This window comes from Larus michahellis, chromosome 3 (genome assembly GCF_964199755.1).
Source record: "Larus michahellis chromosome 3, bLarMic1.1, whole genome shotgun sequence".
NCBI lineage: Eukaryota > Metazoa > Chordata > Aves > Charadriiformes > Laridae > Larus > Larus michahellis.
Genome location: NC_133898.1, coordinates 6501926 through 6573726, shown reverse-complemented (window position 1 = coordinate 6573726; position 71801 = coordinate 6501926). Strand labels below are relative to the sequence as shown.

At 45.8% G+C, this 71801-nt stretch overlaps 1 protein-coding gene across 1 annotated transcript; it reads left to right on the top strand.

The window, feature by feature from the left end:
* The first annotated feature begins 20049 nt into the window (after positions 1-20049).
* ISM1 (isthmin 1) lies at positions 20050-61268 on the top strand. The gene is made up of 7 exons (XM_074578446.1): positions 20050-20744; positions 21419-21924; positions 43378-43614; positions 51307-51574; positions 54659-54802; positions 57641-57730; positions 59391-61268. Exons 1-7 carry the CDS (start codon positions 20735-20737, stop codon positions 59906-59908), a joined length of 1773 nt encoding a protein of 590 aa, XP_074434547.1. The 5' UTR covers positions 20050-20734; the 3' UTR covers positions 59909-61268.
* The last annotated feature ends 10533 nt before the right edge of the window (positions 61269-71801 follow it).

Sequence of the window (71801 nt, the reverse complement as noted above, 5' to 3'; positions counted from 1 at the left end):
TTTTCTGGAAATCTGTGTGGAGTCTCTTAAAGACAGATCTTTAACTAAAGAGGTCCCGTTAGCTGAATTTCTCCTAATTGGATATCGATGTTTAAGTACCCTTTCTCCTCCAGAATTAAGGATCTGATTTCAGATGGGTTTGGTGTCAAAGACAGGCAGAATTTTCAGTAGAATAAATTTCTCTCCAGTGTATATAGGAGAAATGTCAACTGGACATAGCTGCCTGTGCTTCAGGGCATACTTCATGCTGTTCCTCAGAGCTGTATCTACTGACTTCTGCTCCTTGGTGTCTAAGAATTCCCTTTCTTTGCCATCTGTTTATCTGTCAGGCCTTCAGAGACCACTCTGTGATTTCGCTGTAACTACTGTCCCATTAAAATGGCTCTGTGCGTGCACAGCCTTAAAATGCAGAAGTGTGAAGGGGGAGACAGTTCATTTACTGTGGTAGAGAAAAGCCAAAGACCGTCTCTCTCTAAGCCTTTTAAATTAGGTTGAGAAAAAAATGATTAAAACGTGTCTGCTGTCAAAGACATTTTCTTAGTGATGTCTTCATGCAGTGAGGTTCTCCCGAAGGGGGAATAGTTGTCTGCATTTTTAACAGGTGTGGTGATGCCCTGTGACCCTTAAAAATGGCTGAAGCTGGGGCAAAGATTTCCTAATGAAACTTGAAACCAGGTAAAACTGCCTACTTCAGGAGATCTAATAAACTCCTGCAATTCGGGCCAGTTGTGCCGATATTTGTAAACTGGGGTGCAGTTTAGTGCAAACGCAGGATATTTACTGTAACAGGTGGAAACCAGGCAGTGCTTGGTAATGCCACGTCATGCTGCTGCTGGAGTCAGCACGATTCAGTTACTGGAGATTTTAGATGGGTGTCAATTGCAGAAAGTGAATGTAGTTCTAAGGGAGCTGAATACATCAGAATCAAATCCACAGACACAAATGCAGTCCGTTTCCTTGCTGACCTGGTTGAAACCAAGAGTTACAAAGTTGTTTCCAAGCCTCAAGGCCAAGATTTTTTTCTCTTGCTTATAGCAGTCCGTACTTTATAGCAACATCTCTTATGGACCCCCTTACTTCATAAGGCTCTGGGGAAATTCCAGAGAGCTAGAAGTGAACAAATATTTCATTCTTTTAGAAGGATGAAGGAGGTGATGCCCTTCTCCCAGCCTCCCCAAGTAAATATAGGCCAGTTAACCTGATGTCAGTTCTGAGACGACTGCAAGAAAATCAGACGTACCAAATAGTCGACATCTAGTTAAAGAGAGAGTGATATAAACGACACCAGTCGGTATAGTTTTGATAATACAATGACTGTACATTGTAGTTTTAAAACGTTACTACCCAAAATGTAGCACGTATTAAATGAGTAAACTGATATATCAGAACTGAAGGGTTATCAGAAGGGTATTTTTATCAAGGTTCTGCAATGATTTGTTCTTCCCCCCAGGCTATTTGTTATTGTTATCAGGGATTTGAAAGAAAAAATAAATAAATTAGCTGCTGGAAAAGTTGCAGATATGCCGTAGCGGTAAATAAACAAGACGGGTCAAGTCTGCGAGGCAAACTGCAGCACTTGGTGAACTAGACTCCTCTGAACATGTGTTTTAAAACAGCAAAATGCGAGGTCATGCGTTTGAGAACAAAGGCTACAGATGACAGTTTACATCCTGGAAGCAGTGACTGTGAAACCCTTGGCCCAGATACAGGCTGTGGGCTTTGTCAGTACGTACACGCGGACAGATTAAACACAATCTCAACCGTTCTAAAATCTGTTTGTGTTAAATCTATATAATCGCTCATTCTCGTTAACCAGACCATTCAGTTCTCAGCCACTGTGCAGGCTCTGGTGAAAGTTTGCATGCTTGGAACAATTTTTCCCTGTATTCCCAGCAGTTGGAAAAAAGCAGAAAGTACTTGATTTTGAACTTGAAACTTAGTTGATTCTTCTCCCTCTGAAGTGCCTTATCATCTGCAGTCAATATCCTGCAGTTGTGAACATTTCCAGTTATCCCACCCATTACCTGACAAGGGGGTCTAGTTTTAGGGCGGCTCCGCCAATTATAAGTGAAGAAACAAGGCCCTGTGGAAATCAGAGACTTCAAAATATCACTAAAGATCTGTTGGATAAGTAGTGATGTGGGATTGGAAAGAGCACTCTGTGTTCTTGGAGCTCATAAACATGTCAAGATTGAGCAGTTCAGATTGTTCTTCATTTTACATAAGCAAGAATTTATCAGATATTCAGATGGTAAGAAATACCAGGATTAAGGTTACCTGTGCAAACTAATTTTCCTTGTGATTAGGGATTAAGATAGCTTCTCGTTGCATGACTGGTACTGATTTTTCCCCAGGTCTCCTACCTTACTGATTTGCCATTTGCATTATTTTTAATACAGGCTCCTGAGTTCTACCTGGCTTCAGAAAATGCAATGCAGACTGTAAATCACTGCGGTGCTCTTGGAAAACATCATCCCATTGAGTCATCACTGAGCAGGTAAACCGCCAAAAATGAGCATCAGCCAGCCCCACGGGTGGGGATATACCACAGCCAGAAGGGATTTTCTTACCATCTTGGACTTCCCACCCTCCTCTGTGTAACACCAGGGAGGTATTTCAAAGCCTGAGTAGGATGGAGTGGGGAGAGAGAGGACTAGCGGTGATGGTGAGCGGAACTTCTTGACTGTGCCGCAGGGTGGGAATAGGCAACGCTACAATGATGGGTGGTGGGAGGTTTGGTCTTCAGTCCGTAAGCAGAGGTCTCAGCAGAAGCAGCCTGGCTCTTACAGAGCCCTTTGCTGATGGTTCTTGTTAACGATAGGAGAAGCTGCAACACTCTGCACTTGGGAACAGTCAGGCCATTTCTGTGGAGGTGCTAGCTTGTGACCTGTGGGCACAAACTTTGGTACGAATATTGGAAAAATGTATTGTTAAGCTCTAGAAAGAGGTAGCACACACATACGCGCTTGCCTGTGTTCGTCTGACTAGGAACACTCCGAGCTCATGTAATCTGGACATTTCATCTGATTGATGGTAAAGTGGTCACTCCCCCCCTCAGAACAGGACCGCAGTCTTTGCGTTACTCACTGGAAGTGGCATTTTTTCCTCTCTGGAAAAGGCCTGTGGCTGGTGATTTACACCCTTTGCCAGACCACCCTAGTTAAAGTTTCATGCCTTTCCAACACCGGTGAATAGCATCCCTTTTCCACACGTTTTGGTGAAGCTGGTTTCCCTCTGTAACCGTAATGCTTCGCATTCCTGCTGTAGCCTTCCTTGCTTTCCATGAGCAACAGCCTGTCCTTCCTGCTGGCCTGATTAGCCCCAGTTAGCTCAAACCCAAATAACAGCACAGCATTTTTACTGAAAGGACCTCAAAGATTAATCAAACCTCATATAGCTCCTCCATATGTCAGTAAAGTGAAAACTGAGGCACAAGCTGGCAAAGCGGCTTTTTTCTTTGTTCAGTTTTTGGACTTTTTGGACAAACTGTAATGTTAGCTGCTCTCTCAGAAGGTGGCATGTCACAGAGCCTAGCTGCTCTTGCCTCTTCCTTGTTCTTCAGATTACAACTTTCTAGAAGATCTGAGCTATCCTCTTCTAACTGGTGTCCTAGCATAAGAAGCAATTGGGGGTTTTTTAACCAAAATGTCTCAGGGTGCTGGTTTTCTCAAGCAAACGGATTTGGCTTTCTAACAAAGTATGGCTGTGAGAGCCCTCCCTGTACGGACTTTCTGTCTTTTGCTGTCTTCCAAGCTGCTTTGCCCTGCTACAACTCCTGTGTTGCGAAGGCAGGAAGGCTCCTGGGCCTCCTGCCTTTACCCAGTGACCATCGCTTAGCATCCAGCCAGAAGACCTGGTCAGGATGAAAACGATATTGAATTTTGCAGGTCTCATTTATTTAAGAGAGTAAAACGTCTTTCTTTTCAAAGTGCTTCTCTTTAGCTTTCATTTCCTGTGCACAGGGTAGCTTTGTCTTGAGTACAATAATTAAGTTGTTGACCTTCCTTAGAGGTCAAACATAGCTTCCCTTTAGAGAAAGATAAAAACAAGCAATAATAGATACTTTGACTGGTCTAAGATACTTGGTCTGCATATCTGTGATGTAGCTGTAATTTCTGCTGGATGCTTTTACCAAGATAATTCAGGATGAGATGCTGTCGATCCATTTATTTTGGTAGGTACACAGCATTTACTGAAGTTGGATTTCCCCCATTCTTTATGAGAAAAAAAATATATTCTATTGTAACTACATTGAAGAGTGTGAGGTAGGGTGTGTACGCTCTAATGAGAATGCTTCATGTGATTTTTGACACGGCATTTTACTCTTTTTAATGATTTTTTTTTTCCCTAATCTTCTGAGACTGACTTTTTTTTCCAAGATCAAAGACAATAATGGAGAAGGCCGGACATTTTCATGCATTATACAAGCCAAATTGCCATTCTTCTTATACTGCTCTTCTTTTTGTGTGTAAACAAATTTACGTTCTCCACCTTTTAAAATTACCTGTTTCTAATGTTTATGTTTGTTTAAGCCTTGTTTACTTGTTTTTAAGTGTGACTGCTAATTGATACTAGTGTTCCCAACAGTTCCATGTCACATTCCACATACTATTTGAGATCATGTCAGCAATTCAATTCCCAGTAGCTGTGTCTGTGTGACTAGGCAAGGCACGTGGATTATCTGAGTAGTGTCTATAAGTATTAGCAGTGAGTTTGACTTCTTTGATAAAGAAGTTTGAGATCTTGCCCATGGCATGGAAGCTGGGGGGAAACACGCTCTGCTTTACAAACTGGGCAAGAACTAGAAATCCCGGCAGATGGAAGAAATCCACTCCTTCCAGTGATTGGAGGCTTTATTGCTGAGTTGTGCAGGTGGCAATAGATGTTGGGATTGTACAGCATGCGGGAGGAAGGAAAAGCAAATATAGGCACTTCATCCCCTGTACTGGGATAGGGTGGGCCAGCCTTAATACTTCTGAATTATTAAATCTTCTGTTCTGTACCTTCATATTCCTGTACCCTTCTTATTCCTTCCAGAAACCCCCTTCAGGCCTTTAGAGTTCCTTCTTCTGGTGCAGACAGTAAAATTAAGTCTGAAAGTGCAATTATATCTATATGGCCATATAAAAAGCTCAAATGTACATGTACCCTTGGAAGCCAAAGAACTAGATCAGATCACAGCTGAGAGGGAGCATTCACTCCATCTCTTGCTGTTGTGGCGCTTCATAGCTATTAACACATGAGCAATCCCCTCCTCGTCCTCCAAAACCCTCACATTCATCCTACCATCCCATCATGGCGAATTAAAGTTAAATATGCCTTCATGAAAGGGGGGGCTAAGTGGCAGAAGGCCTAAGCAAAGCATCTTTTTTGTTCAGAAGCAAAAGAGCAATGCCGGTATCTAATTTTGGACCCCTGGGAAATGCCTTGATACTGAAGTGGTCAGCACCATGTAAAAACTGAGCGAGAGACTGGTCTTCTCCCCTGCCAGCAGTCTTTCAGACTTGTGTGGGCACCCCTCAAAACCCCTAAGTAGAAGCTATGGTTGCAGTCCTTCCAGCCATTTTAGGTCTTCGTAGGTAAATGTGGTCCAGCAGCAGCAACAGGCAGTTCTGGTTTTAATAAAGATTAAAAAATATTTTTGAATGACCCTCCTTGTTCCTTACTATTATACGGTATTAAAATATAAGAGCCCAGCCAAGGAGAATAGAAAACAAAGAGAAAAGCCTTTAAAAAAAATTCCACAATTTTATATCCTTTCCCTACTAACCCACCACAGAATTCAAGGGTGGGGGATTCGAGGGCTGAAAGAATCTTCATATGGTGCCAAAAATTCCCCACAGATCTCTCTGGTCCCTCCGCGTTTGGCTATTTAAAGCAAACACATTGTGTTTTAGATGCTAGTTTAGATCCATTTTCCATATGAGGAGGTGGGATGTAATTAATTAGCTGTTCTTTTGATTTCTAAGTATCACGTGTACATTTCATAAGGGCATGTACTTTTGACGGAGGCTGGAAATAGGAAATAAAATACAAGCTGCACCGCTTAAATCTTCTGAGTACAAATGATGGATCAGCAGGGAATTATCGTGTGTATTTTAGTGCTACCAACGCTGATTGAGTCACATGAGTGTTAATACAAACCTAGAAAAAAAACAAACCTGGATGGAATCACAGTAACAGATTTTAAAGTGTTTATTTTAGTCATAATCACACTGTTTTTACATAACGGCTTTGATCTGTAAGTTGAAAAGAGGCAAAGCCAGTAGTCCACAGTAGAAGTAACCAAAGATAAACTCCTCTCTAGAGTTTAAGAAAATCAAGTCCGTAGTCAGAGATACACGCCCGGACATATACAGCGGGGAGGTGAAACCCAGGCTCCAGCATGCCAAAAAATACAATCTATTGCCATTTCAGCTAATGAAGTCCCTTTTCTGGATTTCGTAGCGACTGCATTTATTTTAACCTTTACGTGGATCATCTACTAGAGGATATCCATTGTAACAAAGCAGTCATGTGAAGTGAGGGAAAAACCTTCACACCTCCCATCCAGCAAGATAAAAATAAATAATAATGCTCCCAAACTGGAAGGGCCAGTTAAGTCCTCCAGGCCCTTTGTCAGCATGGAGGTCCAGCCACGCTCGCTCCATTGCCCTGTTGGCCACGGATGGTCCTGGAGACCCCTCAGAGGGTCCCCTCCAGACTGGACAGCAATTTGGCGCCTATGTTGACTTAACAAAATGAGCAAAATGCCTCTGTCTTGCAGAAGCAGCAAAGTCCTGTGTGTCTGCACTCCTACCAGGATTGAATTTGCTCATCCACCTGCAGACCTAGGGAGCTGTAGCACCCAAGCAACTGGCCTGTGACCTCTTGGGTCAGGGAACGAACCAGAATAAACGAGCCCCATAGCCCCATTTATCATTTTTTTTCTTTTTTCCTAAAGCTAAGGAGCATCTCCTAACTGAAATGCTTGCAGACTGAGACATAATGATACTGTTTAGTTGCACAAGCCCTTTGTCATCTTTATCTCTACCCAGAGGAGAGAGGAGGTTTGTAGGAGAAGTATTGTCTTCTCGTACGATCTGCTGATGTAGCAGGAAAAACAGACTAGATGTCTGTCTCACAAGCCCTTTCTCAGGTCCCTCTTCCACCAGCCGGCCAAATGTGTTTAGTGCATTCAGTGGCTCCCTCCCCTTATATGTGGTGAAAATGTACGAGCGTTATTGCATGACTGCTCTTTTCTTTACTTTTTTTCTTGTGCGCAGTTGGCCAAAATGATTCCTGGAGGGTTTCGCGCAGGCTGCCTCTCCCAAAGCCCAAAGGCAGGTTCCTTTGTGGGGCGTTTCAGAGACAGATCCTACCACAGCTGCACCAAAAATGCTCTTGTGAACAATTCCCCTCTCACTCGGCTCCAGGGAGGACGTGGGGATGCTCTAGGCTCACACAGGCCCGTTTGAATCCTCCCGTCAGCCTGCTGTCCCGTGCACCGTCGGTATATGCAGGCGTGTTATTGCAAAAGCGGATCACACTTTAACGACAAATGTTTCAAAAACAAAGCCATAAAATTCTTAACTCAGTTATTAACTTTAAATGTATCATTTAGGTTGTTTCCTTCCATGCACCCCACCCCCCCCATTAACTTATTCTTGAGGGGAATGTATTTATGGAGCCATGTGCTTCTCACATGGTTGAGGCTAAAAATAACTGTAGAAACTCATTCCAGCTAAAACTTAATTTAAAATCTGGTTTGCCAGCCTAACAAAGACTATAACTGGTTTCTTAGCCTGGTTTCATTATTTGTAGTGATAGCCTTGACCAGTCTTTAGAGTGTTGATTATTTCTGGATTCCCTATACTCTACTTCTATTTAATTTTATATATATATATATATATATACATACACATACACACACACACACACATATTCCGGAGCCTAAGGAAACCCCCAAATTACATACAAAATTTATTTCCTCTGTATGGCCTGGACTTCCAGTTGGGCAACAGACAAACTTATTTTCTCTCGTAAATGCACATGTGCACTGTGGAGAGAAGCAGAATCAGCCCAGGTTTCTCGTTTGGTCTGGGGTTTTTTTTGAGAGAGAGAAGCTTATCAGACATGGCAAGTATATCGTCTAAATACGGAACTATTTTTCCCAGGTTCTTTTTGTCAGTGACTGGCAGATCAGATGCTTCAAAATGTCTGAGCCCTCATGGGTCAAATCCTTCTTCCGTTTAATTGAGTATGAGTTTTGTCACTCATTTTAAAGCCAAGGCTGTAGCCCGTAATAGACAATTACGCAATCCCTGGATGAAAGGGATGTTTTCTCCTTGCCCTAGATAATTAAGTCCAATGGACAATCTTTCCATTCCCATCACTAGTTGTTTTTTTTAATTGGTCTTGAGATGACTGTGTTCTGAGTTCCAAGGGTTGAAATCCTTTAGAAAAGAGATTTTTCAGCCTGTAGCTTATGAATCTGTGGGGCAGCAACAAGCAGCTAAGAAAAGCAAATGTATTGTCAATAGGCTCAGGAGCTGCACAGGGATCCGTACGTCTACTGAAAAAAAATGCAGCCGTCCACATGAAAAATTAGATGGAAGACATTGATTTTGCTAATGTTATGCTATCCCTGGGAGAGATTTTGGTCTCATAAAAATGCTTCGATTTGTGGAGAAATTCTTTATTCTTCTGACTTCATCATTTTTCTGTCTGAATCCCACTACTCATTTTTACAGTGCCAGGCGTTATTTATTAAAAAGCATACTCCTTTTGGCTTTCAGAAGTCATGCCGTTTAACGATGCTGCATTCTCTCTGTCCAGTAGTACGGAAGAGGTCGCTTCCCTTTGTGTAAACCAGCTGCTATTTTAACTCGACATTAGTCTGTCCACTGGCTTGTCTGCTCCCTTCCTTCCTTTTGGTCCTTCGAGGTCCCTTCTCACATGGGAAGGTTCCCTTAAACCTGCTTGTCATGTGGAATTTTTCATTTACTGGTTTCTAGTTTTGATATAGAGTTATCACTTTAAACACTGACCAAAATGACAGTGGGAGAATATTTTCAGCCGTATTTTCTCCCTGTCCTTCACAGCTTTTTCTTCTGAGCGCATCTCCCCGAGCAACTGTTGGTCGCCCACGTTGGCGCCCAGGTTATTAGGGTTCCCTTAGCATCAAGCAATGCAGGGGAGTATTTTCGCATCATAATTTCTTCTGTATTTTTCTACTCTGCATTTCTTCATTCTTCCGTTGTCCATTTGGAAGGCGTTTGAAGTTTGTGTCTATTTTCCTTCAGCTTTGTTTAGATTCATCAGTTTTGTGTTATCTGCCAAATTTAGCACATCATTTCTCAGTTTCTTCCCCAAATTTTTAATAGGTGTGGCAATCCAGAGCCTTGCTCCAAAATGGAGACTGATTTATAATTATATTACATTATATTATATTAATATATACACACACCTGTGTGTGTGTGTGTAATTTTTTTTTTTATTTTTTTACTGTTTAAATCATTGGCTGCCGGTGGTAGAATTTTGCCCTTTCAACCATGATTGTTCAGTTCATTTAGTAATCTCTGGTAAGAGTCTTCCTGCAAGGCCAAGTAAGCTTTGTCTGTTATTTTGCTGAAGCAGTTGAAGAATGCTGGTGGACTGGAGAGGTATCATATCTCTTTTCATGTTATGCTTGCAAGGCTTCTCTTTCTTTAATGATCATATCAGCTATTTTACTTGGTACTGGTGTCTACAGTAAGTAGATGCCATTATAGATAAAACCACTGCACTACGTGAACCAGAACTGTTTGTAGTCTCACTGCTTCCAAGAGCATTGCCATGGCTTTTCTAGAGACAGAATTAAAGCTGCCATACTTAACTCATTTGAAAGGGTAGTGCAGCCTTGATGGTTACAAGAAGGAGACAAAACAGAGCAATGTAAACATTTACACATTCATTTTCCCCCAAGGTGCTCAATGCTGTCCGGTTTAAATTCGTTTATCGGGCAATAATATAAGTTTGGGATTCCTGGGGGGATTCAGGCTCAGCACCCGTAACCATTGCTAACATTTCTGTCGTTTAATGCACCGACGATCAGCAGCTTTTCGTTCCGCACACATCCAATTGATCTATTTAAGATCTAATACCTCAAATTGTATTATTAGCCAGGAACAACCATGCCTTCCGGCCCTTTTGTGTCCCATACCTTTACGCGTACATTTGTCTATCTGTTTGAGTTAGGGGTATGATTTGTTTTTTTAATTGAAACTGTTAAATTAGTGAAAGCCCTGATGAAGGTAAGGTTAACAGCAAAAGGTGCTTTATACTGGTGTAGCTTATTCCTGCAGATTGGAACCGACTTTATGTTTGCATCATCTCTACCACAGTATTTAAGTATCCCAGTTTCAAATTAAAAGAGTTAAACCGATACAAAAACCCTGTGTCCTTTTGCTTCGAGGAACCATCGGGACTTAAAAGGGCAGAAATCAGATTTAAAGCATTTCAGTAAATGCGTCCTAAAAACTAGCATTTAACGCAAAATTATCTGTTAATGAAATTTTAACATTGTTGGAGGTATTTGTTACAAAAGGTGGGAAATTCAGAGTTTTGTGCACCGTCACCTTCGTGCATGGGCGCGTTGGAACCGGTGCTCTGTTACACACAATATGTTGCGGGCTTTGGCCACTTCTAGGTTGTCTACACAGCTTGGTTTCTGCAGCCTCATCTGGCGCCGGTGGCCTCCATACTACGGGCTCTCTGCAGCGGCAAACGCCAGCGTGGGCAAGACTCTCAAGCGAAGGTTTTTGGCCTCTTTAAGGCAGGTTGTCCAGCGCTGCTGGCTGCCAGTGCTCAGAGCTGAGGAGCTGGGAGTGAAAATCTGCAGCTACTGGGGGTTTGTCTTCTGCTTTGGAGCCTCTTTGGCTTCGTTATTTCCTCTATATATGTCGGCGAGAGAAATGCAAGTTTAAAAAAATATCCCACTAATTTAATATGCTCTGAAGGCTTTAAGAAAAAAAAAAAAAATGGTTGTGAGGTTAATCACAAGAGCAGAAGAGGGGATAACAGTCCAGGCTCTAACTATCACAGCCCCCTCAGTGATTAAATACACAAGCTTTTGTGTGGACCAAACTGAGGGCAGCTCCAGGGAATTAGAGGCAGGTATCTGAGGACAAAATCTGGCGTGCTGCTTGGCAGGGACAGGGATTTGGAAACCCCATCCTCCACCACATCCATGAAAAAAATCAAAGGACGGCAAGCAGTAGACAAAGTTCTGTTCTCTTGGAAACAAAGAGCTGCCAAAATGTTCGGGTCAGGCTTCTTTTTTTTTTTTTTTTTTTTTTTGTTGTTGTTTCCCCCCCTTCTTTTCCTTTGGGCAGGCGGAGCTGGGTTGCAGCCGAGCTGCTCACGGCCTCACCCGCACCCAGCGACGGCTGCTGGGCCCCGAAACACCAAGTCTAAAGAGTTTATTAGGCACGCACATGTTTCGGGGAGCCCTGTAACGGTTTGTGTGTAGGGGGGTTGTTGAAGCATGTTGACGGTTTGGAGCGTTTGCTTCAACAGCTCGTTATGTCCTTTAATGAAACTACTGGCAATGAGGTAGGAATTTTTTTTTTTTTTTTTCGTTTGGTTTGGATTTCTAAAAAGCATAATTTCAGCAATTTTTCTCTGTTCTTACACACACAGAGAAATTGCTTTAGACAGGAAGAATTTTCTAAATTGAGTTAGACTCGAATCAAATAAATGAAAACCTATTTTTAAAAAGTACTGTGGTACTTCGCATTCTTAAAAAAATTCTTGTATTCCCAATTGTTTTTCAGTAAACTTTCATCGGTCTGTTTAAAGTTCTGCAAGTGTGAATATTCATATTTCAAACATCTGGCTTGCGAATCGAGCATTGCAGAAGTGCTGTATCCTCGCTTACTACAGAATTGTCAGTAAAACTTCATCGACAACCAACTCCTTTCCTCGCCAAGGGCCCGCTTCGGCGTTATTCACACAAATTGACTTTTTTTTCCATTGACTGGAACGGGAGCAGAATCCACCCCGAAATAGTGCCCCCCCCCCCCCCCCCCCCCCCGGTTTAATCCATGATAAGAGACAGACAAATAGACCCTTTGAAATGAGTTGCATCTTTTGTGTCCCGTTTGTTGTCTGAAGCAGGTGTCAATTGGATCTTTTCCTGTCTGCCTGCGGTTGAAAAGCAACATGTTGTAGTTAAATCCACTTGTAAATTGTAGTATTTTACAGACAAACTCCCCCGGGGTTCTGCTGAAAAGCTACTTGAGGTTAAGTGCCAGAAGTCAAAAAAGGGTTAATTCGCCTTCCCCCCCCCCCCCCCCCCCCATTTCTCATTCTGTTTCAAGTTATTTCTTGTTTAAAAAAGATCTCTCTAGTGTCTCCATATACAGTAAAAAGACTTGTCATACGCAAGGGTCTGATCCTGCCTGCACTGAAGTTCATTTATTTGTAAATCATTGAAAAGAATTTCCTTTTATAGTGGGCCCAGCCACAAATTTTCTATTTTCTTGAGCCAATAATCTTATCAACCACCTGCTTTGTGGATCTAGCACTAGAAACAGCCTCGGAGTTTTTAACCGTGTGAAGAGGCGACTCTGGAACTAAAACGGCAAGAGGCTGGACAGAACGCCCTGCCATTTGATCAGACCGGTGGACTATCCAGAAAAAAACCCCACCACCAGCAGCTTCAATAACAACAAAAAGCCCACGTTTTAAGAGAATGACATCACGTATAAGAAAATGCGCTGGAAGTGTGGAAACTGTTACATGATCTAACTGCATAAAATGAACAACGGTCACAGCCAGCGCAGTGGAAAGACGAAGTCTGAGCGTGATCAGACGGGGCCATGTTGGTATTCCGTGGCACTTGCCCCTTTTTGGTATTTTCTAAAGCTTCCCATAAGGATTTGTGTAGGGTTGCACCACCTCCTGAAGATTGTTATCTCTGCACTGGGATGTTATTGATAAGCGGAGCAGAAAAATCTCAGTTGTTGATGAGCAGCAAATAACTGTCTCAGGCAGCAAGGTGGAGCTCAGGTATTGCTTTTTCCACCATGCCGTTTTGTTTCACACTTGCTGTTGTCTTCAGGGTACTGGAGGAGAGAAAATCTCCTACAGACAGGTCAGCTGTCTTGAATAAACACGTACTTTGATCTTTAGTGATTTCTTCAGTCGTGTGTACCAGGGTTGCCTGTTCAAAACTGTTCTCCCTCCCTCCTTCCCTCGGAGGTGCTGGGCGCTGCTGTAAACCCACCGAAGCCAGCCCAGCCCCGTGTCTCCAGCCAGCTGGAGCAATTTCTCCAAAACTTCTGCCTCCTGTCCAGGAGTGATGTTTGTGTCTTTTCCCCAGGCCCTGGTGGGTGCTCTCTCCCCCATCTCCACCGGCGCGCGCCAGGCGCAGGTCTGCTGCAGAGGCTCTCCGAGCACCTTTCTCCAGCTTGGCTCTGCACTCTGACCATCTCATCCGGATCCGCCGAGACTTTTACCATCTCGCTGTGGACAGCAGGTGAAGCTGTTGCTATCCAAACGGCGCTTGAGAGCGCCAGCGATGCGCACATTTGTTTGCCAGACAGCATGCTTCACGTTGGGTAGCAGAGAATGTTTTTCTTAGAATTAAATACTTGAGATGAGAGGGCCCCAGATTCTCTGTTTTCTTTCTCCATTACTTTATTTGACATAGTATGAGCCTCCTTTAAAGGCACATTTCAAATGATTCCTGGCCACTACTGCCTGGGACATTCCCCAGGGACTCTATCATTGTTTGCTTTTATGATTGTCACTGTAGGTGCTCCGGTATCGCAAACACGGGCACCGCTGGGTTAAAAGCTGCACCAAGGGAGGACACGTAAACCGGCCTGCGCTTAACACTGGGGGAAGGAACATCTAATCCAACTGCCCACCCTTAGTCCAGCACAAACGAATTGGAGCCCTCAGCAACTTCATAAAGTCAGTAAGAGAAGGGACACATGTGCTAGTTTAAATGATTTCTTCACCTGCAGTAATAACTACGAGCCTGTTCCCGCTGTGTCCTTACAGCATGCCAAATGGCTGTGTAACAGACAGGCCTTCACTGAGCACGTTGTCACGGTCCCTGCAGAAGAGAGATTTGCTTCCCGTAAGAGCTTTTTTCCTGCATCTCAGCAAACATGCCTGTTTCAAAAGACTGTTCCAGATCATTCAGACGTCTCTGCAGGGAACACAGCGTTTATCATGAGGTGTAGATTTGGGGTACCCATGGGCCTCAGAGAAAAAGGTGACTGGCAGGGAAAAAACCTGCCCTCGCTCTCCACGTTTCTGCCACCTTTGTTGAACAAAGTCTCTCTGTAATGACAGGACTGTGGGCTTTTTCCACTTGCTTCCGTACATGGTGTGGAGTATTTATCTGGAAACACTGGCTGGAGATTCCCTTATGGAAAAGAAGAGGATATTTATCACTAATACTATGTAGCTCCTAAAGCACTGGCTCAAAACTGAGCTGAGAAAATTCAGCGTAAATTCAATGCGCTGCTATTACAGGCAGTGGAATATGCAGTTTTCAAAACCGAGCGTTTCATTGATGTGGCATAATTTTGACCTGCCAAAGCACTGCACAAAGATGTTAGGAAATCCAGAACATCGGCTACCAAGTAGAGGAGCTGTTTTAGTAAGAACTAAATAAAATAAACCCCCTGAAGCCCCTCTGCAGGAGGCATAACTACACCGAGGAGGTCCTTACCTGTGCCAGTGCAGCAAAGCGCTAGCAGGGGCCTGAGTCGCCTTGTACAGGCCGTGCTCCAGCCGTGTTAAATCACCGAAGTGAAGCCAGGTGACACCATCTGAAGCCATGGAGAAAGGAGCTATGTTTTCTTTACCTACTCCATGGGAATGAAAGCCTCCCTGCAATGGAGACAGCTAAATCCTTTTTTTTTTTAAGGAGACAATCAGCTCTTCATTTCAGCCACCGTCACAGCATTTGCTGTGAAATCCTCCTTTCCCTTCCCTGCTGCAGGGCTGTCCTTCAGCCCGATTCTTGTTTTGCGAAGTTTTGCAGAAAGCCTGGCTTTCTGATTCTGTTAGTTGTTTTTTTTTAATTAAGTTCCTGATCTCCAGAGTCACAAAAGTAGTCTCAAAAAAATCCAATTGCAAGCCAGTAATGTGATCTTTTCCCTGGGGAAGTGAAGGGTTGAAAACCGTAGGTGTGGAAGGTGTGAATTGCTCTGTTTATTTCTTTATTTTTTTAACTATCGGAAAGGCTGTTCATCTGCTACGCTGCTGAACGTAGGACAAGACTCGTCAGAAGTGATCAGCCGACTCAGGCCTCAGTCACACAACCCTTTATGGTGATCTACAACGTTATCCACCCATCGGCTGGATCGGAGCCACCTCCTTGCTCTGCTCCTAGCTCCCACTGGATGTGGTCGTGTAAAGCTCCTTCCCTGCAGTACCCGCTGCCACGCACTCACAGACGGCCTGAGGGTGAGCTGCCACATTACTCGTTATTACATGTAATAACTAAAATATAATGATAAATTTGACTGAGCCGCTGTAATGGATGAGCCGATTTAATGGCTCGTCTCTGCCAAAACGCGGGGCCGCCTCCCTGCTTGGGGCCAGGGGGCCAGCTCTGCCACACGGCTGGCACCACGGCCAGAAAAACCACCGGGAAAGCGCTCGCCTCGCCTGATGTGCTGCGACGTGCCGAACCGAGGTAACTCAATCAGGTGTCTGAGCCTTTGCTCCGTTTGTAGCACTCGTCTTGGCTAAACCAACCCGGGCACTTCTGCAGTGACAAAACTGTGTTCAGAGGAAAGGCGTTTGCTGGTTTCACTGTGTTTCTCTAAAGAGGCAAAAATTGCCTTGTGGCAAGCTCTTGTGAAAGTCAGCAGAATTCAGGCTCTTTGGGCACTTTTGAAAAATGTTGCCCGGCGTGCTGATTCCCACAGTCCCGTACTGCCACATCTTGGCAAATGCTACAGTGCAGTTGCACATCATTGGTACAAAAATGTGCGGCATATTGAAAAGTGAAAATGCGGCAGAGCAAAATAAACAGAATTTGGTATTTAAAAAAAAAAAAAAACAAAAACCCAAAAAACAGGCAAGAAGCTGGGCTGGGCTGTTTTCTCCATTTCCCTATTCTATTATTCAGGCTAGTCATTATACATTTCTGCTTTGGCTTCAAGTTTTAATGAGGTGGCCACTGAATTTCCAGTCTGTCACAGAAGGCACTGCAGAATTCAGAGATCTTGACCCAGCCTGTAGGCCCAGCTGGTGGCAAAATATCTAGACGGGAGGGAAAGCACCAGTCTAGGAAAATGGAGAACGCTAAGCTTATCAGATCTTTTAAAAAGATGGTGGTTACTATTCAAGTTGTAATTTATTGAGATGAAGGAGCCATGCATCACAGAAAGACTTAGGTTGCCTGCAGGGGAAGGTTATTCTTTTTTCTTTCCTTTTTTTTTTTTTTTTTTTTTAAGAGAAGACCCTTGTGTGTGTGCGTTTGCAGCTTACAGCTAAGAGGTTGGAGCGAGAAGCTAATCAGCCATTCTGTCTCCTATCTGCTGATCTGCTGGCGTTGGGGGAAGGGGAATGTGGGCAAACAGGCATTAAATTCCACCGGCAGGCGACGGGGAAGGTATTCCTTGATAAGCAGCATCCAAGATGATGAGCCGTAAAGCAAAGCCCCTGTGAGGAAGCAGGGGAAGAGGCAGGGAAAGCTTTAGCCATCTGTCTCAACCCAGGCTTGCTCAATGCTCGCCAGAGCAGAGGTCACCACCAACAATAATAACCCTCGAGAAGCCAGACGTATGCTTTCCATTCACCAATAATCTACAAAGCGTCTTAGGGTGAAATCCTGGCTCCTCTGAAGTCAATGGGAGCTTTGCCAACGACGTCAGTGGAGCCAGGTTTTCATCCCTGATAATTTTAAAGCAACCCCCAGGCTTAAAGATAAAACAACGGCATCCTGGGAGAGTGGGTGCAGGCAGGAGCGAGCTGAGGAGGGCAGATGGGGCTCTACCAGCTGTGCTCCTCTGAAAAGCTACCAATCTTACAGGCAGGATGCCTCCCCAGTCCTGGAGCAATACCAAGATTGACAGTAAAGGGGTCCAGGGGACAAGCAGGTAAGCACCGGTATCTTTGAACCACTGGGACAACTGGGGTGCGGGACTCAAGTGAGCCGTGATGCCCTGACATAAAACCCAGTGATGCTCCCACCTCTACGTCCTCCTCGCTTCTGAGATAAAGCATACAAAGCGGCTTATGTTGTGTTATATTACAGCATACTGTGCTTTTTTCTCCCCCCCTCATCCAGCAATTCTCACGCTGGCCTTGAAGGATGTCACCTCGTGGCGGTCATCCAAAATGAGGATTTTTCACACTTGACCCGGTACAATTGATGTACTATTCATTTCAGTCACAAGGACCACCCAGACTCCACGCAGTGCTGTGTCTCAGTTAGGCAATATTTCGTTTTTCAAGACGCATAACACCAAGCGTAGGTGTAGTGGGGTTGGCCCTAGGCAGTGCGGTGGGCAGCACGTGGGGTGGCCAGCCATGATGGCCACCAGCAGGACACACCGAGGAGGACATCGCAAATTCAACCCCAGACACAATTTGTTGGCCTTGAGCACTGAAGATGGCACAGTGGCCGTGGATAACCGTTGTTCATTTTTGTTGACAGGCTGATGTGAGGGAAACCATGGGGCCTTTCATCTCGCAGCACCATGACTGGAGCCAACAGACCTCCAAAACACCTCCCCAGTAGAGCGTCCTCACCCCGTGGCGGAGGCTGCAACACGGACAGCCGCAGCTCCCTTTTGAAGCTGTGCAATGAGGAACATAGAATCTGTGGGGCTCGAGAGAGGCAGGACATCAGATGATGAGCTACCACCACTTACTGAACGCTTCACACGTCACCTGACGGTGTAGAGCGCTTGTCGTATCACAAATGCTGCCTAAAACATGTGAATTTAACCCTGTTTCAAAGAGGTTGGGCTCAGTGTGTTTCCCCTGGCACTGGCGAGGGGCTGGGAGTGCAGAGGAGTCTGCATTTATCGCCAGAGGGAAGAGAGATGGAAGGTAAAAGCAGGGGGTGGAGGGGTGAGGTGTGAGCAGTGAACCTTCACAGGGAAGGAGACATCAAAGGAACACACCTCCCTTACCCCGGCACCACCATCAGACCCACTTGCTGACATACCTCCCTGCTGGGTGCCCATAACCACATCCTGGGAGCAGCATCCCCCTCAGGCTGCCCATGGATCTCCTCCCCCAGGCGAACCCTGACTTCATTTTCCAGGGACTAGATGGCAGCTGCTGGAGCAAGCGTTCACCCAGATGGGAAAAGAGAGCTTTTCCCCTTGCTGTTAAGGCCATCTCCCCTGCAGGTTGTGATTCAGCCGTCTGGATTCATCAATGAAGTCATCTGCTGATTTAACAGTGTTTGTGAATTTAAATTGGCATCTACAGTACATGCGTGCGCACCATCTCCTCTCTGGTCACCCCCAGTGCGGCCACGCAGGCAGCATCGCCGTACCCAAGTGCCGCTTTTACGCCGACTTTTTCAAAGTGGGAAGAGGCTTCGGTTTCTTGCTGCCATCCGCTCGCTGCCAATAGTAGCGTTGCTCTGTCCCTTACTGGTTTTGCACAACAGCTTAATACATTAAACTTCAAGTCCCACGAGGAAACGCGCACCAGGACGGGCCCATCTCATCTGGATTAAAGATGTCTTTTGGTTCAGTCTCTTTAATAAGGCGAGGGAGAACTTACATTACCCAGAGCTCGGCGGCAGATCCGCGTGTGTGTTTTTCACCAGGCTGTCACTTGGGCTGTTTCGCATTATGAGCCTTCAGTCTCGCTCCGGCTGTCGATTTTGTACTATTAAGCTCTGAAATACGGACCTCACGTGCCGGGATCCGCTGACAGCCACTAGGTAGGGTCAGGCTTTGGCAAACCTGGAGGACAGTTCTCCTGCCTCTTCGCTGCCCGTCTCCCCAAGCCTGCCTCCTGAACCCCCCCATTCGGGGCTCGCCACCGCTGGCGCGCCGGCCCGGGGAGGCAGCCGCCGGACACCGGGATCACGGCAATGGCAGCAGGAGAGGCCAGGCCGAGCAATGACAGCTGAAGTACATCAGTGTTTTTATCTTCTCAATATTTTGATTAGCCCAAGGAATGTTTGGGTAAAAAAAAAAGACAACCCACATTTTTTTAAAACCACGTGACGGTCCCACTGGCTGTTATGGCTTTATGTAATAATTGAATAGCTCCATATGATTTCCCGCGTAACCAAGAGCGTCGGTGCAATATAGGGGATTTATCAGCGAGTGATTTCAGGAGACAGAGGGATTGTACCTCGCTGTAACGCGCTGAGGGCAGCCCCCTGGGAGTCCCTACCCTGCACGATCATCTGGGCTGATCGTTCCTTCTGCAGTGCTAACACGGAACGCGTTTGTAGATTAAAAATCCTCAAATCCAAAGGTTTTGGTTTTGTGGCTTTTGGTCACATCTTTAACGATACTCCAGTGCAAATTATTTTAACCATATTCCTGCCTGATGGTTAACCATTTACAGTGGTTATCACTGGAAAGAAAACCTACCTGACTGGAAGGGTGCGAGACGTCATTCTGACTCATTCGTGACCAAAGCCTTCAGACACACCGAGACCTGCAAGAAACCTCCCAGGAGCTCTGACTTTCCTCGCGCCCCAAATCTGCCACCTTCCTGTGTCCCACAACACGCCTCGTCCCCTGCTGGCACCGCACGCTGGAAACACATCTCACCTTCACGTCGCAGGAACCCTGCTGGGGACATGGGCGTCACCCTGAAAATGTCTGGGATGGGGAACACTTACTCCCCAGTTTGCCCATTTAGACGTTTTGACGCCAGTTCAGCCTCCCAGCTGTCACACAATCGCACGGGGCCTGATCGCTTGTATCCTCATTTTCACATAAAACATTCCCAATTGTGGAAGAACGATGACAAAGATTCCAAAACCCCCGGGTTTTGGTTAGGTGACTTTATTTACGTTTCAAGTTGATTTGAGCTGTGTTTCTTCTTGTCACACTGACCTGCATCTTCAGCACTCGGAAAGAGGTTTGGCTCCAGCAGACTGGATGCAAAGACACTGACTTACAGCAAGGGATAATCCAAGCCTCATTTTCACATATTTTCAAATTTGCGTTAATTTTAAATTTGGGGAGCCTCCCATCTGAGGGAGAAAGTGTTTTTTCCGCTGTACTCACACAGTCAGCATCCAAGAGGAAGGGAAACGGCAGTAAAACCCCAGTGGCCTGAGTCCTCCGGGGATGCGCGGACCGTCTGAAGGGGAGGTGGCGCTTCTGCACGGCTCCGTCCCTGCCGAGCAGCGGTGGCAGCCACCACGCAAGGTGCGGGCGTGAGCGGGACGGGGGTTGCGGGGGGGCGGGAAGCGGGACAGGGCGCCCTGTCAAACCGGGGCTCGCGGAGGGGCCGGTCGGCACGAGGAGGAAGGGGAGCGGGGCGGGGGGCGACGCTGGGCTGCGGGGTGGGAGAAGGGAAAGGGGGGGAGGAGGACAGCAGGGGAGGGAGGCAGGGCAGTATAAAAGCATCCGACGCGCACCTCTGCCGACACAAGGGCGAGGAGGGGGGCCAGAAAGTCGTAGTGGAAGCGGCGGCGGGAGGCGGGAGCGGAGGCGGCCGCCCGCAGACACGCACGCAGGGTGGCAGGAGAGAGCGCGGAGCGGCCGCCGCCGGCCCCCGGGGCCGCCGCAGGGAAGAGAGAGGAGAGATGGAGCCAGGTATCCAGCTCCCGGGGAGGGCAGGCAGCTGAAGCTTTTTGCAGTTCTCCCCCCCCACCCCGCCACCCCCAATTCCCTACGGCCGAGCCGGCGGGCAGAGAGGAGGAGGAAGGGGGATCGCGGAGGGGGGGGTGGGTAAGCAGCGATTTGCCCCTCTCCCCCCGCCCCGGGGGAGCTCGCGGCCGCCCCGTCGAGGGCGGGGGTGGCGGTGCGGCCCCGCTGCCTCTCACCCCCACCGGAGGGGACGGGACGGGACGGGACGGGACCCGGCGGGGGCGGGCAGGGCTGGGCGACGCCTCGACGGGCGTCGTGAGGGGAGGGGGGAGCGGCGGGGCGGGCGAGGACACGGCGGGGGGGGGAAGCCGGTCCAGGGGCCACCCCCATCCCCTCTCGAGGAGGGAGGCGATAGCCCCAAGCTCTCTCCTCCCCTCGGAGCGTCCCGGCTTCCCCGCCATGTGAGAGTCGTCCCCAGTCCCCCCCCCCCGCCTCTCCCTCCCTCCTCCCTCTCACTCGCACACACGCTGCCGGCTGCCCCCGTCCTCGCAGCCTCTCCCCGTCGGCAGCCGAGCCGCCCTGCTCTCCGCCGGCCCGCGGCTCCCCGAGGCGGCGGGGGCTCGGCCCGCCCGCTCCCTCCCTCCCTCCCTCCGACGGCGCACGGTGACTCTGGGTTGCAGGGCTGCCCGCAGAGACGCCGCCGGTCCGCGGCCCCGTCGCGGCTACCTGCCGCCCCCCGCCGCAGCCGGGCAGCGCCGGGATTTTCGCCGCCGCCGCGGCGTCCCGCCCCGAGGTGGCTCCGCCGTGGTGTGGCGGCCCCCGCTGCTGCTGCTGCTGCTGCCGCCGCTGCCCCGCGCCCGCCGCCCGCCCCGCCGAGCCCGAGAGCGCCGCGCTCCCCGCCGCCCGTCCCGCGGCTGCCGCGGCCGACCCTGGGGCCGGGGCCGCTCCGGCGGCGGCGGCGGCCCCGGCGGCGGCGGCCGCCGCGGCTCCTCCTCCTCCTCCGCCTCCTCCGCGGCCGCCGCCGCCGCGGGGCCCTAAAGCCGCCCGGCTCAAGAGGATGGTGCGGCTGGCGGCCGAGCTGCTGCTGCTGCTGGGGCTCCTGCTGCTCACCTTGCACATCACCGTGCTGCGCGGCGGCGGCGAGCCACACGCCCCCACGGGCGCCGGCAACCACAGCCAGCGGCAGGTGAGTGCCGCCCCGCCTCCCCCATCCCTCCATCCCTCCCTGCCTCCATCCACCCATCCCTCCATCCCTCCCCCCTTCCCTCCCTCCTCGCCCTTGGATCCCGCACCCGCGGCCAGCCGTCTCCCCCTGCCTCCCCCGAGGGCTGCGGCGGCGGGGACATCGCGGGCGGCTCGGCATCGGGCCGGGGGGGCCGGGGCCGGCGCCGTGCACCTGCCCCGCTCCGGCGGGCCCCAGCCAGGGGCTCGCCCGCTCCTCGGGGGCTTCCCCTGCGCGGCGTCTGCGGTGTCTTCTTCATCCCCCCCCATCTCGGTTTTACACCCCTTCAGGGGACAGAGGTGGGAAAAGGCAGAGCCGCTCCCCGCGCCACGTTCCCGCTCCGCGTTGGAGGCGTCGGGGCGGCTCCTGCACGCGTTATGTGGTGGACGGGTCACGGCGGACGATGGCCATCTCACCTGGCGACAGGCGAGGGATGGAGGCAGGCTGGGCCGCGCGTCCCACCCAGGGCCTCCCATGTTCCTCGGGGCGAGAGGGGCCCAAATGTATGGTGTTGGGAAAGCTGGGAACAAAATGTGTGGCTTCCTTTGGAAAGTGTCAAGAAACAGGTAGAGATGTTCCATCCCGAAATAGCCATGAAACAGGGTGATAGGTGCTTGTGACCACGAAGGACAGGGCTTGTGACCCAACTAGGCTGTTCCAGTCTTCTGATCCCATGGAACCACTGGTGAATTATGTCCCATAGAGGTAAAGGACGTTTTTGTTCTGTTTCCTTATTCTTGCAGGTGGTTCTTTTTTATTCAGTATCTCTTGTTGCCATTTGTTGAAAACGGTTGGAGACAGTGATAAAAGCTGCAGCAGCATCAAAATCCCCAGGCAAACTTGTAAATGTCTGGTCATTTGCATCTGCCCCGGACAACTTTTTCCCCCCCCCGTATTCAAGCGTTAAAGAAACATCAACCGCGAAATCATGCGGTGACAGAAAATGTATAACTGCTATCACCATAAATTTACATAAACTCCTTTATCATCTCAGAAAGAATCATAGTATCCGCAGCACACGTTCCTATAAAGCATGAGGAAAAATAGGGAGAGTGCAGGCTGTAATGATGACTCTGCATGGGATCCCCGTCTGGTGGTCCACAAGGTGAAACCACTAGCCACAAGAGGGAACCCAGATCTGCAGACTCAGCGTCCCGGTCACAAACTGGAATCGGGTCCTCTGAACTCAGAAAACCTCCTGCTGAACTCGGTGGGAGTCCCACCTGGGTGTAAGGCCCCACGACGCCATCTCTCTTTGAGCTGCAGTTTTATCACTGGCTCGACATTCCAGGATGGGTTTTTTTTAATATCCTCAAGATTTCTGGTAATAATGCTTTATAAATGATGCTTTCTTTCCTCATGGGTACTTGAAATGCCTTTTGAAATGATGTTCCTTGGAAAAGTAAATTTGGAGAGGGTTTTTTATGAGGTGTTTGCTATCATTAGAATAACCCTGAATTTGCCTTTTCTTGACAGGCTTGTAACATAATGAGGGAAACATCTGGGCAAGTGGGAGCTCTGGGTGATGCCATTTCCCCGAGGAGCTCTTTTTAGAGCTCTATTGTAAGGTTAGGGTGAAACAAGAGGAAAATCATCTTCGGATAATTATCCTAGCGTATTAGCGTTGTAGTTGGCTGTCTTGTGAAAATCTGCTGATTGTTGACTTCAAGAATTTTTTCTGTCCGGTGATTTTTTTTACATATAACTTAATAAAACTCTGTGCCTTTAAGCATCGTGATAGCTTTAGCAGTTCGTATTTTCATCGTGTTTTGCCATTTGTAGAATTGCAATTTTTATATACTTCCCAACTGAATCGATTCTGCAGTTCTGTATTTCAGAGAGCGTGTCTGTACAAGACATTACGGGAGGAAAATATATTGATTAATCAGTTAAACAGATGGGAGCCTATCAATTTGGGGCTTTTATAACTTTCATGGATTCTATTGCTAGCCGGAAAATACCGTAACCTGCTTTAGAAGATTGTACTCTGGCAGGCAGATGCTTCAATTCGGAGCATCACGATATAGATCTCGATGGCAAGTTTGCACTGGGATCTTCAGATTTGGGGGTTTCTCGGCCACGCACTGAAGTGAAATGCAAAATCCTCGTGTGTTGCAGTTCCAGGTAAAGAATCAACTGCACAGGCCCAGATTTGTTGGTATCAGCAAACAGAAATCTTTCAGGTTGCCGTGGCTTATACTGAAAAAAAAACCAACAAAACCCCTGTTGTTTTTTCTGTTGTGGTAGGTCTCTGGAGAGAAAGGATGGTGAGGGGCGATTAGGTCAGTGTTTCATCTGATGAAATTTCATTTGATGAAGTCTGTTGCGCACATTGTGGCAAACCCAGGAAAGAGTAATCTTTGCAGCAACTGTTTATAGATGTATTTTGACAAGGCAAATTTGTATAAAAACAAACCGGCTATTATCAAATGCAGGGTATGGTATTTTAGGATTAGGCAGTCAGTTTGCACAAATAAAGTGGCCAGAACTTGGTGCTGGGTGTCTGAAAGAAAATCTGAAGTGTTAGTCTTAGTTCCAAAAAAAAAAAAACAAACCAAAAAACCCAAACCAACAAAACCCAAACACCAAAAACTTATCGCATCCTTTTTACGTAAAACGGATTGAGGAGGAATCCTTGGTAATCTTAAAAAATTGTTGGAGATTTAAATAGTCTAAAATACAGCCTTGTATGGATTTGCGGTCTGATTCATTAAGGAAGAAAGAGCTTCTCTTTCTCCCATCCCTGGGTCCTTCAAATGAAGGAAGGATTTGTGAGGACGGGTTTTGATCTCTTTCGGTCTTTCAGTTATGTTCTCTCCTGCAATTAATTAGATTAGATGGAAGAAATCCAGAAGAACCTTCCATCCTAAAATTAAACAAGTTATTTCTTCCTTTATTTTTACTTCTGGTGGCCTTCCCCGTCCTGTGCGTGTCTCTAGAGTTCCCAGATGTCTCGGGATAGTGCTGTGCCGCTGCGAGTGGCTGTTACGGAGCCGCAGGGAGGACAAGATCCCGAGGTGCTCTGCTGGCCCTCGTCGGGATGGGCGAGACCCGGGCAGAGGCTTCCTCGGATCACGGCTGCAGGAACAGGCACCGGCCCTCTGCATCGCTGCAGTTTCAGGCCGCCGTTAGAATTGGTTTGTGGTAGCGTAAACTAAGGCAAAATGGGAAATCCGGCTTGGAGCTGTAAAATACCTCGCAGTTCTGAGTTCTGAGAGGGAATCAGCCTTTTGTTTCTCAATCAGATTTTATTCCTTCCATCCCGCTCTACCAAAGAAAAAAAAGGAGAACTGGGGGAGCATGGGAGATTTTGGTTTTACTGATGGGAACTCTACTAGTCTAATTTAATTAGCATGCAGAAACTATTGTGGAGTATATTTATGAAATAAATAAGTATAAATTTTGCTTCTGAATAAGAGCAAGTGAAGCCATATTAAGAGATGGAAAAAATGCTGCTTGGGTACGTTTTTATCTTTTCATGTAGTTCTAAACTGAAGGGAAGGCCTGAATGTAAATTTTGAAAGACATTCATAATACTTTACGACGCTCTAAAATCTGTGCTTTCATTCTGAGAGAAAATACTTCACCCAGAAGTTTATTCCCATCACTTCTAATTTTTCCACAGCAGGTCTTGCACCCCAAGAAAAACAGTGCTCCCGCACCAAGAGAAATGACCTCGTCGAACGTAGTAACTGAGCCACCAACAATATGTGCCACAGCACATGAAGTCAGATTCTCCACTGCGGTGCTTGCAGCAGCATCACATTAGCCTGAAACTCGGTAGTTGTGCATAAAGCCGTATGAGAGAATGGAATTTGAAAAGAAGCACGATGCTGTAAACAGCTTTTTACTTTTTAATCTCCTTGCTCCTGCCCTTGCCCCCCTGCTCTATAAGCGTGCAAGCAATTAACAGCGCCTCGGAAACGTCCTCCGAGCCCGACCAGAGGAAACACATCCTGCTGCTTGTAGGCGGCTGCACCAGAGTCGCTCTCCAAGCCGCGTGAGGAGCCCCTTGCAGGGCTGAGCTCTTCATTTGCTCCTGAGATCCACAGCTCCACACGACGAGAAGTTCAGAAACGCTGTGCTGCCTCTTGCCTTTGCTGGGGTGTAGTTCAGTCTTTTTAAGGTTTGTGCCTCCCTGCTGCTCCTTGTCCTGGATTCAGGCACACTTCAGTCAGCTATTTCCAGTGGCATATTTCAGCTTTCTGGCTTTCTCAGTTTAAGTAGGATCCAAGCTGTTTACTTTGGGAGAGTTTTAAACTGAGTTTTTTAAAGCTTATTTGAGCTCTGGAGCTTTACATTTGGTTAGTTCTAGTAGGATCTGATCGTCTAAATCATCTTTGAAAAACTGCCGATTCAATGTTTGGCATTCACGTTTTCCATTCCTGTTTTCCAGCCTGTCCTTAGCCTATGTGAGATGCCAGTAAGTGGATATACACCACGTATTTAATACAAGCAGTAAATCCTTCTCTGCCTGATTTGTAAGGTACAAATCAGTACCTTACACAACTAACCGCCGGAGCGGGTGGCTTGTGAATGAAGCAGGCTGATTCTCCGCAAACCAAGATCTCTTTTGGTGAGGTCGTCGCTCATCAGAGAGGACGCTCTGTTTCGTGCTTTTTGCAGCGCTAGTAGAACCTGCCTGTTCTCAGCAGGCTTTGCTCTGTAGGTTCTTAGCTAAAGCTCGCCCTTACCATTAGCATATGTTCTTCCAGTTACACGCTAAGACTTACACCATGTGCAGTTCATTCTCTCATCTCCCAAGGGAGAGAATTATGTGGGTTCTTTAGTGGTTTTGCTAGTGGGCTGTGGCTTGTTCCAGGATCTAGGGGGAAGGAAGGGTGATTAACCTTACGTGTTCATGGAAGACAGGATAAAACAGGAAACAAGGGCGAAGGACTGAGACCGCAGCTCCGGGTGGAGCATTTGCTGTTGTCTGTGCCTCCCAGGAGAGATTCTTTCACCTTCCAGACCTGGCTCCAGGAAAACTCCAGAAAGTATTAATTAAGCTTCCCTTCATACCTATCGCTTCAATTCATTTCCTAGCAAACTGAAGCATCCCTGGTGGAAAAGAGCTAGCACACCATGGATGTGGCAAGCTTTTTAGTCTCTAAGACTACTGCAATCATTTTGAACAGGGATCCGGGAATATTGTATTTAGTTAGGGCTGCAAGGAGCAATGTTAGGCAGGTACAAAGGTGATTTCCTGCATTAGACTTGACCAAGATGTTTGGATGAGGCATATTTTGCTTTTCTCTCCAGCTCAACAGCCAACAATTACTGTACTGCTCATCTTGGATCATCGGTGATAAATACCTGGCATTCAGTCACAGGCTGCCTCCCAATTTTGTCTCTACAACCATAGCTCGGAGCAGCTTTTTTCTAGTGCCTTATACAGAAGGGTCCATTGAAGTTCTTGATTTCTGTTTTGAGCAGGATTTAGCATCATTTTCCATCTCTTTGCAATATTGGGTTATTTATATGAACAAAACCCAACAGTTTCTATGTAATCCTACGTCCATTCTGGGCCATAGTGGCCAACATCTGTTCCCAAGGGCCTGGAGCCAGACACAGCTCACAGTAACCACTGGGGGCCCCAGAGACATTCCTGCTTTTGCCTTTCTCTTCTCTCAGTCCATCCTTACCTGTGCACTGGAGCTCTGGGGGGAGCCTCCTAACACGAGGTTCTGAGCCCTGCGGTGGTCGGGCAGCTGGCTCATGGCAGTGAAAGGAGTGGTAGGTTTGAGTCCGGTTTCTGAGAAGATCTAGAGCTGCAATGGTCACCGGTGGTGAGAACGAAAGTAGAGAGACAAGGCGTGGGTATGTAAGAAATTCTGGAAGGAGGTGCCTTGGTACTTTTCATGTATTCATCTTACTCAGACAATCAGCACTACTTCTGAAGTAGCTTTTATTCTGTAGTCTTGGTTGATCGCGTAAGGAGAAGTTTGTTCTACACAGGAAGCACACAGCTAGTCCTTCACAGCTCTAACAGCAGTACGGCAGCGATACAACCACACTGCTACTGACCCCTCGCTGATTGGCACCAAAAATCTCTCCGTCGCTCCTCCAGCCTCGGTTGTCAGCCCGGAGGTTCACTCACATTTCCCTGCCCTGCCCTTCCTTAACGCCAGCTGTCCACAGGAGCAGGAGGCCTGGAGCTGAAGCTCTGCTGTTGGTCTGTATGACCCCAACAATTTCATCATCATTTTACTGTCAGGAGCTGGTCACCGTGTGCTCCCTTGTGATTTTAACATACGTGTTATGACCTGCTAATAGGTAACCCAGCCGTAGTACTTGCAGCTTCAGCATACTAAGCTTTTCGACACCTTGCTCTGCTGCGGAATTCTTTTGCTGGGGAGACATCTGTTTAACCCATCCAGGTTAGATTAAATGTAAATTGGGGACCGCGTTTTGAATTCAGCAGTTGTTCTTTCGCCTCTGCTCCTATCTACTACATCTCTATGTTAATAACCAATGCCTTATTGTTCCAAAATGGTGGAAAGCATCTTCAAAGAAGACGAGGAACAAGGAAAGAGTTCTTGATTAGGTGAAAACTCTGGCTGTGTTGTATCACAGCATCTGAAAACTTTACAGAAAGTGAAGTGCCGAAGGCAGCAGTATGATGCAGGTAGAATTGATAATGATGCAGAACATGCTGTCTTTGCCTGCCAACCTAATACATAAATGTACCAGCCATGTTTGAAAAGCTTTCTAAGAGAATATGTGACAGCGATAGACACGAAAACCCAGCCATTGTTACATACAGCGCATATACATCGCAGTATTTCAGTGGGGAGGGAAGGTTGCTTTGAAAGTCACTTCATTGTTTAAGATGCACAAATATGCAGATATTCAGGCTTCGCAATTTCTCTTTTTTTCCTTCACTGTGTAAAAATGCACAGAATGCAAGTAAAGGTAGGACATTATTTTGCCGTACATTTTTACGCTTACATTCTTCTGAGTCACCATTTAAAAATCTTGAAATGCCCTCATACTTGAAATATATATGCAGACAATTAAGATGTTTCCTTACACAGACATAAACTAAAACATTGAAGCACGGTAGTTTTTCTTTGTGCTCGTATCCTGAAAGTGTAGCGATAGACAAGACTTAGCAGCTTGGCAGGTTTAATTGTTGCTTTCCACTCTTCTGTGTGTTTTGCCAGCGTTTCTCACAAACCAATGTGGTAGTACCCACGTGTGCCGCGTTTGTTCTGTTTGCGGTGTTGTTTTGGCTTGTTTGGCCTTTTTGTTACGATTGAACCTTTCTGCCTGCTTTAAGGCTACGCTACTTGAAAGCTCTTTGAATTGACTGAATGACGGTCTCCATAAAAGATGATTTTTTTTAAAGCATTACTTGTCAGTGGTAGCAGAGCTAGGTCACTGGTGCATTTTTATTTTTTTTTTTCATTTTTTTTATTGTTTAAATCTCAACCCAAGCTCTCTGGGCTTGAGATCCCGTTGCTGTGGTGTTGCTTGTGTACAACGCGCAGTAGGTCTCCGGGCCTGAATGGAGGCTGGAAGCGCTTTCACAAATGAATAATGAAGTGATAACTTCCAGCAGAAAAATACAAACTGCTTTAGTAAGTTGCAAAAGGAAGCATTAAATGATGCAGCGATTACTGTTGCACTTTAATACCATCGTGCCTCCAGGATACCGATTTTACAGGTTTTGAAGACAGAAAATGCCAGGCTAAATTCACAGTCGGAAGCATAGAGATGAACAACATTTCCAAGAAACAGAGCAGCGAGCTCACTGATACATCAGCAAGAGCAGAATGTTTCCAGTGTTGGTATTTCCATGTACTTTCGATTTGAAATACCAGAAAAAGAAAGAAAACAAAGTAAAACGTAACTTATTATTGTAATAAGTGATGGCTTGCCGCAGCGGTCAGTTGTGTGGCACTATAATGCTTGGTCAGAGGAGCTGGTGTGGGCGGTACTGGTAAGCAGTTCCTTTATAAAGGATAAAAAGGATGCCCTTGTTTTTCAGTGCTTGGAGTGCTATGAGTGGGTCATAGTTTTTTATTCCTCCCTCCTAGCAGTCAGCGGGACGAAAGCAGGCCTGCAGTCGTTCACCTCTCAGCTCTTGTGGAGTCATGGCTATTTGGGTGCTTTTCATCTTACAGAGGTGCTCATAAAGGTGAGAAAGGAAAATGAGAGATGAAATCTTTCCCTCGCCACTCTTGGTGGAGTCAGTCCATGCTGAAAGGCAGAAGTTCAAACGTCCTTGGCTTTTACGCCTCCGTGCTAGACCTACATTCTGAGTGTTTTTAAATTGACTTTGCTGCACTGACTTTCACAAAGCAAGACGAGTCAATGACTTGTGCTGGCTGCAAATCCAGCCAAAGTTCCTCTTGGATTTGAGTCTTTCCCACCTTGTTTTTTCTACAGAACTGATACGCACATGACACACAGAATCTGGAAGCCTCCATCCAAGAAGACATGCTGGGCTTTGGCATGTGGCTTTCTTCAGATTGCGTGAATTCATTTCCATCCATTACGTTTCATTGTTAGTTTCATACACGCTGAAAAATCCCAGACTGCTTTGTTCTGCAGTAGCTCTTCTTCCTTGGAAAGACTGAAGTTTCCTCTTTGCCTGCATGGCCATTGAGATCAGTACGCGTGGCAGTACCATCATGAGTACAGAGTAAGTATCTCTAAAAACCACCCAAATAATGTGCCCCACCTTTTTCCGCCACTGTTTATTGTACTGCTCTAAAGAAAGCAGATTCCTGCCTTTCTAAGGAACAGCTACTGAGCCAGCGTGGTCCATGGGCCAGCTTTAACTTCCAGAAAGCTTCTTGGAGGCATCTTGCCTTTGCATTCCAGTTGAGTTGGGCCTTTAGGTATTGAACAACTGAACACTGTCATTGAAACACCTTTTCTTGTACGTGCCCGGGAAGGCTGAGTAGGAGGTGAGCTCCTTGTGCCAGAAGGTCTGCGACGGAAAGAGGAGGTGACTGAGGCCAGAGCATGATGTAAGGGAAAGAGCAGCAAGAGCAGCGAAGGGGACCCAGCGCTAAGATGGCTGGTCTTTGAAGCTAGTGCTTCAAAAATTAGTCACATAGCTTGGGTATCTTTCTTGCCTTAGAAATAACCCAATAGCAGCAGATTTTGCCGTGAGGAAACCAAAATTACTCCACTGGAACCAGCTGCCTAAGATTACTGTCGGTGTAACAAAACATAAAATTCCTTGGGTTTATCTGCCACATATATCAGTGCAGGATTTTAAAATATCAATATGAACTTGATCTAGATCTCAAGCTAGTAATCAGATATTTACTAATGCCTGGTTGCACAAGTTACCCAAAGAAACAAAAAATAGTTTAAACCAAAACCTTCTCACTATATGGACATATAATTTATTAAAAAAAAAACACCCACGGCGAGCTAGCGTGGTTTCTTTACACCCCAACGTACTCACCTCCTACATCATACGAGTTGCTTCCACGCTTTGTAATTTCATAGCAAGAAGTTATTTAGCATCTATTTAGCAACACAACAGCAATAAAACCTGCCCCGTTTTTAATGTCTACAGAGAGAGCTCTCATCTGGAAGTGTCTCTGGAAGTTAGCTCAATAATCAGACCGGAGTTGTTTAAGACGCCGTCTATATATTGGCATTTTGTGCCGCTGATTTTAAGATTCTCTGGACTGAAGAAGTCTGTAAAGGTTCACTGCACAGAGCAGGCTGTAACAAAGCAGTTAATGATTCCTGTGACATGAATGCTGCCATTTCAGTTTATTTGAATGACACTGGCATTCTGTCTTAAATATATCACTTTTTATTAGGGTGGGGTTTTTTTTTTTTTTTGGAAACCAACTAGATATTAGGCATGGGTATGCATCTTAGCTAAACTATAACCTAGCCACTCCATGCCTTTTGCACTGCCGAGTGCCCAGAGTTTTTCAAAAAAACACGTAACCACAGTGATATTTTTATAAAGGAATGTTCACCTCATGGGATTTTTAAAGGTGTTCTATTTTTTTTTCCAAGTTACAGCTTCACTTTATTGTACATGATGTCCAATAAAAAAGATGTATGTCTGTGATTGGACTTTGAAAAAGGGCCATGGTGCCTATTCCATTTAAAGGGAATGAAGTCAAGCAGTAAATTTGCTGGTCGCCCTTTTCATATTGACTGTATCTCGGCCAGCAGTTGGTCTTTGATGTTGCAACAATAGAGCAAAGGCAGAGGAGGAGGAGGATTAGGACCTCCGTAATATAAAAACAAGTCTGCATTCATCATGATTTTTATAGAGCACAGTCCATGTCCATTGGAGGTTTGCAGTATAGACGCAGTGCTCTGCAGAAGAGTGCAGCAATCTTAACATTTGCAGGTGGTTTACAATTCATCCATCATTGCTCTTACCATCTCTTCTTAATTCTGAGTTTGTTTAGGCTTTCAGCATTTGACTTTTTCTGTCTCCCTACAATAGGAAAACAGCTGTATGTCAGCATAGAGCTTCTGGAGTATCATTTTCCTTTACAGGGTTTGATCGTCCTGTTATTTATGAAAGGCTTGCTGCAGCTGGCCAATAGAGTATCTATTCCTCATCTTGTGTTTAGAGCCCAAGCTTTTATTAGGAAAGAATACAAGGGTTGATATGTGTATGTCTAACATTCCTGAAAATATATATCAAAAGGGAACAGCCACACTATGCCTGTGTCTTCAGGCGTACCGGAACAATAGCGCCAAAGGTTTCAAATGAACTATTTGGCCTGACAAGAGTCCTGGAGCTCTTGGTCAGAACATGCAGCAGGAAAAGGGACGTCCATTCCGTGAAAATGCATAAGGTACTGAGTTGCACTAGGCGCTGGTGGGAGTAGGTGGGCTTTCAACTGTGGGCAAAGCTCGGGAAGAGCCGAGTGATCTGCAATGCGCTGCTGTAGCCACGTGCGTAACGTGGCAGACGTGGAAGGCAGGATGAATGGAGCCTTCCCAGGGATGCGGCGATGGCAGCAGTGGTGAGCCCGGTGCAAGCGGATCTGTATCAGAAGCCCAAAGGCAGCTCTTGGAACACCATCTGGGGATGCACCAGGTGAAATTGCTTTACTGCACCCAATTCCAGCGGCTCTTGCTTAAGGCGTGATCCTGAAGTGCCCCAACAAAGCAGAACACCTGGAAGCTTCTCTACCAGCCGCAAAGACACCTGACCCAGGGAAGTGGGGGGAAGATGCCAATCTGTAGTGCATTTGACAGTTCAGGACCTGATTTAGGGTTGGATCCTGTGCCTTCTGGGGGTTCAGATTAGACCTGTGAGTCCAAACTCATGAACAAGTCACCGCTTGCCAACTGAGCTGCGGTGGCTCCTTAGCTATCTTACCCCACAACAAAATACGAGGTGATTTTATTTATCAGGAAGTCAGTGCTGAGCAAACAAACCCTGCCCGGGGCTTTCATCAGGGTGACTACGTCGTGTCCCTGGACAAAGCACTTCACAATATCGGTGGCCACCAAACGCGCCAAAAAAAAAAAAATATCTGTCTTTTTATTTAACATCTACCATGATGGCCATTAAAAAGGCAACATCTGGTGCAGAAAATGCACACATGCTATTTCTGCGCTCTGCTCTGTGTCTCCTTCATCAGGCCCAGGTACAGCAGTGTCTTGGCTGTCTCGGCTTTCCCCAGTGTGCCAGCTGCTGAGAGCAAACTCCATGAGGCTCATCCAGGATAAGCCGGGCATTCTGGCTAGTTAGAGGCATCACCTAGTGTTTAAAAGAGTTTGCCCTTGAGGGATCAATAGCTCCGAAAAAGCTGCTGAAATCCTTCAGTGGCAGTGAATTTGATTCTTGCTTTCCTTTGATCTAGCGTTCATGGCTTTTTGAATAACGTAAATCAGAGCTGCCTTTCTCACCTACCCATCCTTCTTTCTTCTTCTCCCGTTTCCCCTAAAAAGATCAGTTTTTCATGTTCTTAGGAATATAGCTATGGCAGGCTTAAACATCAAAATAAAACGAACTAATTATTTACATAACATCAGAGTAAGGGCCAGATTAATACCACCTCTCTGATTTTTTTTTTCTTTATCCTATTGAAGTCTTCCCACAATAAAATACAAGAGGAATTTGCAGCTGAAGAAGTCGTGTATTTGCACACATATGGACTGAGTGGGGGAAAAGAGCCGTATATGCCAGTTCCCCACACGCGCTGCTGCCATTGATAAGGGGAGCCACAATTACATTGCGGTATATATAATACCCCCATGACAGTTATTGCAGTTTACTTGTAAGAGCTGTATGAGGAGAAAAGCTGTATATTTATCTCTTTAGCACAATGAAGTAGCTGGAAGTGAGTTCTGTGCCACAGCCTACCAGGAAATTCTCTTCCAACCTGCTCTGCAGCGCGTCTGCTTTGTACGCTTTGGAATCTCTCTTTGCAGGGAAGCAGCTCTCCCTCCCTGGGATCTGGCGCATCGGCCGGGGTCCCGTCTCTGTTCCTCAGCAGGGCAGGTTAGGATATCTCACGCCCAAATTGCTTAACTAATCTCTCCTCTTCTACCTTGCTGCTGTGTCTGGCTGCTGGGACTAATCTAAAGATGCATTTGGTCCGCCCCATACAGTTTATTGTCAGTGGCGTCTGGGTGGCTTCAGGCACAGGCTAAGAGTGTAACAAGTTTGAAAAATAAAACCATTTATCCTAAAAATAGCTCAGAACTATCTAGTGATCATGGGGCGGAGGGGAGACAGAAATGAAGATATTTTCTTTTCACGTAAGTGTCAGATTCAAAAGCATCTGCCTCGTTCAGTGCCTGTATGGTATTCATTTCCTGTCTGCAGTCGATTGGAATGCCCCCCGAGTCGTTTGAAATTGAAAATCGAGTCATGCTTCTTTAATCAGCTCTAGGAAATAGCCCCCCTCCCTTACTGTTCTAAGAAAATTTGTATTTACATGCATAGAATTCATAATACAAAAAGCCCGCACTTCTCTCCAGGGCAAGTCCTTTCTCCCTCTTAAACAGAGAATGGCCTTCACATCGTCTTGTCCCGGCGCGCTGTGCATCTGCTCCCTTGCTCTTCTTCCCCGTAATGTCACTGGAGGGAGGCCTTTCTCTTGCGTGTCTGCTTCCTCTTGCTTCTTTCGCTTGTTCTGTCATTAGGGCAGTTCACGGAGATGTAGAGAGAGGGCATAACGTCCGCTGCTGATGTCTTGATACAAAAATAAGACAGTTATTGCACCGCGTGTACAGATGCCGTTTCTACTAATGACTTCCAGTTGCTCGTGTGTCGGTCTCCAAAGCTTTCTAAATGGAGAGGGTAAAACTCTACACTCGGGCTCGAGAGAACTCGTCGCTGCAGGAGCGGAGGTGCCTGGTCCTGAGGCAGCCGCCCAGGTTTCTGCTGCCGTTCCGCTGTGAACTCCTGGGTGTAGTAACAGCCCGTTCCAGAGAGGGCTGTGAGGCGCGGGGTTGGTGTATAGCTATCGAACGGGAACAAGCGCTGCCTTTCCTCTGCCTTTGCCCTCTAACCTCCGGCCAAAGGAAAACCAGCATTGGTGGGGAAGGCAGCTAAGGGAGGGTCAAATAAATTATCTCGCAGTGATTCAGCGCTCCGCATGTTTTGAGCATCAAGACTCAAGTGAGTTGCCTTTTTTCAGGCACAGAAGTAGTATTGCCAGAAGCACAGGAAACATCATGTTTTTGGAATATAACACTTGTCTGCTTTCTTGCTTTCCCGTTATTAGCTTTTGCTTATGTGATGAAGTCATCATGTAACTTTTAGTCCACAGGGACTAAACACTTTCTAGTCTCTAAAAACATCTGCCAGCAAACACAGCCAGAGTCATAGACGCTTTTGAAAGCATAGGGTGGATATTCAGTGGCATACGAGAGGGAGACGCAGAGGCTGGGAATAGCCGTTTCTTGGAAACTAAGAGCTGACGGTGACTTTGGAAATTGAAAAGGTTTCAAGTAAAGTTACTCTTTTGGCTAGGGAGAGATGAAAACTTCGTTTATTAAAGCTGGTTCACCTAGTGAAACCCTAGCTGTAGCGATTTAGTGGAATAAGCTTGCAAAAGGACCTAGTTTAAACCCCAGGAAAATAATTTCAGATGTATGTTTGTTCTCTTTCATTGACACTGACTTTGTGTGTGCTGGCCTGCAAAGCCTGACTAAAAAGCTGTGTACAAATAGTATTAATATTCTGGATTTCCTTTGCTTTTGCGGTTTTGATCACAGTTTAAGGCAGATTTTCCCATTCTGTTGGAACTCGATGTGTAAATGACGATGCAGATTTGAAATGATGGGCGAGATTAGACTTGTTCAATTAAATTTAGCCATGGTATAAATGAATTCTATTTAGAGCTTTATTATACTACTGGGCTTATGCAAGTATTTAATAAAGCCTAAAACGAATCCGAACTTTCAAATAATTTGCATTTTGGCACCACGGGTTATTGGAGTGGAATAGTTGGGCCGCTCTGCAGTTGTACGTTTGCCGGTTCAACCGCTAAATCAATGCGTCCCGCATGGAGAGCTCCAGCCAGGCAGTGATTACAGGGAAGAGCTTCAGAGTCGTGAAGAACAACTGTTTACCACCAGCTCAGAAAACTGAAAATATCTGTTAACTACAAAGAAAACTTGGCACCGAACATCTGTCAAAGCCCTACACAATTTTTAATTCTGTGCGCTTGGCCGTCCCATGGATGGCTGAGTATCTGCTGAAGAACAAAGCACCAGTGTGTGCTATGTTAGAAAATCTGCTAAAGGGCCTTTGTTTGTTCCAGCAGACATTGAACTGTAATCACCACCAAATTCTTTTTATTATCAAAGTGTTTATACAAACTGGCAGTTCTTCACCTCCAAGGTGAACCATACTGTTTGTATTTTCCAGCTGAAGGAAAACATGAAATACAAGCAAACAACAGAGCATAAAGAATAGCGATGCTGTGAAATGTGTGTCCACAACATGTAGCAAAAGGCTGCCAGATCCGAGTATAATACGGTTGGGTTTCTCCTTAAGCTCCGAGGAAAAAATATTGTCAGCCAGAGCAGTTCAGATGTGTACCCAGTGTTTACTAACGGCATGGAAAAGACAGAGAGCTTGGTGAGGGAAGCTCCCAGCCAGAGAGTGGACGAGGGATGGACGAACGCTTGACGACTGCAAGTGAACGGGCTCAGCAGGGTGTGAGTGGTAGCAGGGCTGCCCCGGCACCCAGGGTGCATCGGTTCAGATGGATCAACAAGGCCACAGCCTTTTCCTCCACTGCGGAGGGTCCTGCCCTCGTGTTGGTCACGTGCCTCCAAAGAGTGGTCTGGGACTTACTACACCTTAGATCTGAGTGACGCCTCAACACTACTGCCCCGGGATCTCTGCAGCTGTAGCGTAAGTCCTGGGTACGTGTTCAGTTCTCAACATTCTCTGTGTAACTATGAGGACTAGAAGTTGGTAGCGTGAAAAACCTAAAATTCCAAAGCTGTAATTCTGAGATAAATGTGCCCAGAGGCTTTGAGATTCTGCTTCTGCTGTGCACAGCTCCTGCGAGCTATTCCAGCATACACCACAAAATCAGCTGTGGTGGGCTGGGTATATCCTTGGGCGTCCCAAGCAGCTCACGGCCCACCTGTGCTGCCACTGGCACCCAACATTGACGCCGTCTACAGAAGCTCCAACAGTGGCTGTGGATCCACATGTCTACTCTGAATTCTGCTGTCCTAATTGCAACAGCATTTGCGACTCCGTCCTAGTCGCCACAGAAACGAAATCACCATACAGCCCCTGACCGTGTCCCATAGCAGTGGGGCGACCGGGTTTGGTCTTTGCGTAGCCGCTCAGTCAGACAGGCAGATGTGCTGCAAGTTAGAACTGGGTACAATGTCATTTCTCTAATTTTGCTGGACTAAGTAGGGAATTATTAAAAAGTAGACCCTGATAAACACAACTTCATTTATTATCAACTGTAGTCAGTGATTCATCTTCTATTTACATGATGTTTAAAGCAGATGCGGTATTTTGGAGCCCCTTAGTGAAAACAATTGTGTACATGCAAGCCAGCGTAGTCAATTTTTAATGATTTATGAACAGTGATTATCTAAAAATGTGCTATTAATTATTGCAACAATTAATTTGTGTGGCTTTCTAAAGATAAGTAAGGCCTTTCACTTCATTGATAGATGTGAACGTGAGGGACAAGCATGTTTTAAGAAAATGAGAGCGTCTCAGGAGCCGAGTGGTTGATGTGACACCCCTCTGGTCTGACTCCTTCTGGAGATAAGTCAGCGTCTCCTTGGGGTGCACCGGAGATGTGAGGCCCAGTACCACCGCACGCTTTCAGCCGGTCACACAGAAATTAAGTATGAACCTAAGTGATTTGCCTGTTAAATGAGAAAGCCAAGACAGAGCCAAGAACAGAACAAAGGTCTTCTGACTGCCTGGACTGTACGTGGCGTTAATCATAAAAGAAATTTTTCTCTGTGTATCTTTGATAATGCTTTTCAGCGGTTAACTTCACTGTCTGCTTATCTAACGCTGTCCTCACACCTCTTGCTGCTAGGTCCTGTGCTGCTTATAGTCACGAGAGACAAAAAAATAACTAAACGGCAGGAATTAGATCACCCAAGCTCAGTGCAGATCCTGGATCGGCAGAGGTGAAAGTCCCCTGGAGTATCCCGGTGTGTTCCTCAGCCTCCCCAGACCGCTTAATTTTAAAGTGATCATTTAGCACTAACCTGGAAACACACGACAGCCTTCAAAATGAAAACAATCTGTTTAGGCAGGTGGGAAATGAAACCAGTCCTAATGGCTGTAATGGTTTTCTGTGAAGGCCCCAGGCCTCATTCTGTCTCTGATAGCAATATAATCTTTTATAGCGTCTGTGAAGTTTCCTAATAAATAAACGCTCCTTGTTCCTGGTGGTTGAAGATGCTGTACAGGTGCATCATGAAAGTGCATTGGCAGACTGTCGGTTTTCAATTCAAGACCTCTTGTCAAGATCATTTTACAAGAGATTTCAAAGGAGCATACACGAAATAAAAAAGCAATGTAGCTGCAGCCGAGATTTAGTAATAGATTCCCTTGCTGTCTGGGAGCTGTTAGGGATATAAGTTGCATCAATTTTCCCAAATTCTTTCAAACTCCGTAATTAGCCGTACTTGCAAATGTGCCCTTAGTTTGGCAAGTGGGGAGGGAATGAAGGAAGGTAAGAAGTATGAAGGACAGAGACAGAGCAGCTGCTCCAGAATATTTTCTGTAGCTTCAGTCATTCCTCACTTATTCGCTGTCTTGGTTCTTTTTCCAGAACTGGAAATGGGATTACAATAAGGAAGAGAGGAGGGAGCTGGGTTCCTTACCTGCTAAAAATGCAGAGGAATTCCCTTTTTCCCTATTTTGGTATTTTTACAGGTTCCCATTTCTGTTTAACTTCTCTGTGGGTAAGAGAAATGACACTTCCCTGCGGCTGGTGTGTAACGTGACGGAGGGGGAAAGAGAACAGGCAGGCAATGGAGGGGGTTACAACACCCATTTGATCATTGAGAAGTTAAACTGCAGCATCAGGTAGGGAATTTTTCCTGCATGCAAGGTTGTCTCTTGGTGTCTTAAAGCCTGCCACAGTCCAAGCCCCACCTGGATCACCAACATTTAACGTTATCCTCCCAAAAGCCCTGTGAACTGCTCTTCTTCCCTGGTTTCTAGATGGACACAAAATCATCGATGGGAACCGAACTATTGCCCTCCCTTTCTCAGTGACGGGAGTGACAAGGTGTGTCCCTCTGGAATACAGACACTGGGGCGGGTTCGCTCTCTCTCTCGGGTTTATTTCATTGCTATGAATAGCGTGTTCCTGCCCTGATATACTGTCCACGCTTACGACGCTCAGAAATCCTAAACTGGTTTTGTATTAAGAACTTTTATAAATATCTGATGCTGTGGGTCAGCACAACTGTGGCTGACAGGAAGCATGAGTAACACCTTAAAAATCATCTTAATGGAAAGTTTGAAAGTTGTGAATAATCCTGTTAAATGAAGGGGAAAAAGCGATTTAGCTTAAAATATTTAGAGAAGGTGCATCACTTGAGTAAGAAACCAATGCGCCTGAGTTAGAAATGTCATAACTTCAAAGAAATTGAGTCAGTGGTTCAGAATGAAGTGACATAGCTTTTAAAGGAAGGCAAGCGACACTGCTTTCCCAAAAGCAATCGGGAATACAGATTGTGTACACCTGAAAATACATAATGTGAAGTATAAACATGTGAAATAACATAGAAATAAGAACAGAAGAATATCTCCCCCTTCAAAAAAAAAAAAATTAAATTTCATCTATTAGCTTTGGAACAGAAACCCTGTTTTCCACGGGAAGGATGCTGGCATTGCCGAAAGGACACACTTTTTCTTGCTAGATTGGCCTTGGAAGATCCTTTGCCTGAGTTAATGCCATAGAACAGAGTGAGCCCATGTTCTTCTCTTCACACGCAGATCAAGCTCACTTTTTCCTGATGGCAGCCTCTGTTATCTTTTTACTAGAAATATACATTTCTAATAATACTGCAGATCAGTTTAGACACTGCACGAAGAATTATCTACCTAAAAAAAAAGGCGTTGTGTTCATTTTAGTAACTGGAAACAAATGGTCTTTTGCTCGTGAGCAGAGAACTGAAATGCTTACGCATATTGAGCGTTTGTTTGCTCATGTTGCAGTGTGACACAGACGCCTCGAGGAGGCACAGGGTGGGCTTGTGCTAGCGTGAGGGACTGCAAGAGATAACACTGCTGGGAGGCAGGGAACACGCTGGGTAACCTGTGACACTCCTGCCAGGTGTTAGTCAACCCTGCTCTTAAAGACAAACTCCACGGTCCCCCCCGCCCCGAGTCTGCTCTCCAGCTTGTACCGCACGTCGAACAGGGCTCTTCTGATCGTGTCCACCCTCAGCGTCCAGTGGTCCATCCCCCTCCGCGCTGCAGCAGCCTTTGGTGCAGGGCAGTTATCACGTCCCCCTCCCTTCTTCTTTTTAACGTTAAACAACCCCAACTCATTCGGGCGCTAATTAATGACAGTCCCTGCCCCAAGCAGCTTGGTAGTGGGCCCGATCAGCCTGATGTCATTACTTCACCATGACAATTTTCTAACTAACTCCATGTGATATTCCATCTGCTTGACACTATTAAAAACTTTTTATATAGCCCTTATTATTGTAGTTGCTGAGCTCCCCGCAAACATCACAGTAAGGAAGGGAAGTGCTGTTATCCCCACCGTGGCACAGACAGACCATGACCTGCCAACATCACACAGCGAGTCTTATCAGAGAATTAAATGTAGGTCCCTAAAGTCCTCGGCCAGCTCTATCTGTACGGTATGTTAATGTGGAGAACCAAGACGCTCCTGAAGTGGCGAGCAGATAGGGAAAGTATGGAATTATATGTGAGAACTTTATTATTTTTTAATAAAATCTCGCTTTATTTTTAATAAAGGCAAGATTATAGGCGTGATACTCCAGAAAAAAGTAGTTAAATACCACTGGTTTTTTGGGTTCCTGTCTGAAGCAGTTTAATAACAGCACAACTACACCTGGTTGTTAGTCAGACAGAACTGAGGAGCCATTTAATCCTCACGCACCAAGAAGTTTGCAGTTGAATTTAGTATGCGTTTACGTTAAAGCATTAGCACGTGGGTAAGGAACTTTACGTGAGTTGCGTGGCCCTCAGTTTTGTTTCCTAGAGCTTGCTGCTGTGTGATTCACTTTCTGCCTTACATTGGGTAAGAGTGGCCCACCAAAGGCATCTGAAAGCCCTGCCTGCTCCTCAAGAGAGAGAAGCTGTCTTGTTTTAGCCTTCAAGCAATGCAGACTGTCGGGAGCACATGCATTTTCAGCACTGCACGCCTACACTAATTCAGAATGAACTTTTTTGCATCTGTGCTGTAGATAGCTGTATAAGAGTACCCCTGTGGCGCTTTCAAAGCGTAACCATTCTGATCATGAACATACCAAGACAACATTGATTCTGCTGAATCTGATTTTGCTCTTTACGAATGCAGTGCAGGGGAAGGGGAGAGGAGAACCACCTTAGTTTTTGCTTGAGATGATTTCACTTAGCCCCAGATTAACTCATAAATCTTGGTTTATTTAACTCAACGAATATTTTCCTGTAATGTGCACAGATTATATTGTAAAATCTCTTCAAAGTTCAGTTTAGAACCTTCTCAGGAAATAAACACGAAATAAAAGAAAAGGCATTGGAACGGTTATCTATCTGAGAGCTGAACAAAAGGTATGCTAGCTTAATTTGAGCCAGGGGAGCTGGACGGAGTTTGCGTTTAACCAGAAATGCTGGCAAAAATACACTTCAGTAGAGCCAGAACCACATGTGGCCATTCCACTTTAATTGTGCTTGTTTTAAAAGATAGGTCTTTAACATTTACCCTCTCCATGCTTGCTGTCTCTTTATGAACTGAAAATAAAAGCTCCCCAGGCAGTCATACTAAGACCTCAAGCCTAAAATTTTTCAGCTGAGTCAAAAGCAAAACCTGTGCTGAATCTACCCCATGCATTTTTTTTGTAGCCATAAGAAGGTTTGGCTTCTCTGCTGGTTTTTGTCCCTGAGTCCCCGGGCCAGTCCCAACCCAGGGAGTGGGTGTTTTGATACTAAATGTATCTCCTTGGTGGGGTCAAAGGCAGTGGCAGCAGCGCTACTGGTTCGAAGGCAGCCTGCCGTAATGCACTACAAAACCCGAAAGTACGCTCAACAATAACAAAAGCATTAACCGCTGACCCACAACTTGGTGAAATTCAATCCCACCATTAGGCAAACATGAAAATGAGATCCCAGAGGAAGGAAGGTTCAGATGTTCAAGACCAGAGCAATTGGGTGAGGAACACAGACAACGGGATGGAAGCTGTTGCAGACTGAGGAGAGCAGGGGAGAGGCTGCCAGTTCAGCGGCAGAATCTTTTAATACCATAAATTTCAACATGCACTTAGCAGTCAGTGTTTTGGCTCCACTTCGGAACAGAGCACGCTAAACCGATTTATACTAAAGATACCTTTCACCATTTTAGGGACACATTTAATGTGATATAATTTGGTTTCCCTGGGGTTGCTTCAGAGCCTCACGTTTCCAGATTTGCTTTAAGTTAGCTGCGCGTGTCAATGTGTAGGTTCTCACCACAAGGCTGGGGTGTTAGAGGAACCCGAAAGAGCTAAGCACCCGAGTCTGACTCAGTTGCAGCGGTGCAAAGCTGCAACCATCTGACGCGAGAAAAAACTAAGTGTGTTTCAGTGTGAGTCAGATGCAAAACTCAGAAGCACCCCAGAAAATACCAGTCATAGATGCTGTGTGTTTCGGAAAGGAGCCGTGGGTCTGCGTGCTGTCAGGCCGTACGCGCTCTGCAGCCATCGCCGGCAGGGAGCTGGAGACGGGGGCACTGGCAGGACTGCACGCTCTCGCAGTTGTTGTTATAGCGCATTGCTTTTTCCCCCCAGAACACACTCACTGCGGATGACCGTTCTCCTGAAGACGGCTTCACTCTGAACCCCGAGGACAGAAGAGAATACCCTGATCTCCAGGCTGCCCACCGGCCGTTCCCTAAGCAGCGATTCAGGCAGGAAAACGGGCATACGTCCTTGCAGAGAGATGGACCCAGATCTTTCCTCCTGGACCTCCCAAACTTCCCTGACCTGTCAAAAGCAGATATCAATGGGCAGAATCCCAACATTCAGGTACAAATTTCTGTTAATGTGTGATTTTATTTTTTTTTTTATGAGCTGCACAAATTATTTTACTGAACAAAGAGAACTTTCAGCCTGGCTTCCATGACATGCAGTCAGAACACCCTGTCTCTCTACCAATAGCACCAAGAGAGGATGCATATAATATAATATAATATACATTTTATATAATATAATTTTTTCTTAAGTGAATGCAGAGATTTCCATTTTTTCCTGAATTTCTCTTTGGATAGTGTTGATTGCCTACGTGTGGGTATCAATATAGACCTATTTATGATACTAAAGCCATCTTTGCTGTTGCCATTTTAGAACATATTCCCTTCATTGATATTAAGTGGGTATTTTAAATTCTGTTTTTAATTCTCTGTTGCAAAATTTGTTTGTGAACAGATTCTTTTTTGGTGTGCTTTTATAAAATGCAACCATACCCAAAGGTTATAAGAAACCAAGTCTTTAAGTTTCAGCTCAAAATGTGGTCTTCTGTATGGAACCGGGACTTAAATTTAATTTCTGCAGCAGCTGCTTGGAGTCAAAAAAAAGCTGTCTGCAAGAAACTTTGTTTTATTTTATTCCTCAAACTGTTCTTGGGTTTGGAATGGCCTCTTACAAGCCACTTGCATCTTGAAACTTCAAGGATTAGGAAGAGGAAAAAATGAGTTATTTGTTTTAAATTCAGAGCCTTAAAGCAAAATTGGCATTAATAAGCAGTCTTTTTTAACCAAAACAATAAATTGAAATGTTGTTCTGCCTAAGATGTGCGTATAAAAACAATACACTAATACAACTGGTTTTCTGGTTAAATTAATTCCTGGCTTCTTATAGTCCCCCAGCCCATAAAATTACCATCCTTTTGATATGTCTAAGAAGTACATATGTAAAGATAGATCTGTTGGTGAGAGACCAACATGATCAAGCGAGAACAAGCTGTCTCCAGGTTACGTCATAGATGGCTCGCAACCTCAAGAAGCCTCAAAGACTTGGATCAAGTGCGGGTCCAATTTTTGACAGGCCAAGGTAGTAAACATGTTCATCATGTGGTGACTGTACACATCCCTCACGCTAGGAAAAGCCATCCAGAAAGTCTTGGGAAGGGAAGGTAGGGAAGCTATAGGGGCCCCAGATTGTGGCATAGTGTAACATCATTGTTTGAACAGTACGTAAACCGCCGAGGAGGGCCGGAGGAAACAAAAACCTTCTCTGATTGGGAACAGCACTTAATGTTTAGACCCAGGGAATAGATAAATGAGATGGAAACATTTCCCTAGCTTGTCTTTATAGTAACTGCTTCTGCTATGACCTCTTTTTCCACCACCTGATCTTGGAAATGTGTCAGCCAACTGTGTCAGCAGTTTTGCTGGACTCGGAGAACTGGGAGGCCTAGTCCTGTAAAAAACACTGGGCAACATTAATCCCACAGCTCTTGTGCACAGGGATCATCTCTATCACAAACAGGCTCTCTAAGTTCTGCATTACTTGGGTGCTTACTTAGGTGCATAAATAAATAGGGATATACAAAGCTGCTTTAAGTTCCTGGTTGACAGCCCTGCAGCAGGTCAGGCCTCATGGAGATAAAACTCACATTAATTCATTACAGAGGCAATTCAAGTTTATTTCTTTGCCTAAAGGTTGTAAAAGGTGACCTAGACCTACTCTTTTGGGAAAAACAGGATTATAGCGAGTTCTTATTCATTAAACAATACTGTACTCACCTGAATGGAAATAATGACACTTGTTGACTTGCAAATGTCTTGTCGGCTGTTTGGCAAGTGAAAGCAGAATTGATACTTGTTTTTCTTTTTGCACAATGGCTTCGGGCTCTGTAAGTTACAATCCTGGGGCTGTTAATTTTAAAAGTCCTCCTAGGAGACAGTGAGGTGGGAAAGGAGAAAAAAGCCTGTGTGTGTTAATCTAGCACAATGGCCATGTTTACCTCTCAAAAACCCACAGCTGCTTTTCCCTCCTACTAGTACAACTCTACATAGAACAAAACGAGCATTTCTAAGAGTAATTATACCTGGAAATTTTAAAAACCTAATAAACAGACATAAAACTCAGCTTGAAAAAGCAGGCTGAAAAGATACCAGCCAGATGCTCTAGCTTGCATTGTCTCGCTCCTGTTCTTTTTACCCCTGGTTTCCCAGGTTTGTGTACTGTAACAGGTAGCGCGCTACTTTCTGTTGTCCCACTGCTTTGCTGCTTTCCCAGCAGTGCTGGACACCGTGACAAATGAGCAGAAAAGGGAAAACATCTTACTGTTTGTCAGGAAAGGGCATTTTATCGATATTGATGCTCTTCAGAGAATTTGAATCTTGATCATATTTCACAACCAGTATACCTGAGACACAGCTGGGTGTGTTCCAGTTGTGATGGATTTGTTGAATGTTTTGGATGAGGAGATGGGTTCCAAGAAACTGTGCAGAGTTAGGTAGGATTCCTGTCCTAAAAATCATGTTGATGTGCCCTGGAAAACTGAAGTGAAATGGTATATGATTAAATCTGTTTTGATTAGTATCCTCACTGGGAATCAAGGGCTTGGTAATAATTGACAGGAGTGATTTTAAGCCAGAAGTTAATGCTGCCTGCCTGGTGATGTGTGTCTTTATCATTCTGCATTAGGCCTGTGGGCCATATTCACCAGTCATGCCACTCCAGTGCTGCTGTGTTATCTTTATTTATGCTCTTTGATACCTCTTCAGTTTATACCTTCTCTTAAAAAACCATCTACACAGAACCACCCACTCCAGGAACATACAGAACTACAGAGGAAAAAGGCTGTATGATCTGCTTTGAAAAAAGAACTGCAGACTTCAAACCAACTCCTCTCCGGGTTCATCCATGGCCATTTCCCTCACCTCTGTCCTATATCATGTCACTTTTAACACAGATGTATTTATTTGGCAGCATTTACGTTTGTGATTTGAAGCTGCTGGTTTCACTGCATTGGAAAGTGACACCCTCTTGTTATTGTCACAGAAGACTCAGCGGTATCTGTAATACTGAGCTCTGCCCATTCCATCTTATCCCTAGTCTAGCACGGTAAGAATCGGAGGGCTCCAGTAGTGCTCATTTTTTGTAAGGCTTTTAAGGCTTAATAGTTTAAGGCAGTAGCAAAGCAATAGTCCTCCCTGTCATTAAATTAACACTCAGAAAAGCAGAGAGCATATTTTCACTGTCTTGGTCCTTGGGCTGTGTCTGTACTATGGAGAACTCCGGGCTCCCAAGACCATCTCCCCAGTCAGTATTCCTGCTGCGCTGAGCTACCTGCCGCACCGCAGACACGGGGTAGCCATGCCAGGAACTAGCTAGTCCTCTTAGCAAGCTGGAGAGACTGGTCTAGGCAGAGCAGGGTGCCAGAGGGCCATGGTTAAATCACTTTCAATACCAGGGCTGTTCTTACCTCTGCACAGACTTCTTAATGTCGTGGTGTAATGAGCTCGCTGCAGAGTGCAAAATTCAGAGCTGGGTTTCGGACCAGATTTTTAGTTGTGGTGTTCAGTCGGGCCCATCGGAGAGTGCAACGAGGACTGGCAACATATAAATACAAATTTCAGGTTTCGAGTCACGTCTTCTTTGCTCCCAGCAAATTTTGAGGGTCCTTCACTTGCCTTTCCAAAAGTCCAGAAAGCTGTTCCAAGTGAGCTGCCGTGACATAACCAGAAGTAAATTAGTGTCACTACTGATATCATTTTAACTGAAGTTGTTATGTCGTGCGAACACAAATTTAACATTTCAATATCTTATAATGAACTCATTTCTGTTCTGCTATTAGTTACCTGATTGCTGACTTGCACATGCCCACCTTTGCAGAGTGGCAAGTTCTGCATTGAACATTTGCGTCAGTTGCATGAAGGAAACAGAGGATAGAAATGTCATAGAATCCACTGCTTGCACAATATTGCAAATGTAGTTTTTCCTGAAACATAATCTTCCAGTTGCTCAGGGCAATGTTTACACCATTAAAGTGAATTCAGAAACATTGTCTCAGTAAACAGGACGAAGCACACAGAACTTTTTGTGCGCTCCAACAGGCGGGGAAAATATTTATCTTCTGTATATTTTTGGCCAGGAGAAAATTGGATGTTGGTGTCTCAAGACATCTGGGCTTGATACATTTCTTTCATTAGAAATTGACTGCGACTCTGTTGTTTTAATCTACCTATGCCAATTGGTTTTAACAATTTTTAAAGGAACATCCTTATTTACAGCTCACACAGCTTCATTTTAGGTTTGAATACTTCTGGAGATGGTTGTGGATTTATACAAGAACCACGTTACCACAGACCTTTTGGGAAGCTTGAGAAAAAGATAAATAATCTTTACAGTTTTGATAATCACTGGAAGAAGAAATCAGAGATAACGAAGTCTTTAAACAGTCTCCAAGATAGAAATACTAAACTAGGTCTATTTAATTTTTCAGAGAAGATGTTTTGTTGGAGTAGTTACACAGCATGAAAGCTTTTCCAGAGCTGCTTTAAATGCCCGTTTTTAATGACTCTAATTCTACATCTCATTTCTTTTTTCCTTTTCATAAACAATCCCCAGTATAGAAACCGATCAAACAAGACACATGTATATGTATATGTATAGTCATACGGTAATGTTAATGCTATCTCTAAGTCCTGGCAGGAATTCAGTGAACGCTGATTTTTCAAAATTTTAGACTGGGCTAGGGGAGCAATTGCTCGCCCGAAGCAGCAGCCTTTTCTCACACCTCTGCCCTAACTTTTGGGTGGTACGATGGAGGGATTACTAGGATCACTCACTGATTTCCTCCCGGCCTCTGGAAGATGCATTAGAGTTAAATGGGGCTGGGCAGAGCATAGGTGAATCTCTGAAAACAAACAGAACAGACTCGACTGAAGTGGCAGTTCAGACAATCCCAGGATTCTTTATAGAATTTCTTTCACTCTATGGTTTTTTATGCCACATGTTAAACAAACAACTTGGTAATCAAAGCTTAAAATAGAAGAGAGAGGAATATAGGTGTGTGTCAGACTACCATGCTGGATTTTGCTTTTGTCGTATTCATTTTTTCAATAGGCTATTTAAAAAATCCTGCTTACGCTGGGGTGGAGCTCTCTTGCCACCTCGTCTCCCCACACCTCTCTTCTCTTTAAGACAAAGAGATTATTAATTGGAATAAGTTCTCAGGCCTGAACCCACCTGGTTCATGGGTGAGAAGGCAAAGTGAGTTACGGTCATGCTGGCGAGGCGAGAGACAAAGTGGAAGAACTCCTTCCGCCTGCCCAGGAACCACTGGAAGAAGCACTGTGGGATTTCTGACAGGCGTGCCTGCCCTGGGCACTGGGTCACCCCCTCGGGTTGTGGCTTCCCAGTTTGCTCCACGTTAGCTAGGTCTAAGCCAGATGTGAGACATTTTTGTCGCAGGGTAAGTTCTCGTGTGTTGGAAAACTTGTTTTAAAGGCCTTTGTAATAAGCTTCCTCGGTAGTAAACACAGACTGAGGCAGGAGATCTGACTGCACAGACATGTCTTGAAAGTAAGTTAGTGGCAGCTGGGGACTGCTGGCTCTCATGAGCCTGGAAGTTTGTACCTTACACGTGCCTCTCTTCCCCAGAAACAGAAGTTTCTCTGTCCCTACAAGACCCCTTTTGCTTAAACTGACTTGGCAGCCTGAATAAGAATTTTAAATCAAATCCCTGTGGTTCTTCACGCTGTACCTGGCTAAAATAATGTGTGTTCGTGCTGACTCACTATCATATAACTACAGATTACCAAGGCAAATGGAATCATTATCAAGCGCTCCCTGACTTTTTTTACACACACACACACACACACACACACACACACACTCTTTGCTGAGTCATTGCTTACAAAGTCAATGTGGTCTTAAACATACTTGCTACTAAAGTACTAGAGTCATACTATTTTTCACGTGGGCAGTACTAAAGCCCTGCGACTGGCCGCTCACTATTTCCTTTCACTTATTGTGAAAACTCTGTTTTGCTTGGATAGCTGCAGCAATTTTGAATCCCTGAACTAAACCCCGATGTTTTCAAACTTGTGAAATCCATTTTAATTCTTGGTCTGTAGAAACTGAGGTTTAATGAAGTAATCATTCCAATTCCATATTTAGTCTGGGAGTAAAATATCTCTTGTGTAAAGATGCTATTAGGCTGACAACTGCACTTTCCCTCACTCTTGCTCTTTCTCCCAGTGGAGCTTCTTAGTAGCCTCAGAGTTGTTTCATTTCAATGGCTTGGTCGATGGTTAAATGCGAAGCATGCAATAGATGCAAAATCTCCTTTCTCCACAGAAGGATGTGCGGGCATTGTCTTGGCTGTGCAGCTGTGTCTGCAGCTACGAAGCTACGGCAGCCGTTCTGGTTTGCATCCTGTGTCACACTCCTTGGTGGATCACGGGTAGCTGAAGAAACACAGATACTCTTTTCTTTCTTTTTCTTGTGTGTATCTTGTGATTTTACTAACAACAGTTGTATAAAACCAAGCTTTTTCTCCGAAGTGCAAAGCCATAGAGCCATGTAAATGACTTTCAGCATAATAGTACATTATTCTGTTTTCTCTGCTTTTGCACAACCCAATTTTCATGGAGTACTGTCTTGGAAGACTGCTTTGTATATCTATAAAAGAAGAATACCTCCGTACCCATTAAACAGTACACGTCTATCTGATAGTCACTTCTGTATCATGCTTGTCACCCAATCCAATGAACCACATTAGCATGAAGCATCGGAACATTTTATGATTTACCTGTGGCCACGCTATGCTTGCATGATTCATAGAGCCCAGGTTTCTGATGGCTAGCTCCTATTTCTACCTAAATATCCCCCTATATGCACGCACAGTATTTATCCAAGAGTTTGACAATTACACATTTTTCAGTGCAGAAAAGGTTGTCCCTGTGCAGAATTACATTTACATTCATGATGTCTGTGAGAGAATTGGGTCGCAAGCTTTGAATCTTGGCTCTGGGCTTCCGTAGAAACTGTTAACGGGCCATATATCATTATACTCTCCAGCACAGAAGGAGGACCTACTTCAGAGGGCTTAGCAGCGAGTGACTTGGCGATGGTTGGAAGAGCTGCTGGCCCTCATCACCGTGGAGCACGGTTTCACATGGCGGTGTGATGGAAACGCGGGTGGTGCGGGAAGGCCGTGCAAGGGGACGGGCTGAGCTGCCGCTAGAGGGCAAGGCAGATGCGGACCCGGCCGAGACCCGGGGCGCCGCGTCTTCCACCTTCGCACTCGTGGCCTTAGACTTGAGTCATTCCAAGTCCTTGGAACAGGCTCGGCAGGCTGGTGTGCTTCATGCTTGCCTTGAATTCAGCCTCAGCATAATTAGCATAACAGACTAGGTTTTCTTTTATCCTGGTCATGTATGTTCGAGTTTAAACATCTTTTCCCCATAAGGCAGAAAATTCTGCTGCAAAGGTTTTAGGCACAGTATGGGTTATTATTTTGTGGGGGATTTTTCATAGCCTTTGTTCCAAGGTCTGATTCAGCAGAGGTAGCAGAAAGAATCACTCAGCCGCCGCATATCTCTGGGCTCAGTAATCCACATGTGGTTTACAACATGCGAACCCTAGGGTATTACACAGCCCCTTTGCAAGGCAACACCAGTCGCTTGTCTTCGCTGTATAGAAAGTTTCCCCCGACTAGGAGGAAATCCTGACACACAGCCTGCTCTCTTTTGAATCCCGTAGGTTACCATTGAAGTGGTGGATGGCCCCGACACCGAGACAGACAAGGATCTGCAGAAAGAGAGCAGCAAGCCTAGCTGGCCAGTCCCATCACCTGACTGGAGAAACTGGTGGCAGAGGTCCTCCACCTTGACTCGCATGAGCAGCGGTGACCAGGACTACAAGTACGACAGCACTACTGAGGACAGCAACTTCCTAAACCCTCTCGGTGGGTGGGATAGTCATGCACCCAGTCACCGGACATTCGAGTCCAAGGAGCAGCCAGAGTATGGTAAGTTTGCGTTCCAGGCCTCTTATGGGCATCTTGGGATTGTAAAAACGAGTTTGGGGGAAATGAGAATGGTGAGGCATCGCTGAAAGTAGGCCAAGCAAAATAGAATTTTTCAACATGTGGCTTTTGTTCATCAGCTTTTAAATACAAATCTGTGCAGATGCACAAGCTGTACTGTGGTAGCTGCATTCCACTAGTAACTCTATAATCTTGAAAATCATACCAGTTATCCCATAAGAGGACCTTTTTTTAGTCCTAAGTGTACTTTTTTTAAAAGCAAAGGAAACAAGGTTTCATATTTATTTTTAGAGTAAGGATAAGTACAAATCTAGAATCGTGCGGTGGTTTGGGAACTAAAGTATAATTATTGGATAAATAAGCAAGATCTAAAACGTGGTAGTATTTGGTGGATACACAAATAAGATGAATTATGTTGGTGCATGTGCGGGGAGTGGCATATGCAGCAGGAACATTGTGTATTTGCGTGTGTAATTCTCTTCCAGATGTGTCACGGCGAAAAAAACAATTGTTTTCAGCTTGTTGTATGAAACAGTTGCAGAAACTAGAAACAGAGAGGAGCCACAGTTATTCACTGCCCCAACGGGCTGTAACCATTCATGCGGGGAGGACTCGAGGGAGGTGAGCTAATATGTGCTCACAGGTAGCTCAGAGCCTCTCAGATTTAAGTTGTGTGTATATACAGAAGATTTTTAGTTAGAGCAGGGTTTCAAAGCCACAGTACTTTTACCCTGGCGCTTCTGTTGCGTTCCCTAGATTCTGCGGCGTGGCTGTCATGCCCTGATTCTGTCTTATTTTTCCCCTGTTTTGGTTAACTTTAAGTCGTAGAGCCTTAACAATCGAGAGAGACTTTTTATGGAATGGTATAGTTGAACACATACATATGTATTAAATTTTGTGGCCAGAAGATTAAAGTCTATCCCTTCTTTTTGCACCTGCGTTTATTTGCGGGCACGCTCTATTGCCAAGAATTCATGTATTAGGTAGTTGTTCATTTAGGTAAAATAAAATTGCTTTCACAAATAATTGTGGTAGGAAAAAAAAAATAGTAAGAATTACAAATATAAAAATAGGAAGAACAGGTTGAGCTGCAGCTGAAAATCTGATGTGGTATATTTAAGAGTAGGTACGGTCTGTTTCATAGTGCAGTATAAACACTAGGGAGGTAGGCCTAAAAATTATCCCAGAGCTCTCTGCCGTTCACCAGAGCACCCTACTAACTGGAAGAGACTTCTGGCCTTCTGACTAACCTAAAAGGCCATGTGCCATTGGCCTTGGCCAGGAGGATGGAGCAGCAGATCCTCCTGCCTATATGGGGCTTTTATACTAGTTCCAGCCATTGCCCTGTTCACACGTTTCATGGTTCTATCATCTCCCGCATCCCGCCCCTGCCAAAAAGCACCGCGTGGCTCTGCCTGCCCTTCCTGGGCCTCCCAGGCTGGGCTCTTTGACAAGCATCGCACCTGCTCACCCTCCCTCTTCCTCACCAGCCAAGTAGAGAACAAAATTCAGAGTTGGAAGAGAGCTGGGAAGGAGAGCAGGGCCAGGGAGAGAGGGCAGATCACATTGTCCTAAGACACCTCTGCTGCTGTAGTGCCCGCCTGTTGGCAAGCCCCAGAATGGCGGGTCTTTGCCCACAGACAGTAGCCATGTTCCTACTCACATCACACCATGGACACCTGATGCAAGTGTGGTGGCTTCCCGATCGGCAGCAGCGTAAGAAAAGGAGGAAAAGCACACGAGGTCCCTGCCATGAGGAACTCACATCTAGGCAGCTTGCTATGAGCGAGATATATAACCTTCCCATACTCCTGGCAATAAATGTTTAATAGCACCCCACAGAGTTGTCGTCAGTCATTACATATGGTACAAATCAAGTTACGTGTTCTACTAACCAGCTCAGGAAGCCCACAGACAGCATGGCAGTGGGGGGGGAGTGGGAATCGCGTGTAGCACAGAGGCCAGTGCAGGCAGGGACCTGGCCCTGTGTCTCGCTTGTACATATGTGTTCAGCCTATAGCTATAGAGCACGGCTGGCTCAGAGTCGCTGAGCCCGATTTGCCTTTGCTACCAGTGCTGGTTTAACCCAAATGAGCAAAGGCTGCAAGTTATCATCGCAGGGTCACTTAAACATCTCCTGTAGATTGTAGAGAAATCCATGAAGCCAGATGCTCCCTAGCGAGAGACAGCAGTCAGCTGGGGAGGCCAGTGGGAAGGCGAGAGAACCAGGAGTGGTTCATGGACTCCATTTGGTGGCCTTCGCAAGGTGGGACATGCAACAGTTAACTCAGCAAACAAAGGAGACTGATTCCAGGGGGTTTAGATACTCACAGTGGCAGCAAGCCACAGTGGTGCAGACAGTATCGTTTGCACTTGGCTGGCTACCAGAAGAGAATAAAGTTGTGTTTCGCTTTCAGAAGGTTCCTGCTAATAAACAGTCAGATTTGATGTTATTTAATAATTCACGTGAAACACTACAAATTACATATTGTTCTGGGTGCAAGATGCTTATGTGGTTCCCCATATTCATGGCAGTATTCCTGTAATATCTGTTTCCTGTTCAAAGGACCGAAAAACAAAATTGCAATTTTCACGCATGACCCTCAGCCTCCCATAGTCCACCATTTGCGTCCTAAAGATTAATTAAGTGAGTATTGTTGAGCTATTGCCATGTGTTTTGAAAAGAAGAAAAAGCTAACTTCATTTATCCTGTGCCTGATTAGTCTGTGGTCAGAAAACATATTCCTATACACAGGGAAATTATGTGAATAGATGTGTACTGTTAGTTCATGACCCAGCTTTGCAGCTGAGGATTCTCAGCTGCCAAAAGGTCAAAAGAGAAAGGAAATATTTTTTCAAATAATCTTGCGTGCATTTCCCTGAGGAGCATCAAGTGTGAAAACCATTTAAACAGCAGGCTTACGCCTGGCATTTAGCCCGAGCTTCAGGTAGAGACATCTGGATTCCATTCTTGTTTTGCCTTCTTAATAAAAAACACTACACAGTAGTTCTGGGTAGTAGGAGTTTTGTTTCTTCATTTCCTTCCTCATCTTTGTTCTTACACAGATTATATTGATGGTGAGGGAGACTGGAGCCCATGGTCCCTTTGTAGCGTCACCTGCGGGAGCGGCAATCAGAAGCGGACGAGGTCCTGCGGGTACGCCTGCACTGCCACCGAGTCACGGACCTGCGACAGGCCTAACTGCCCAGGTGTGATGGTGTTCACGTGAAGTGCTGTCGGAGGGGAGCGGGGAGAGGGGGTCAGGGCCGGGAGGAGACCCCTCCTGCGCACAAAGCCCAGGCCCCCTTTGTTCCCTGGCGAGGGAGGAGTTTCGGTGGGAAGAGACAGCGCTGGTTCTCAAGGCCATTTATGAAATGGCAGGTTCCTTGCTAGTAATAACACGCTGCTAGATGCAGTCTGCTATCCCCTGGGACTTAAAAGGCAAATACAGGCTTTTTTTAGGTTACGGCAGTCATTTTTGTGCACAGTACATTTTGTATTCCAAAGGGTGTAATCTACTCTCTTGAAACAAATTTGTATTAATTTTAGAATTTCAAAACAGCTGTCCTGACCATTACCTCAGCGAGCTCGTATTTTGCTGTGCAGTGGACGGGTGGGCATGCCTGTGTTGTGAACAAAATAGCTCCTCCCCAGTTACACGGCTTTTAAGTTTTGTGCCTAATGTATACAGAGTTGCTTTAAGACCCCATGTGTATTGATATGGAAAAAAAATACTTTAAATACATGCTTTGCCTTTCACTCCAGAGATTTTGGGTTCATTGGGCATTAAGCTACAAAAATTCCTGTCCTAGAGAGTTAAGGTGAAATGTCATCTCTGTTTCATTACATGTTGCTTGATAATTGGAGAATTATCAAACAGCAAGTTTGGTCCTGCAACAGCTGCGCACAATGGGATGAAGGAATGTGAAGTTTTGGCTTGAATGTGTTCAGAAGATATGGCCAAGGACCCTTACCATAGCTCCTACCCGTCTGCAGGCGTTGACATTGAAATGCCAGTAACGGAGGTGTCCTTACCATCACGCAGTTTTCACTTTGGTGAAAGCAGGGCTTTTACATCATAACAACGTAAAGCTGCTATGGAAAACTTTCCCATGATGTTCTTTAAATGCTGCTGTGTTTTTGGCTTCAGGCAATTTTGTAATGCACTGGTGCAGTAGTTGCCACAATGCATGGGATATGTGCAATTTCATTACTTCAGAGAGAAGTAAAAACACATGCCGTGGTGGCTTGCATTTCACTGAGTTTACTTAATGACTCAGAAAGGCAGAAATTCTTAAACTGGAAGTCATGTTTTTTTGGTGGGAAGTGAAATGTCAGCGGTGCTGGAGAGAAGACTTAGGAGCCTCAGTGACAGAGGAGGAGAGAAGTTTCTCACTCGCAGACAGATGTGGGCATCCACTGCAAGGTAATGGCTGCTAGGCAGTTCAGGAGAAAAGTGTTTCTGGATGCTCTCATACATCCTAAAACCTCAATAATAAGGGGTTAATGCCAGAAGAAAGCGTGTAGCCCCCAGTTATATCCTCCAGTATTTATTACCAGCTAGCATCAAACGGTGGCAAACTTGAAAGAATATATTATGTCATATAACAGACCCCCAACGATCAGCAAGCAAAATATATTCACTCTTTGAGGCTGTGCTGACATTTTTAAAATTACAAGGGCAAAGCTCAGCTTCTGCTGTTTATAATTCCAGCAGTGAATTACTGCTTTGTAATGGGTTTTTGGCTATCTATTATTCTGCATCTACTGCTGGAGTTAAGGCAAAACCCTATGATAATTTTATTGAAAAGCAGCCTGAGGCTGTTTTGAAGCTTTGCAAGCCACTATTATGCCCCAGTTCAGGAGATCAGGAGAAAGTTCATTGGCAAGAAGATGAATGGTGAACAGACTTCATTACTAACCATATAGTTATCACGTATTAAAGAGCTTTCTGCTCTCTTTGGAGGTCTTTAATTTAATGGAGGGGGAAAAAACCTCAAACCTGTTCAAATGCTTCTTTGAAGAGACATTTGTTCTAAGGCTACATGGCACAGAAACCTTAGGGAAACATCAGGCTGGTAGGTAGGCCAAACTAAAGCAGCAATGAAAGGATGTTTACTTTGGCAAGATCTGGCAAGATACATGTTCTGGCAATTAACACATTTTCTCTCTACTGATAGCAAACACTTAACTGGAGGTTGTTGGAAGATCCTGATATTTAAAGATCCTGATATTTTATTTGGGGGATGGGACAGATTGGCGAGGTTGTTTATCTCTCGCCTACTCGCACCTTTCAACTCCCTAGCACTGGGAGAGGGCAACAAGCGCCAGTCTTCTTGTAATAGCATCATCTTATCTGTGTCATTGCAGGGGGTGTGGGACTAGATAACCTTTAAAGGTCCCTTTCAACCCAAACTACTCGATGATTCTTTCTCATACTTCCTGAAAAATGGTTGCCTACATACGGATATGAACTTATTCACCTGTCCTCAGGCATGTCGCTCTGTTTCAGAAAGTGACACAAAGGCTGTCTGCTTTAGACATCACGTTTTACCCAGGGCTTTAGAGCTTCCATTAGGACACTCGTTTTTATCTTGTCAGTCACTTGTGATACATGCTCTGGAGAAGACGCTGGTGACATAAAGCCGACCAGGTGGCTGTTGGTGAAGCGTGTGCAAAGCTCCTACCTGAATTACTGGGAGATGCTGGCAAGCTTTGGATCAGGAAGAGGAGGAACAAAATTGGTTCCCTCGCTACTGGAACCCTGTACTGGGTTGAGTTTGCTGCTTAAATATAATCTAAGATCTAAAACTTGAACACTTTTGACCTTTGGGCTAAGCTAATGCTTTAGCTTCTTAACATGACAGATTCCTTGGTCATCATGCTTTTAAGTGAACACTACCTCCAGCAGCAACTTCAGATTGCTTCCCTGCCAAACAAAAGCACCTTGCAGAACTGGGGAAGGAAGGGATGACAGGGAGGCAGTTGATGATTGCATTGTGTTTTAATAGGAAAACACCACCGCCACTAACACGTGTTTGTCTTAGGGATCGAAGATACCTTCCGGACAGCTGCCACAGAAGTGAGCTTACTGGCAGGAAGTGAAGACTTCAATGCTACCAAGCTGTTTGAAGTTGGTAAGCAGCCTAGTCAATCTTTCAGTGATAGATAAGAGACTTCCTTAGATTCTCCTGTTTTGACTCTTCAAACCATTAAAATTGTCAGTATTAATGACCATTTATTATCTTGCTGAAGTTTACGATCTGCACCTTAGCTTGCTTCTGTCATAGAATCTTTCTCTTCTTAAGTCTTAGCAAATTTCTGTGCTTCTTTCATTACAAAATGGTGATTCTCTGTCCTAGTTCAGAAAAGAGCTGTAAAACTCCACAAAAAAAATTCAAACACCGTTTAGCATTTTGCTGAAATAACCTCAAATGGAAGATAATGGAAAAGCATTTGAGGTAAACAGCTGTCACATTAAAAAACATGACAATGACTTTTATGAGCACGCATAGCTTTTATAACTGTGTGCGCTGCAGTGAGGCTGGCCAAAGCAATTTTATAGGGCATGACTTGATACTGATCTATCTAAAACTCAGCCCAGCCTCTATAATGTTCTGATTTCAACCCTCCAATGAAACCATAGCGTGGCCACTCTTAGACACTGGATGCTGGACTAATTGGGTAAATGATGTAATCCAGCACCTCCCTCCTATGGTGGTAGAGGACAATAGTTAATGACAGCCAGGATAGGACTCTTTAAGGAGATAGAAAAAAAGGACACAGATCGCTAAGTAAATATTTTGCAAGAATGTTTGCTGTAAGAGTTTTAGGTCCCAGTCTTTGCCTTACTCCAGAATCCTGTTAAGTAAGTGTGGAGCAAGATTTGCGGGGTTTTTTTGAAAGCCCGTAGCATGATACAGACACCTTAAATAATGTTTTAGGTTGAAGACGTTTAACTGGATTCTCCCAAGACTCTTGCAAAATAATAAAGTGCCAGTATTAAATGTGCTACTAGTTTATAAATCTCTTTGATCCCAGCTATAAGTCATGGCTCTGGTGCCATTAAATCCACCTAATGTACAGACACTCTGATATTATGTCACATATGCCCTTCTAGAATCTGAATCACTTTTGGTCGCATTTGCCAGCTAAGCTGTCAGTCTCCATGTTCAAACTACAGCTGCTTGAAATACCCCTTTGGGAAGATGGAGACCAAACAGAAAAAAAGTATTTGTTAGTTAAAAGAAAGACTGAATTAGGGCTTTAATAACGAACTTCAGAAAAAGTAATCCAGGCCTTGCTTGCCATCTTGGTATTTCTAGCATCATGAGAAACTTAATCCTTCAGCATCTGAATCTGCTGTTCTTACAAGGTGAGTGCGTGGACTAGGGGTTTAAACTGGAGACTGGCATCAAATCACTGTGATTTCCCTATTTCAGTTCTGTCGCTTGTAAACCCATGATAGTGTCTCTCGTGCTACATGGGGATATCGGCAGCTTAATTGGAATTTGCCAGGTAGAAGAAATGTCAAAAATACCTACTGGCATGGTGCTGCAGTATAATTCAGACTAGCACTGCCTGAGGCCCTAAAGCCAGTCGCACGTGTGATTTCTTTATCTGAGGAGACAGCACATTAACACATTGCAGGCGGGGAGGAAAGCTTTGACTGGCCTTTCTTTCCTAAGCAAAGCACTGGTGCTGAACAGTTACGCTTTCCTCATTTATTATCACTGATCATATGAACTGGGATGCTGCATAATGTATCTTAAGTTTCCATTTCCTGCCCTTAAACAGATACTGATAGCTGTGAAAGATGGATGAGCTGCAAAAGCGAGTTCTTGAAGAAATACATGCACAAAGTGGTCAATGATCTTCCCAGCTGCCCATGCTCCTACCCCAGAGAAGTTGCATACAGCACTGCCGAAATCTATGATCGAATTAAAAGGAAAAACTTTCGCTGGAAAGATGCGAGTGGTCCAAAGGAAAAACTGGAGATCTATAAGCCCACTGCACGGTACTGCATCCGCTCCATGCTCTCTTTGGAAAGCACAACGCTTGCAGCACAGCACTGTTGCTATGATGATAATATGCAGCTGATTACCAGAGGGAAAGGGGCGGGTACACCAAACCTGATCAGCATCGAATTCTCAGCAGAACTCCATTACAAAGTGGACATTCTGCCTTGGATTATATGCAAAGGTGACTGGAGCCGATACAATGAAGCACGGCCTCCAAACAACGGGCAGAAGTGTACAGAAAACCCTTCAGATGAAGACTACTACAAGCAATTTCAAGAAGCGAGGGAATACTAAGATTTTCCTCCTTTTCAGGCACAAAATAGCATTCGTTTCCTGGATGCCAAAGAACTGATAACGGCTGCTGCATTGTCTCCTTGACAGGGGTTGATCAGTTTCTTTCTAATGAATGTATATAGTTGTAATATAATACATAAGTATTTTTCATAGTGTGTGTAATTTATAAACACATATCTCTATCTCACACACACCTACTTTTACATACAGACATACATAAACATTGTCCTGGTAGGATTTTATACTGCAATAACATTCATTTAATAATGTGCATTTCATTTTATTCCCCAACTGTAACATAAGGGGGGGGGGGGGGGGGCAGCTGCCATCACCATCAGGCCTCAAGGCCCCAGCTGCGGAGGGCACATATTTAAAAGTTGTTATAAACAATAGGATCGAAGAATGTACTCTTCCATATGGGAATCGTTTACAAGATTAATGCACCTAAAGCATCAGTTTTCTCTATAATTGATTTCATGACTAGTCATATCTAAGAAAGGAAGAAATTTTTTTTTGGAAGGGTAATACTCAAAAGTGAATATAGACAGTTATTAGCAATTTTTGTCTTGGAACTCTTCCTGTTACCTTCTAGCTCAGGTCTTTGTAGTCCATCTGACGTAGGCTTGCAGGGAAATGTAGCTGTGGTTTTCCTAGGAAGCAGAAAAAGTCCCGACGCAGTGGTTCTGCAAGAGTTACAAACAGCCAGCTCCTGGAGACATCTCAGATAACGGAGTTACAGCTGTCAGGGCTTGGCTCTTATGCCGGGGAGCAGATCTTCAGGGCAGCTACCTGTAAATGAAGCATGCCGTAAGTCTTTGGAGGAGTGCGGCCATGTCAAAGAAAAAAAAACCCTCACAGTTACTTTCCAGTTTTTAATATGAAGAGTCTTTAGATCTGCTTGTTTCTTTCTTTTAAGAAAAGAAAGAAGTTTATTTTTTTAAAGAACGGGAAAAGTGGAATACACACGTCTAAGTTCCCTGAGGTAAAGCATGCAACTGGCCCTTTTCCCCCATTTAGCATACGCTGAGTGCACAGTGTCCTATTCTTTAAGGAAGCTGTCTGGGAGGAACTATTGGTGAGTTAAAATGTCTTAATTTTTTTAAAAAGCTAGCATTATTTTTGTAAAGTATTTATTGAATTGTAACAATAACTCACATGTGGGATATGTCTCTAACATGAAAGGCGTCTGTAGATGGAACTCGATGGCCAAGAATAAGACTGTTGTTAGGCAAAAGTTTTACTTCCAAATTTTTATGAAGTGCAAGTTTACATACATAATCCTGTAATTAAGCAGCTGATACCTGCGTTCTTATGAAAGATAAAAATGACACCCTGGGTAAATAAATACTTACAGTTCCATCCTGTAAAAGGCTGTCTTGCTGCAAGTCAATGTCTTCATTTGGAAAACTAAGGCTAAATGTCATTAGAGAAATGCCTATTTTCGGGTTATGCGGTCTGATACACATCTGCGCACTGCATGTGGAACCTCACACAGCAGTAAAGACGATCTCGCATTGCAGCCAGTCTTAGCTGAAAGATTCAAGACAGCCACGAGAGACAATTCCTTCTGCTATATATGTACACACATAAATACTGTAAATCTTTTCTCTAGCTCTGTTGGCCTTTCAGGTGCTGGTTGATTGCGACTTCCCAGACAGACGTGTGCACGGTCTCCCCAGCATTAACATATGCGTAATAAGTCTGCTGAGTCTGGGAGGTGTCAGGCTTGTGTTGGTCTCCCCAGGTGGTACAAATCAGGAGATTAAAAAAGCAGCCTGAGCCTCGGACACGCACTCTGACCAAATGTGTGACGCATACGCTGCGATGGCTCTCCCCAGATCTGCCAGAGCTGGTCTGACAGGCTGCAGAGCCTCGGCACTGTACTTATGCTCCAGGTCTCCAGAAACGCAGTCGTCCACACAGAGCTACTGCACGTATGCAACAGCAACTGACCTACTGAGGTAACTTCAGCAGCTGGAAATCTTGGCCAAGTCATCAGATCTTCCCAGATGCAGGCCTGAGTGGGAGGTGGGGGGAGCTGTGGATATATTCTAGCACTAGCTGGTAGTAACAAAACATGGTTAGTTGAGCAAGAGGGTAAACATGGGGATCGCCCCTTAAGTTTTATAGAAACCAGGTTTTGTAAATTCTTGCAAGGTCATCAGAAGGAGCCACTAGCAAGCGGAGCCAGTTAAATTGACAGCAGATGGATGAAAGGCATAAGCAACTCCAGGATCAGTCACTTAATAGGGAAGACAGGTATTTTCTGCAAACTGGGGGAGAAAGCCCTGCTTTTTACTTCACTTAGCAGTGGGGGGGAACAACAGTCTCAGGTTTCTCTGGGAGGGCGATGAGAGGGCGGTCACAATTCTTGAAATATAAAACACATCCCTGCAGTTTATGGATTAGTAAATTATGGTGCTATTGAGAAATACTACTGCACCATTCATGCTGAACATAACAAATAAAGTGTCAGGGAAAAGGAAAAATTATTCTAGTAAACGAAATGATGCACAAAGTTTCAAGCATTACCACTCATAATTTGCGGTAATCTGAGGGAGCCGAATAACCACTGATAAGGATCTACCAGGTTTTTCATAGGATGAGCCCTGGAGCACACATCAAGAGAGTATTCGCACTTCGGCATTCTTAAGCAATGGTCTTTACTAAAAACAAAGTTGGTCCTACTTTATAATAAATTATGATCCATTCAGGACTGGGCTGCTTTTTTGGTTTTCTGTTTTCTTTTATCTCCTTTCCAATGACTAAAATTGTACCTGGAATGATTTTGTGTAGTAGGCCTTAGCAAGCTGCTGGAGTTTACCGTGGCCAAATTTGGCTCAGTCTCTTAAATACAGAGTTCTTCATGTTAGAATAAGACCTGAGGAAGGGTTTATGGTCTCATGTTCTTAGGTGCAGGTTGGTAGTCAGAAGAAGCTGTTGTTAACGTTTCTAAGTTACCACAGAACGGGCATACTGGAAAACCCAGCCAAAGGTTTGAGGAGGATTGAAACAAGCAGAACTAAACAGGGCTCGTGGTCTCAACACTGAGAAATCCTCTGAGAGTCCCCCACCGGTAGCCATCCTGCTTCCCAAAAGGAAACTTAAAATACAGACTTTACTGCAGCCTCTCCGTATCTGAGCAGTTGTGTTTACCTATTTCTCCTCAGCAAAGCCCAAGTAGGATGTTTTCACCTCCTGGCTTCTCGTTCCTCTGCAAGCACAGCTGTTTGTGCAGCAAAAGGACCCACTCAAGTCACCCAAGTTATTTTTAACCCTGATCAGTTAACAGATACAGATTACCGCATGGCTTTAGAGTCGAGTTGGCGGGAATGCCTTAAGCTGGCACTGCTGGTGTGAAAGATGTGTGGAGCAGTGCCCCGAGGCAGCCATAAATGGATTGAATGCGTACCTTTGATGGTTAAAAGGATGAGTGGGCCTGGCTTCACATTGCCCGGACAGCTGCTGAGCAGCAAAATTCCACTAACATAACCCGCAGTGATGCATATGGGTTATAGGACAATATAGCGAAAAACAAAAACATACACACATCCATGAATCCCCACAGTCCTGCATTAGTTACCAGCTGCATTTTTTTCCCCCCACTGTGCAAGATGGTTAGCACTGTCAACACAACGCATTCTTTCAAAAAATGCTGGTGAGTTCATTGGGCTGCCTTTTCCATATATAGGATTTTCATTGAGATTGTGGGGTTGGTTGCAATGCATAACTGGTGCACCTGACACTTTCAATTGAGTGGGGTCAGGTGAGCCAAAGGCAGGAGAGGGGAGAAAAGTAACCTTTTCCAGTTGAAGAATCCGCTGCTTCATGGCAGGGCATTGCAGTATATACGTGAGCCATTTAGCAAGGGGATGCCCCTGCCAGACCACAAAGAGCCCTAACGTCGCAGCCTCTTACCTGTGATGGTCTCCCTGGTCCACAGCAGGAAGGCAGTGAGGGAGAGCCTGGACCTCGTGGAGGTGGCCCAGGGAGCTGCCTGAGGCTAAGGAACCACAGGTTCCACCTCAGGCCTCCCCTTGATCCCCTTCCTGCTTTGTCCATCAAGGTGCCTCTGGAGCCGCCCAGCAGCCAGCCTGGCTGCTCTGGGTGCCTGCTAGGCGGCACTGCCTTGGCTTATGCATTCAGCAAGCATTCATCCATTCTTGGAGAAAATTACTCACGGTCAGGCTGGACGGACTACACAGAAACCTGGCGAGCGCCCTTCCTAGCAGGGTCAAGGAGCCTTCAGGGCAGGGAGCCTGTTTATAACCCACCCAGACAAAGTTACTCCCCAGGGTCCCTACAGTCACCCGCACGATCATCTGACACCACACAAGGGGCAATGGCATGGCAAGGCCATCTCTTTCTAATCCAGAAGAGGAAGCCTGCAAAACAGAAACGGACAGGCTGGGATCTCTTTCTGCTCACTGCATGCACCTGCACAGGCACAAGCACGGCTGTGTCCCTCCCCTCCGTACACACAGCGCCCGGAGCGCTTGGGAGGGAGGGCACGAGCAGGAAGACAGCCAGCACTAAGCACCAGAGTAAAGATGACAATTTTTCCAGCAAACTGGTGTGAGTGTATGCCTGGCTGCATGGCATTTATGTGACAGCTGAGAGAGCGTGTGTTTTTCTATCACCAGTCCCCCCCCCCGCCCTGCTTCCCTTTGTAACTTTTAATGGAAAAATGTGTGGGCAGTTTCCATTATGCCTGCACTGTTTCAGACAAATTAAGGGGTTGGCTAAGAAATCACTGGTTTCATATTTCATACAAAATACACACACATGCATATATTTATATATCTATGTAAATTAATTTAGGATATCCTCTAGTCATGCACTTCAGAGCAGTACGCTGCTGAGTGTAGTGTCTGTAGTAAAGGCCCTACAGAAGAGCTCTTCCTTTGGGCCTGCACAGCGGGGGGGTGAGGCTATTTCTGCGCTTGCATGGAGGAGAGAAGGGCCAGGAAGCTGAAATGGCAGCAGTCGTTCTTCGGCTCTGCCTTTTACTTTCTGAGTGGCAGGTTTATTCATTTTTCCTCTTCAGGAGCATTGCTAAAGCCACATATGCCTTTTATGACTGTGCTAATTTTCTATCAGGTTAGGGAGTTATAACTGTTTTCCTTATTTGTTCTCTGTCACAAGAAGGATCTGGGGGGGATTTTTAAACACACAGAGAAGCTTTTCATTCAGTAAAATGCACAATTTACAAGGGATTTAGAATGTTATATTCTGGAAGTGATAGCAATATGACACAGGTCAAACCGGCCAAACCTAACACAACTAAGTGTGGGTGGCTCTAGTTTTCAGAGGAGCACTTAGATAATATTTCCTTTTTAAAACTGGGCAAACAACTTTACATGTGTTAAATGTCAGAGTTTGCTGTTTATTACGGGCCTGACCAATGCTTCACGTACAGTGGAACAGTGCTTCACCCTATGGATTTCAGGAGGGCTCTGGTATGGCTCCGAAACATGCCTGCAGCAAGCGACAGCATCTGCACACCATGATGGTAGGCGCAGAATGTGACTCAGAAAGTTTGGGGAGCAAAGAAGGCTTGGGAACCAGCTCCCACTCCAAGCACCATCTTCCAGGCTGGCTCCTACCTCTGCACAGCTGTGCTTACCCCATTCGTTTGTCCCCAAAGCCAAGCTGCAGCCATCCGCACTTCCCCCCTTCCCAAGGGCAGCTCTTGAGGGGACGCTGCTCAGCTGCAAAAAAAGTAGAGCCAGGGCACAGCTGGCCTTGGGAAAGGCCCTGGCCGGCTGCGTAGGGCTTTCTGAGTCAGGTGAGGAGATGGGAAAGGTGCAAATGTACTTGACCATGCAGACAACAGGGAGTCCCATGTCCCGCTATCCTCAGCAGTGTTTACCGTCAGGCAGTCAATGGGGAGCACCTTCAAACCACGGCACTGCCTGGCTTCATAAACCTCCTGCCTGCAAATCTCAAGCAGCTTATCAGCATTGCCGTGGTCCTCATCACCCCCAAGACGGATAGGGGATTGAGCCCAGAATGACGCCTCCGTCCAAAGCTAGCCCCCAGCAGGAGGCAAAAGCATGGCTTCATTTCACGTGCAAATATGCTGGCTATTCCAGCACATCCAGGAATGCCAGCGAGCGATGGCTTGGAGACACAGCAAGGTCCGCCACAGCCTCTGCAGCAGTAACCAGGTCTGAAAGGAATGGTGACCTCAATTCAATGCACCAGTTCTCTTCCACACCCTCATCTTACAACCTGCCTGGGAAACACACAGAAATAGAGCATAGAAACAGGAGGATTCTCTTTGGGCTGAGAAAGAGGATGCAGTAACAGGAATAGAAGTTAACTTCTGGCCAGTGTGGAGAGGAAACAACAGTGCATTGAGTTACAAAGTGGCCTCATTAATGGTCACCAAAATTTAAATCAGCATGGGGGTAATGATATCCTGAAGGAGGACGGCCTCAGAAAGGTGAAAGTCACAAGGAGCAAAGCAATTCTTGCAAAGGAGCCTAGCAAAGGAAATGCTGAAGCAGCGCTTACATCTCCAGCAGGCTGAGGGCTTCCCTTGCCAGCCCATACGCTCACAGACCCATTCCCCCACTATGTCACCACGTGTTTAATCACCACTAGGTACACAATACCAGAAAAGCCAAATTAAAAAGCACAGCCGGTAGGTGTAAAGGGAGGAAAAGTTACTGAGCCTTTTTTCCTGAATAACAGCCCACACGGCCTCATGCTCACAGAGGCCGCAGCACAGTGGTAGCTGCACCACAGCTTTTCGCTGTCCGCGAGAGGTCGATGGCGGTGGTTAACCTTGACAAATAACTATGTTTTGCCCTTGCCCATAGTGGCATGGCCCTCAGTATTCCTGTAATTTAATGTGGCTTTTGCTCAAAAGGTCAAGCCCCTTTCTCTCACGCCCGTATCAACCACCCAGGACAGTGGGTTTGCCCCGCTCCCAGCACCACCAGCTGCACAACAGAGCAGGGACACTGGGTTGGGTCACTTTGCAACTAGTCTCTTTCCCCACAAGGAAAGGGAGCCCCGGCCTCATCTTCCTAGCACACAGACAGGAGGGACAAAGCCACCAGGGAAGCACAGGCTGGAGGTGGGAGAGGAAACCGACCCAACCTCAACCTCAAACACAACCGCATCTGCCATTGCTAGGTTGGGTGGCCTGGTTAGAAACACAGCGTTATTGTTGCAGCTGGCAGGACTGCCCTGCGGGTTCAGTCTGCGAGCCAAAAGGAAAGCAGCAGCGTGCTCCGTGTCTGACCAGCACCGATGGGGAGCAGGAAGGTGTGAAGCCCTGAGAGCTACATACTTCAAGATCCAACTACGTGCGAGATCCAACGCTGCCAAGCTGAACCTCATTCATGGGGTGGAAACAGCACCCAGGCAGCCACACAGGGAGCTGGGCCTCACCCACACCAAAGGGACACATGGAAGGAGAGCCAAGCTTTGATGTCTAAGCCACTGTCAGGGGATGTTTGACCTCTAATGAAAGGAGATGAAACCAGCTAACTCTGTCTGCAGAAGAGGAGATCTGCAAGGCCAGGAAGTCCCACAGGACTATCTGAACTATCTTATACCTCCAGGCTGGCAATTATACTGTGAGCTGCAAAAGTCTTTAAAACCAGAGCTTGAATAGGGACCAGCAAATTTGATAGAAACGGCAAGACTGTTCCTCCCAAGAATATCCACCTGTTTCTCCCACAAATTGCCTTCTGCAGAATTTCCCACCACTTTCATCAGGCATATAGCTGCTCTCCAACCTCTCAAAGCCAGAGCCCTCCAGAGAGCTTCATTGTCTGGCAGCAAAACAAGGAAGGGGAACAGCAGCACTATCACCCCACTAAATGACATCCACCACATCATTGTACCCCCAGAAATGCCAAGAGCTGCCGGACCCTTCTTGGTACCAGCATTCCCAGCGTTTCTACCCACTGGCTGAGTTTTTCAGGTAAGGCCAGGTGTGGACTTCAGTGAATGCTATTGCAACCAGCGAGGACCATTTGAAAGCCTCCTCTGAAAGACACCATGCCAATATGTTTGCTGCTTACCCTGGAGTGCAGGGGACAAGTGACAGCATACCCTCCTAGTGCCAACTTGCCCTGTGTTGGCTTTGCAGGAACGCGGTCGCGCATGGCAGAGGCATCACTGCATGTCTGAGCTCTCAGGTCTGACAGCGCAGCTCAGCACCACCAGCGGTGGCCACTGCATTGCCCTCGCTTATCCCAAAATGCTTCTTATGCCAGATTTTTCTTTTTTTTTTTTTTTTAATGGGGAAAGGCAAAACCAGACCTCCTGCATGCAGGCAATTTGTCTCTTCTGGACAAGTTCCAGCATGAGGAGGGTACTTTATACATATGGGCTCTCTTTCATGTTTGATTGCTGGACTAAGATCACATTGTTGTCCAGCTCAAGGCGGGGGCGGGGGGGGGAGGGGGGGGCTAGGGAGGAAAGAGCAAAAAACCAGACAAATCAGGAAAGCATTAGGTAAACTTAGCTAAGAATACATCTTCTGACCAAATGGAGAGCGATGCTCTTTCATATAATTAGACGGTCTACAGGAAGTCAAAAAGAACAAACTGTGATGCTTTCAGAGCTGTGGGCGATGTGTGATCCCCAGGAGACAATCACGTGTGTCCCCCCAAAGCACTGGGTCGGTGTCCCTGGGCAGGTTGTGAAGGAGGAGTGCGGTTTAAAATGCCCTCAGAAACTCCGTCATTGCGTTGCGGGTCCAAATGCCATCCCTCATTCAATGAAGAGACATGCATACGTGAAGATAAGGTGTGAAAACAAACCCTATCTGACCAGAAAGTGCTTCAATACTGTCTTTAGATTTGCACAAGGTGAGCAAAATGCTGGTTTTGGCAGTAAAGTGCCACTGGCACAGACAACACAGGAGCAGGTCAGAGGAATGGGACTGTATTGCACACTGGAGGGGAAGATACTCTGTACCAACACATAGTATCAAACAATGAATGATCCTATTCTTCCTATAATGACTCTTTCCATAAAAACCTTCTCCTTAATAGGAACGGCAGAAATGGACATTGGAACAGGCAGGCACAGCAATGGGCATACGGGCCCGACACCCACATTTCTGCTCAGTGCCACCTGTGGCGGGCAGTGGGGATACAAAGGGCGGGATCCTTCACGTTCCAAGGTCAATGGCCAGGCTCAAATCATCTTTAGCCCAGGCCGTTGTTTTGGGAATGAACTCTTTACCAAAAAGAAACAAGTAAACATTTTCCATTCTCTTCTCTTCCTAGACATTGAGCAAGAGTAACTTGTAAATTGCTTCCAGCGACTTCGAGACAACAAGGGAACAAACAACTATCAACAAGCATTACACTCGTTGCTTCACACGAAAACAGTTATGAGACTGAAGGCATCCTGACAGGCAATTGGAAAGCATTCCTTTTTATGCTAATTTTATTGTATTTTAGACCAATTTTCCATGATTTAAAATGTGCGATGTAATAAAGAGCTGGAATGCCTTCTTTTGTCATAATATTTCACACCCAAGGCCTCAGAGCACTTTTGTGAATCAAACTCTGCAATAGTTTTGCAAAGCAAAGGGTTTAGGAAGTAAAGAACTGGAAATAGAGGGCAGTTTTCAGAGCTGTTGGTGGTGACAAAGGAGCCTATAACAAAACCGAAGCAACGTCCCAATATCTGGCCTCCCCGGTCCCGTGCCGGGACCACGGGCTCTTTCCTTCCTTGGGCAGATGTCTGCTGACCACCCACTGGTTCCCTTCACCTGGTGCTGGAGCTCCTCACCTGCACACCCACGCTGCACTGTGCTCCGGGAATGAAAGAAATTCAGGAAGAAAGGTGAGATGGTTTCATCGAGGGAGGAACAAGTAGGAAATGGCCAATGAAACATTGCACATTTTGCACTATTTCAGATTGTCCCCAGGAAGGGAACAGCATCAGCTATCTTGGCACCCTTGCTAACTGGACCATAGCTAACCGGGACCATTTGACAGTTCAATTCTCATGGACAAGCAGCCCCACTGCAAAAGCCAGTTGTAACCGGCGCTGTTAGACAAAGAGCTAAAAGCCTGAGCAAACATAAAGGCTGTACTGCTTCTTGGTGATCCCACACAAACACACATGGGTGAGGCTTTTTAGTACTTCCATGCAAAGGAACTTGCCTATAACCATAGGCAATGGTAATGCAAACTTCATTAGATTATTGGCACATAGCTAAAGGGCTTCAGGGGACTACGAGCTGTTAGCTTAACTATACCCATATAGCAAAGCTCATATAACCCCTTCCTGAGAGCATTCCTCCACCACAGGCAGAATTTCCAGACAAAATGGGGAAGAAGCTGGGGCCTTTCCACTAATACAGCTTTGAGCAGTATGTTAAAAACAAAATCAAGTATCTGCCGATGCTTTGTCTGAGCAACAGTCAGCCCCTATACACCTTCAGTTGGGATAGGCAGGTTTAGGCAGCAGGACCACAACCATATCGGGTACAGTCTGCCATGCTCTCCATACTCAACACAACACAAAACCTCTCTACATCCCTTTCAGGAGTCTCAGCTACTACAAATACTCATGAGCTAATTTTCCCCGCAGCTTTAAAGCATGAAAATTGATATTATCCTCATAATTTTTAGGGAAACTCATGTTGTCAAGAGAATTAGCCTGGCCAAAGTTAGAGAGGAAGGGCTGTGGCAAAACTGGGACCTGACTGTAAATCTCTTTTCCCATAGATCTCCATCTTACTTCTCAAGGCATAAGCACTACTAGGGAAGATCACTGGAACATAAATGGTTTTAATGTTGATATTTCCTAAGATTTCAGTGATTACGGCTCATTTCCACCATCGGTTTAGACAGAAACTGAGCAGGCACCAGGCTGTGCGAGGCAGAAGCCTGTGCCCACATTGTAACGCTCTCCACACCTTAAAGGAGCACACGTACAAACCCTCTGTGCCTCGACGAGTACAGAACAGGGTGCATGCAGACAGCGCAGACGTCTGCTCTCAGCGGCATTCAGGAATGTGCCGCTTGCGGGGCGGCTTGATGATACACCGTCCTGCATCCAGGAGGGCTTTGTTCTCTGTGGGGTGAAACCTCAGCCTTCAGTTTATTAAATGCAATTGCAGAAGCCAAAAGGATGAGTCACAAAGCCGGTTGTGTAAGCATGCATATGATGAAAGCACAGAGGACATGCATTTTCTTCACGGAGGACTGCTTGGGTCTGGCAAAGTCCTTCTGATGGGCATGGGCGGGTGGTTGGGGCATAGCCCCCATCCGTCAGCCCCCATCCAATACCAGCGAGGGCTAAGGCAGATGGCCTGTGCAGGTATCGGCCACAAACTAGCCACAGAGCAATAAAGCAAACAGCAGGTACAGACACAGTGGTGGGGACACATCGGCACGCATCCTCCCCTGCAACACCAGCGATAAAGCTCTCTCTGTTGCTAGTGAGGATTTGGCCAAAAAAAGGGGAGCTGCGAGTCCCTTCTACCTTCCTCCGATACGGTGCTGTCTCTCCGTGCCTTGCCGGCCACATCAGCTCCCAACCCACCTTCTCACTGCCCCTGTGCCCCAGCCCCTTTTAAAAGATAAATTAGGAAAAGAGAAAGGGAGGGGAAGAAGGATGAGCATCCCTAGAGCTCCGCCAACAAAAGCTGCCGGCACAGGACACCTTTGCCAGCAAGCAGATTGCAAACAGCACCAACTGTGGGATGCAAAACATACAGAAGCAAAAGGGCTGCAGCATCTCCTGGCTCAAGCTGGGCAGCATTTTTCTGATCCCCCCGCTCCCGCTCAGCAGATTGCAAAGCCTTCGCCAGGACCAAACACCTGCCCAACCACAGAAGCCGCAGCAGGGCGGGCAGCCTTTCGTCAGGACTGGATTCCTCTCTTTTGCGTTGGGTCTGATCAAG

What these genes read in the sequence shown, in the direction of transcription:
- ISM1 (XM_074578446.1), top strand. An exon ending in CAAGGAGCAGCCAGAGTATG is followed by an intron (nt 51,575 to 54,658) that starts GTAAGTTTGCGT and finishes GTTCTTACACAG; the next exon opens with ATTATATTGATGGTGAGGGA. An exon ending in CGACAGGCCTAACTGCCCAG is followed by an intron (nt 54,803 to 57,640) that starts GTGTGATGGTGT and finishes TGTTTGTCTTAG; the next exon opens with GGATCGAAGATACCTTCCGG.